At 44.9% G+C, this 72,089-nt stretch overlaps 1 protein-coding gene across 1 annotated transcript; it reads right to left on the bottom strand.

The window, feature by feature from the left end:
- Window positions 1-50,139: 50,139 nt before the first annotated feature.
- Window positions 50,140-52,947, bottom strand: LBX2 (ladybird homeobox 2). Its single transcript, XM_029584716.1, is given in 3 exon segments — window positions 50,140-50,489; window positions 50,492-50,614; window positions 52,605-52,947. Coding segments are annotated over 3 exon segments (804 nt in total). The 5' UTR covers window positions 52,936-52,947.
- Between the last annotated feature and the right edge of the window lie 19,142 nt (window positions 52,948-72,089).

Genomic DNA, 72,089 nt, shown 5'->3' on the forward strand with positions numbered 1-72,089 from the left:
GGTGTGGCTCAGACCTGTGCAAGGTAATCAGAGCAAGGAAGGGAGCCATTGTTAGCCATTGTTGTCCTGAGCACATGCTAAGGGATTTCTCTGGTGGAACTGTTTAACTGCATTGCAAAATCTTCATTCTGGCTAAGTATTTTCTGCTTATCTTTACTTCTTTTTGCTTATTGATCTGAAGTTGTGTAGGAGCTTGTGTAGAAAGCTTCTGTGATTATTTACTGCCTGTGTTTTAACTTCTTTCTAGTCTGTTTCATTTTGTGTAGAAGCTTGTGTAGAAAGCTTCTGTTGATTATTTCCTGTCTGCAAAGCTATCAGCTTTTAAACTGGGAAAATCTCTCTAGTTTGGGGTTAGCTGGCACAACTAAAAAACTGGGGCATAAAGACTGTTTTTTTTTAAAAAAAGAATTGACCAAAAGGCAAAGACAACTGTCCAGTAGTGCCCTGCTTTACCCAGCTTGTCCCAGGCTAAACTGTTTGACTCCCTCCCACCCCTGGGGCTTGTTTCTAATAAAGACTGCCTAGATTACCATTGGCAGCAAGATAAATTAGTACATTGGTTACAGTCAAGGAAATAAAGCCACAAATTACCAAGATGAGGACTATCCAATGTAACTGCTGTGGAGCCTTTATTCTGAGGGAAAGCATCTGGAAACTTAGAGCTTGCCCAATTTGTGCACAACTCTCATCCTTGAAAATGGAGCTGACTGTGATTAAAGATCAATTAGCTTCAATTAAAAGAATTACACCCACATTGCATTACTCAGAAAATAATTCCCCAATACCACAAACAAACCAGGAGTCAAGAAAAGGAGATCCATTAGGCTCAGGTAGGACCCACAGTCACCCATTCTTGACAGAAGAGCAGCCAACAGGTATACCGCCCCACTCAAACAGGTCATCAGGAAATTCTTTAAAAACCAGGAATACAGTTGGCTCTGGTAGAATTAGACCTGTGATGAGGAGACACACAATGTACCAAATGCAAAAAGAACAACAAGCCTTCTCTAAAATAAAAACTGAAGAAGTTCTTGAGAAAAGCATTGCAGTATTACCAGAAAAGAGAGAGAAAACACAATGCATGCAGTATTTAAAGATCCATAAGCAAAAAAAAAATCTAATTGAGATGGAAAACTCTGTCAACAGTGGCACTACCGCAAAAAGAAATAGTGAAGTGAATAACAAATCTCAACAATTATCTCACAAGGAGTCCAGGAAATGCAATAACCGTAAAGAGAGTACCTGGAAGGCTATGACCACAAATGCTCATAGTTTGGGAAATAAAATCCCAGATCTGCAGGCCCTAATGGCTGAGGCAGAATTGGACATTGTTGCTATCACAGAAACATGGTTCACAGAATCTCATGAATGGGATACAACAATACCAGGCTACAACTTGTTAAGGAAGGACAGAGAGGATAGAAAAGGGGGAGGTGTGGCTCTTTATGTCAGAAACAACATCCAAGCAACTGAGCTACAAGGAAGTTGGGGTATTGAAGAAGCTCTATGGGTCGACCTAAAAAACGATGACGGAGCATCCATTTATATTGGAGTGGTTTACAGGCCTCCAAACCAAAAGGAAGAGCTGGACAGAGATCTGGTTAAAGACATCCATAAGATAGGTAAGAAGGGAGAAGTGGTGATCGTGGGTGACTTTAATATGCCAGATGTAGACTGGAAAATCCCATCTGCAGAAACTAAAATAGTAGAGCGATAGTGGATGCCATGCAAGTATCTTTGTTCAAACAAATGGTGTTGGAACCCACGAGAGAAGGAGCTATACTCGACTTAGTGCTCACTAATGCAGATAATGTCTCAGATGTCCAGGTGGGCGCCCACCTCAAGCAGCAGTGATCATCAAACGGTATGGTTTAATATCACTAAAATAATAGGGAAAAGAACCACAAAGACCCGAGTTTTACAGTTCAAAAACACAGACTTTGAGGAAATGGGGAACTACCTGGAGGAAGAACTTAAAGGATGGGAGAACGAGAGAGATGTGGATCAGCAGTGGACCAATCTAAAAGGAGCAATCACCAAGGCAACTGCTCTATATGTTAGAAATGTAAAGAAAAGCAAAAGAAAACTGAAACCTATCTGGTTCTCAATGGAGGTGGCTGACAAAATTAAAGCTAAAAGAACAGCATTCAAGAAATATAAAGGATCCCAAAGGGAGGAGCACAAAGAAGAATATTTGTATCAACTGAGGGAGACAAAGAAATTAATCAAGTTGGCAAAGAGTCAAGCGGAAGAGAGGATTGCCAAGGAGATAAAAAATGGTGACAAAACATTTTTCAGATACATCAGCGAAAAGAGAAAGGTCCAAAGTGGTATAGTGAAATTGAAAGGTGGTAATGATCAATGTGTAGAGAGAGACGAAGAAATGCAGAAATATTAAACGAATACTTCAGCTCTGTGTTCACTAAAGAAGACCCTGGAGAAGGACCATCTCTAAACAACAAGAAACTGGAGGGAAGGGGAATAGATGAAAATCCTTTTATAGTAGAAAATGTGTGGGAAGAACTAAAGAACCTGAAAGTGGACAAAGCCATGGGGCCTGATGGGATTCATCCAAGGATATTGAGGGAGCTCAGAGATGTTCTGGCGGGTCCGCTGTGTGACCTGTTCAATAGATCCCTAGAAACGGGAGTGGTGCCGAGTGATTGGAGAAGAGCGGTGGTGGTCCCGCTTCACAAGAGTGGGAACAGGGAAGAGGCAGGCAACTACAGACCGGTTAGCCTCACTTCGGTGGTGGGAAAAGTAATGGAGTCACTGCTGAAAGAGAGAATAGTCAACTATCTACAGTCTGGAGAATTGATGGACCAGAGGCAGCATGGATTCACCAGGGGAAGATCCTGTCAGACAAATTTGATTGACTTTTTTGACTGGGTAACCAAGGAATTGGATCAAGGAAGAGCACTAGATGTCATCTACTTGGATTTCAGCAAAGCTTTTGATACGGTTCCGCACAGGAGACTGGTGAATAAAACGAGAAGCTTGGGAGTGAGTGCCGATGTGGTGACCTGGATTGCAAATTGGTTGACGGACAGAAAACAATGTGTGATGGTAAATGGAGCCTTCTCTGAAGAGAGAGCGGTTTTAAGTGGTGTGCCGCAAGGATCGGTGTTGGGACCTGTCCTGTTCAATATCTTTGTGAGCGACATTGCAGACGGGATAGAAGGTAAGGTTTGTCTTTTTGCGGATGACACTAAGATCTGCAACAGAGTGGACACGCCGGAAGGAGTGGAGAGAATGAGACGGGATCTAAGGAAACTGGAAGAGTGGTCGAAGATATGGCAGCTGAGATTCAATGCCAAGAAGTGCAAAGTCATGCATATGGGGAGTGGAAATCCGAATGAACTGTACTCGATGGGGGGGGAAAGGCTGATGAGCACGGAGCAGGAGAGGGACCTTGGGGTGATAGTGTCTAATGATGTGAAGACAGCGAAACAATGCGACAAGGCGATAGCAAAAGCCAGAAGAATGCTGGGCTGCATAGAGAGAGGAATATCAAGTAAGAAAAGGGAAGTGATTATTCCCTTGTACAGGTCCTTGGTGAGGCCTCACCTGGAGTACTGTGTTCAGTTCTGGAGACCGTATCTACAAAAAGACAAAGACAAGATGGAAGCGGGTACAGAGAAGGGCGACCAGGAAGGTGGAGGATCTTCATAGGATGACGTACGAGGAGAGATTGAAGAATCTAAATATGTACACCCTGGAGGAGAGGAGGAGCAGAGGTGATATGATACAGACTTTCAGATACTTGAAAGGTTTTAATGATCCAAAAACAACGACAAACCTCTTCCGTAGGAAAATAATCAGCAGAACCAGGGGTCACGATTTGAGGCTCCAGGGAGGAAGATTCAGAACCAATGTCAGGAAGTATTTCTTCACGGAGAGGGTGGTGGATGCCTGGAATGCCCTTCCGGAGGAAGTGGTGAAGACCAGAACTGTGAAAGACTTCAAAGGGGCGTGGGATAAACACTGCGGATCCATAAAGTCAAGAGGCCACCAATGAAGAGTGGGTGACTCGCCAGAATGATGGCTATTGACACAATACCCTTACTAAATAAACATACACATGCTTACTGTGACTCCTACATCGCTCTAAGCTTCAACAGCAAGAGGTAATGGAAAAAAGGATTTGCACTCATAAAGAGGGGAGTAGCTGGCTTGTTACGGCGGTTACTACCCCAAACCAAATATGCCTGATACTTCACTTTCAATGCATATACAGCATAGCTCTCTGCTTCAATGACAGGGGAGAAGAATAACTGATACTTCACACATCCAGCAGAGCTCTCTGCTACAACGGCAAAGGAGAAGAAAAAGGGTTCGCACTCAAAACGCGGGGAGTAGCTGGCTTGTTACGGCGGTTACTACCCCAAACCAAATGTGCCTGATACTTCACTTTCCATGCATATCCAGCATGGTTCTCTCCTGCATCGGCATGGGAGAAAGACTGATACATCACGCATTTCCAGCATAGCTCTCTGCTTCAAGGGCAGGGGGAAAAAAAAAAAAAAAAAAAAAAAACCTGATGCTTCACGCATATCCTGCATAGCTTCAACGACAGGGGTGAAGAAAAAAAAGGATTCGCAATCACAAAGCGAGGAGTAGCTGGCTTGTTACGGCGGTTACTACCCCAACCAAATGTGCCTGATACTTCACTTTCAATGCATATCCAGCATGGCTCTCTGCTTCTACAGCAGGGGAGAAGAAAAAAAAAAAAAAAAACCAACAAGAGCTGTACAACATAGTCTAGGTAAAACAAATAAGCATGGGTGTAGCTTGCTTATCGCGGCGGTTACTGCCCCTACTACCCCTAACTAATCAAGCTAGATATTTCACTTGCATGCAGCTCCATCACTGCTCTCTACATTAATGGTGGGGGTGGAAGGGGAATAGAACAAGGAGCTAAGAGTAACAGATAAGAATGAGAGAAAAAATGTGTGAGGCTTGCTGGGCAGACTGGATGGGCCATTCGGTCTTCTTCTGCCGTCATTTCTATGTTTCTATGTTTCTATATTAATTGTAGAAGTTATGGAGGCAATAATTAAACTGGCAGCTTTCGTGTACGCTACATGGGTACCTTTTACCGTGGTGGTTTACTCCATTAATCGAAGCAAAATTACAGGGGTAGTTTTGCTTTGATTATTGCCCTAGGAAAAAAGTACCCACATGGTACTTTATCCATGCAAAATGACATGCATAGCTTTGAAAATGCAAAGCTCAGGCCCGGTACTACCGGGTGTGCACACCATAAAATTGTACAGGGTTTCACACCCGGGGGGGGGGGGGGGCAGTGGCAGTGGCAGCAAAAGAAGAGGTGGCTCATGAGGCCCCCGGTGGACTCCATCCCACCATTGGCGGAAGATGAAAAGGCCCGCGAGGCTGCCTTGGACCCCATCCTACCAGCAGCCAAAGAAAGCCTGTTCTTCTGCTCCTTCTCTGTGCCATGCAATTCCAAAACACATGCAGCTAGCACTTACTCTATGCTGATCCTGCAATGCATGAGATCAACAGAGAGGAAGTGCCAGCCCCATGAGAATTGACCAGTGCAGGGGCTGGCACACAAGAAGGAACAGCAGAATGAGCTCCCCCATCTGCTCCCAATGGTATCTGTGAATGTGTGTGTGTGTTTGAAAGGGAGCCTGACTGGGGTGTATGTGTGTGTGTGTGTGTACATGGGAACCTGACTAGGTTGTGTGTGTTTTTGTGAATGGGAGCCTGACTGGAGTGTATGTGGGTGTGTGTACATGGGAACCTGACTAGGTTGTGTGTGTTTTTGTGAATGGGAGCCTGACTGGAGTGTATGTGTGTGTGTGTGTATGGGAACCTGACTGAGGGATGTGTGTGTATTGAATGGGAACCTGACTGAGGTATGTATGGGAATGGGAACCTGCTTGGGGGAGTGTATATGTATGTGTGTGTGTACAAATGGGAACCTGTCTGGGATGTGTGTGTGTGAGTGTGAATGGGAACCTATCCAAAGGATGTGTGCATATGTGTGAATGGGAGCCTGCTTCGGAGGTGGGGGATGAATATGAGCCTGCCTATGTGTGTATATGTGAAGAAAGTTTGTGCTGCCCCACTAATCCACTACATGCTCAGAATGACTGGAAATGAAAAGTTTTCAGGTATGGAGAGTGGTGAATTATCCATCCTTATTAATTTTAATTATTTGGTCCTGTGTGTCTGCTATTTCAAAATATTTTATTGCTGTTTGGAAAATTTTTAAAATTTTGTTTGAGGTCATAATTATTAGAAGTTATTCTATTCCTTAGTTTGTTGGAAATATTATTTTTATTAGTATGGTTTTACTAATATGATTGATGTATACTCCTTGATTTTATTGTTTGATGAATGATTTATGAGGACCGGTGATGTTTGTTTCTCCATTGCTGCACTGCATACAGAGTATGGCTTGTTGCAATTTCCAGTTTATTTTCTGTCTGTTTATACTTTATGGTCTCTTTATTCTGTATTTAGTGAGGGTGAGTGTGTGCTGCATGTTTAACTGAGGTTGGGTATTGTAGTTTGTAGCTTGTAGCTTGTAGTTGTTATGTAGGGATTTATAGCAGCCTGCTTTGTTCTGTTTTTCCCCCAGGATGTGTATTGGTGTTTTAAGGTCTGGTGTAATATTTGCCTTTTCATAGATAGGGTTGTTCCTGTTTAAGTGCTGGCAGTTAGTACAGTTTCAGTGTGTAAAGTTTACTATATCTAGTCCTGGGGAAATTCTGTGCTACTACAGAGCACAGAATTTGCGCAGAAGTCCCCTCCTTTGCACAGCTGTGCAGAAATTCCATTTTCTATGCAGATTTTGGCAAAGATCATGCAGTCCCCAGCGTGCCATGAGCAGAGCCTGTCCTGCTCGCAGCAAAGAGGAAGCAGGCCCTGGTGTGCTGCAAGTGGAGGCCATTCCGCTTGTGGCAAAGATGAAGCAGGCCCAGGTGTGCCATGAGCAGAGGCGGTCCCGCTCATGGTGAAGATAGAGCAGGCCCCGGTGAGAGTGAGTCTGTGTGTGTGTGTAAGACTGCGAATCTTGATGGTGAGAAAGAGAGCAAGTGTGAGGGTGCATGGGTGTGGGTTCCAGAGAGAGAGAGCCTATGTGAGGAAATTGTGAAGGAGCGTGTGTATGTGTGTGAGAGATTGGGAGCTGTTGTATGTGAAAAAGACATTGTGAGTATGTGAGGGAGCTAGCCTGTGTGAAGGGATTGTGTATGTGTGAGATAGAGCCTGTGTGAAGGAGAGAGTGAGAGAGGGACAGAGGGAGCCTGTGTGAGGGGCACTAATGAGAAAAGGATCAAACTTTGGGAGTGGAGATAGAGTGGAAGGGGTTGAACCTAGAGGGGAAGGGGAAGATAGTGACAGTGGAGGAGTGGGGGCCTGAGAGGGCAAAGTGAACGTAGGCTGGCCAGGGGAGCAGGGAGAGTAGGTGGAAGAGACACACTTACAGTGAGCTTTTAGGGAAATTCTGCTCAAAATATTTAAAACTGCATTTTTAAGTAATAACTTTTCTGTATTAAATTTTAAATTACTTAAAGACATGTATATTGTGCTATTCTGACCAATAAAAAGTATGTAGAATTTTGCAGAATTTTAAGTTTTTGTGCACAGAATTTAAAATTTGTGTGTGCAGAATTTTACATTTTTTTGCGTAGAGTTCCCACAGGAGTATTATATCATTATTGTCATTTAGTTTATGCAAGACTTTCTGAAGGCCAAATCCACACTCAACACATGTTACAACTGATCTAATACCATATGGGTTCAACTGGATGGTACCACAGCAGTGCATGCATGTCTGTGCAACAACACTCTGCCGGCTACAGGGCCAGGCGGCATCCTTTTTACATACCGGTTAGTAGATGAATCCTGCCCAGTTCCGACAATGAGGCTCAGGGGGAGGTGTCAATTTTAAAAGTTTAGATTGCCCAGCTTTGTTTTTGGTGGGGAAAGGGGCCTGCGACAGAGTGTGAAACTGACAGTTTCTACTGTGTTTTGGTTACTGGGAAAAACAACATTCTGTGTTAAAAAAAAAAAGAAGGAGGAGGAGGGGACACAGCACAGTATGTGACGCTTTCTCTGGTGCTTTTAAACATATTTATCGCCAGGTGGGATTTGAACCCTCACCACCTGGATGGAAGGCAGATACCTTCCCCACTGAACCAGCAACTCACTTTCCAACCACTGACTTCAGAAGTCCTTCTCAAGTCTATAGTTCAAAAGTCCAGCCCCACTGGGCCTAACTGCCACCTCCCTCCGTACCTCTGGAACCTCAACCCTTCCCCAGAGGTACAGCCACCCACTGGTAGTTCTCCAGGCAAAGTATCCTTGTCGTTCATCCAACAACAGAAGTCCCCGCGCTCACCTTCTCTGTGATAGTTGCGGCAGTCCTTCACACGGTCGGGGAATGTCCAGCCTCGAAGTCTCCCAGAGCAGACAGGAAATCCAATCCTTCCTCCTCGGTCCCCCGCAGGAGACTGACTCCTCTCTACTAGGGAGTCCTTTTTATCCTATGGAAACTCCTCCTCCTCTGCCTGCTGATTGGCTCCAGGGAAGTCCCACCCTTAACCTCCCACACCTGTGGTTCTTCTGTCCTTGTAACATCCGGGGGAAGGAACCAAGGGAAGTCTCTAGCCTGGTGTTGCTATATTTTCCTTCCCCCCCCCCCCTTCCAGAACTTTGGTTCCCAGCTCTATTCTTCCTATCCAGTCTAGCATAGTGACCCCGTCACACAATAATTGTTTGCACAGGCAGCAAAATGCTAGTACCGACCCTGGCAAAACTCTACCTGTTGTTGCCTCCCCTGGCCTAACCCCAGCTGCAGGAATGCCTACAAACTACGTGGGTAGATAACTGCACACTGAGCATTCTTCCACCCACATACAGGGTTTGCAATGTCAAAAAGCCCATTTCTGCAGGTAAAACACTGTTGTACTCATGGAAATGACTTTGAATATTGCTCTCCTTATATACTCCCTAATGGAGAAGAGAGAGAAGGGGATAGTGATCCTCTACCAGTGTGTCGTGACTCACCAGTGTGTCATCAAGCGCCGGCAGATGTGTCGCGCACTCCCGCTGGACCAGCAGCTCTTCTCTTCCCCTTCAACAGGAGTGAATGCAGACATCCTTGCACTGCTGCAGCTGCCATCTGGGCTGTCAGCATGCTGAAGCCTGGATGGAAATGGCACCAATATTACTGGGAGTTGGCAACTGCAGCATGGCCTTTATTTCTTCCTGCCCCGCCCCCCTGCAGCCTGGAAGTGGAAGTGATGCTCTGCAAAGCATGCATGAAGAAGAAAGAGCCATGCTGCATTCAAAGGTAGCAGCAGCATCGGCCCGAGAAGCAGCGCAGGTCCAGAGAAAACCAGCTGATGATCTGCAATGGGAGACAGCAGCATTAGTCCCCATGGCCGATGGTATTAATTCTTGGGCTGCGGGGGCTGGAGGAGGAAGCTGTTGCATCTCCCAGTTGTGCGGGGGGGGGGGGGGGGGGGGAAGGAGTGAGTGAAATTGAGAGCAAGCCAAGGTGTGTGTAAGAGAGAGAGAGAGAGAGAGAGAAGTGTGTGACTGAGAGCTAGTATTTAAGTGAGAGAGATCATGTGTATGTAAGTGAGAGAAAGAGAGAGCATGTGAAGTGTATGTAAGTGAAAGAGAGAGCATGTGTGTTGGGAAACTGGTCAGGGAGGTGACTGGTGTGTGTTTGTGTAAGCAAGAGAGAGACTGTGAGGGAGGTGACTGAGAGAAAGACTGGTCAGGGAGGTGACTGAGAGAAAGGCTGGTCAAGGCGGTCACTGGTATGCATATGAGAGAGAGAGAAACAGAGAGGTGACTGTGTGCATGTGAGAGAGACTGGTCAGGGAGGTGATTGTGGATGATGAGAGACTGGTGAGGGAGGTGACTGGTGTGTGTCAGAGAAAAACTGGTGAGAGAGGTGACTGTGTGAGAGAGACTGGTTAGGGAGGTGATTGTGTGCATATGAGTGAGAGACTGGTCAAGAAGATGACTATGTGAGATTGAGAGACTGGTCAGGGAGCTAACAATCTGTGTGTGTGTGTGTGTGTATGTGTGTGAGAGATTGAGGGCTTGTCAAGGAGCTGACTGGTATGTGTGTGTGCGAGATTGAGAGACTGGTTGAGGAGCTGACTGGTGTGTGTGTCTGTATGTAAAAGAGGCAGAGAGACTGGTCTTGGGCCCTAAGGAAGAGGACAATGAGAACAGAGCTTCAGTAGCCCTTGTTGCTTCTGGTGTGTGCTACTGGTCTGCAAAGGAAAGAAGCAGGAGATTTGCTGAAAAGGGTAAGTTAAGGTGGCTTTTTAAGTTTATTTTTCTTGATTGACTGTCATTTTAATTATTGGGTATTATGTGATGTGTCTGCTGTTTTGAAATATTTTATTGGTGTTTGGAAAATTTGTAATAATTTTGTGAGTTTATAATTATTGGATATTATTCTATTCATCAGTTGTTTTGAAACATGTATTCTCTTTATTAGTATAGTTTTACAATTATTATTTTATATTTCTTAAGGAATGTATAAACAGAAATGTGCAGTCAAAAACTGAACTGGAAACAGCAAGAAGCCAAACTCTGTATGCAGTGCAACAATGGAAAAACAAAAATAATAGCTTTATGGTCTCATTATTCTGTATTTGGTGAGGGTCGTCAGTGTTCTGCATGTCTGACCCAGGCAAGGGTAATCTGCAAGCTTGTAGTTTCTGTGTCGGGATCTATTGTAGCTTGGCTTGTTCTGTTTTCCTAATTGGAGGTGTATTGGTGTTTAGGGCCTGGTTAAATACTTATACTTTGCCTTTTGTTACTATTTGAGTGTAACTTTGTACAGATTAGTTTGTGTTCATTATTGCAGATTCTGGGAGTGTGTCAGGTGCTATATTTCTCAGGTTTGTACTGCATGCTTGTTTGGGTTTTCATTCCAGTTTCTGTCTCCTTATTTATAATTCGTGGTCTTTCTGGTCTTGGTAAAGGTCAGTTTTGTGTGTGTGACTGAAGTGAGGTATTTTTCTATCATGTAGGCATTTGTATCAGTCTTATTTGTTGTGTTTTCTCAATCTCAATAGGACATGCATTGGTGGTGAACTGCTGTCTTTTCATAAGCAGGGCTATTACGTCTTGTAGTAGGGAGGGTTTGTGTTGCTGTTACTGAGATAACACCAGAATATGTTTTGTATGGTAAGTTGTATGGGGAATGTCCTACTTATGCTCCGCACCCATTGCTGGGGGTCAGGGGGTTCCTGTGGATGCAGAGGAACAGTGCATGTTCATGACAGTCACATGTTCAGTGTGTCACAGATGTGAGAACCATCTGCCTGGTGTGTCCAGACAGAAAAAAGGTTGAGAACCAGTTGAACCACTGCCTTAGAGGTATAAAGAATGCACAAGAAGTTCTAGAACAGTAGATTATAACATGAGGCTCAAAGAGGGTGGACTCGGGAGTAAGATAAGGGAATACCTCTTCAGAGAAAGGGCAACAGTTGCATGAAAATCCTTTCCATGGAGGTAAAAATAGTAACAAAAGTCAAGAAAGTATGGGATAAGCACAGAACAAAAATCATTCATAGTTATGAAGACGTGAAGGTGGGGCTTCTTTTCCTTTTCTAGCATCCATGTTGATGGCCCTATTAGTTATTCCCATGCAATTCACTATGTAAAATGTGCAGCCAAGCCGCACATTTTACTTTCATAAATTAGCGCCCAAAGGCAGGCGTTAATTTCTGCTGGCACTGGGAAAGTGCACAGAAAAGCAGTAAAAACGGCTTTTCTGTGCACCCTTCGACTTAATATCATGGTGATATTAAGTCAGAGGTCCCAAAAGTTAAAAATAATCAAAAATTAAAAAAAAATGTTAAATCGACCCGCGGGTTGAAAACTGGACGCTCAATTTTGCCGGCGTCCGGTTTCCGAACCCGTGGCTGTCAGCGGGTTTGAGAACCGACGCCGGCAAAATTGAGCATCGGTTGTCAAACTCGCTGACAGCCACCGCTCCTGTCCAAAAAGAGGCGCGGGCCCTAATTTAAATATTTTGTTTTAGTGAATCGCACGCACAGGAGAGTGGCCTGTGTGCGCGCCGGGAGAGCGGGCGCTCGCCTGTTCTTCCGCGAACTTTACTGTATCGGCCTGTTTGAAAGTTAAAAAAAAAAGAAGAGGTTTAACTTTCCGTATAGGCTCCCAAGCTAGGACATCAGAGCTGAGGACAGATCACTGAAAAGAGCATGAAATTAAAGGAGTTCTTAATCAAGGATTACTGGAGGTCTGGATGTACACACTTGTCTTCAGAGTAAAGAATAGACTATGTGCTTGTTTGCATCCAAAAGATATTTCTGCTGTGCAAGTCTGTTGCTCAGCACTGGAGCTCTTTCATATCCCCCCTCCCATCTGTGATTACATCAGTGGCTTGAAGTGCAGTGCTAAATCTGTGAGCTGTAACCTGATATTGTCAGCACTTACCATTACCTTAAAGCATGGACAGATCTGGTCCAATAGAAAACCTGCTCATTGAAAATGCAAATGAGTCTACCCTGTCAATTATCACTGCTGCTGCTTGTAAATGGAAGCTTGCCTTAATGCAAAAACACTAGAGAAATTTGAAACTGACAAAACCAGTTACCTAAAGAAAATTAATAGAATGTGGGAAGAGTCCCAGTCTGATACACATAAGCTTGTTTACGCATCTGGTACAGAAGAAATTCATCAAGCTATAAACCAACTTGTGCATTATAACTGTTATCAAATGTAGGCAAACAGATACCTTGCATTTCTTACAAGAATAAATGCAGAAGAGAATATTGAAGAAAGTGATCTGCATGAGGACATTGATCTAGAATGTGATAATCTAGTGCAATAGTGCTTTGCACAAGCAAGACAAAATACTGAGAATTTAAAGGAAACTGTGTCCCAGCATACCAGCCTTTCCAAATGCTCTGCCAAGTCTTAAAGATCACAAAAATCAGTCTGCGCAAACCTGTCCTCAGTAAGTGTGGCCACCACCGGAGCACACGCAGACGCAAAAGCTGTATAGGCTCATGCTTCCTTCAGTAAACAAGCGGCTGCTATAAGGTTAGCTAGAGCCTGAATCAAAGAAGAGGAATGTAAAGCAGCTGCTGCCACCGCTGAGGCTGCCACACGTAAGAAAGCTGAGCTGGAGGCAGAAGAGCAAAAAAAAAAACACTATTGTTGCTACTGCAGCATCCGCACACAGGTAGGCCGAACTGGATGCAGCGCTAGACACATTGGGTCAAGAGAGGAAAGCTGCTGCTGCAGAAGCCCAAGCTAAGAGCCTTGAAGCTGCTGCAGGGCAAGAAAGCGGAGAGATCCAGATTAATCAGGTTCTCCCAGAGGATCCTGTTCATCGTACCAGAGACTGTTTCTTAACACTTGCCTCTGACAAGACAAATCATTCTCACAGCCACAGCCAAAGGAAATGACAGATGTTGAGATGACTCAGCCTGCCCATGAAGTAGACTCTGCACCTAAAAGAGATCAGCTCTATGCACACTCTACCATGAATGTTAATCACCACTACAATGATCCACATGCTCGTACGCTCACGGATATTCTACAACCGGCTTACAATCCAGGTTCGCTTGTGCAAAAAGGCATTCTGCTTCAGGCCTACACACCAGCACCCTATATGGATTGGGACCAAGGCATAGCTGAGAGCGTGTCATCTGCAAGAGCATAAATGACGTCTTCCACAGTAACCGGCTGCACATGATCAACTTCACACTCGATGCCTAGAACTGATGCAGTAAGAAAGAAATCCAATGACATGCCACGCAACGGCATCCCACATGCACTTCATCACATGAAAACTGAAGTAAGCAGATCAGATCTGGCCAAGTACACGGCGCATCATGAGCTTGTCAACTCAAGGTGCAGTAAGTTTGACAACCATCCTGAAAACTACAGAGCATGGAAATCTACATTCAAAAGTGTCAACAAAAACCTGAATGTTACCGCAAGCAAAGAAATGGACCTGTTAGTGAAATGGCTGGAAAGCGAGTCCTCAGAAAGCGAGTCAGTGCATATAGACAATATTAGACAATTCTTCAGCAAGCCTGGCAACAATGTAGAGAAGAACTGAACAGTATTATGGCAGTCCTGAAGTCATGGAAGATGCTCTTCTCTGAAGAGCAAACAAGGGAGGTCTTTATTGAGAGAACTTTCATCAGAGACAAAAGAGTGGGACGCCCCGCTACCTCCAGAGAAGAAATAAGAATGAGAAATGTGGAAAGATTCTCTTTAAGTCCTCAAGCAGCTCCAGATTCCACATATGTATATCTCTGTATGTCTCTCTGTTATTTCATTACAAATAACTTGTCTTTTCAGATGCATCCATAAAGGCTATAGCCAATGTAGCCTTTGTAAAGATGACAGATGCAGAAGGCAGATTCCATGTAAGATTCATCTTGGGTAAGGCTAAATTAGCTCCTCAGCCTAGCCACACACCACGACTCAAATTATGTGGAGCAGTGCTGACAGTGGAGATGGTGGAGCCAGACATGATCACTTTCTACACTGACAGCAAGGAAGTGCTGTGCTACATATACAACCAAACCAGAAGGTTCTACATATATGTAAGCAACAGAGATGAGCACATCAGGAAATCAATGAGACCAGAGCAGTGGCATTATGTGCCCAGTGATCAGAACCCAGCAGACCAAGTCTCAGGATCTGTCTCAGCAGTTCACCTTATGCAGACAACTTGGCTAATTGGTCTTGAGTTCCTTGCAAAGAGCAAAGATGGATTCCCAACTGGAAGATATTCTTTTCAGCTTATGAATCCTGGATCAGATGCAGAGATCCTTCCACAGACCCAGGACAGTACATCAGATGCATTTCATCACTGGCATTTCTGCACAAGATTTCACACAGTTAATGAGCTCTCACATTCAGAGAATGTCATCCTGTGTTGTGTACAGAAAGAGACCTATGCTAACGAAATCAAATGTATCACCAAGATAGAGAGAGAGTATTCCCAAAGATAGCCTTCTTTGGAAGTGGAGCCATTTCATTGATGAAAATGGTTAAGACATTCATCAGACCAGTCACTGAGACAATGCTCCTTATGTCTCATGAAAATACTTGAACATTATGGAACATTTGCATGTTTTTGTCAGTTCTTTTATTGCGTAATGTTTAAAATAATGGTATCTACGATACCAAATGGGGCGTGTTCTGCCTCCGCAGCATATTTAAATGTATATATGCTTCTTTATTCAGGTAAGCAACAGTGTCATAAACAGTACAAGGGAAGATACTATAGTCAAATGACAAAAACACACATACACATATAATAAAAAATAGGTAGCTTATAGACCTTCATAACAGGCACTAACAGCCTGAACCTTAATAGCCTTCATTTGTCTTATGCTGAATCATCGGTCTAGTCCATTAGTGTGACTCTGTTCAATATTTTTTGATAAGTTGTTTTTACTTGCAAAAATGAAAAATGTATCTTTCAATATGATCTAAGAAGCCATTTGTAGAGTACTGGCAACGTGCTTGAAAGAACCCCAGCACAGTCCATGTTTCAAGTAAGAATTCTGCATCGGGGGCATTCACTGCAATCGTTCACAGTTGAGATGATCGAGATATCCTAAGTTGCATGGCTGTTATAAAATGACTTCCCTATGAATAACCTTTAGTTCATTAGTAACAAGGAAAGGGGCAGGAAGAAGGGTAGAGAATGCTGCCAGCACAGTTTCATCCAGGAGGCTCTTGAAAATTTGGAAGAGTAACTCTTGGGTTCCTGGTCGGGGTGGAGTTATTAGTATTACTTACTTTTATCATGATTTGTCTAGTGCATACCAGATATACGCAGCACTGAACAGAGACATATAATAGACAGACCCTACTCCTGGAGGCTTACAAGCTAGTCTGTAAAGACCATGTCTACTATGTGGCCTCAATATTTTTTTTCTGCCGAATATTGAGAAAATCATCCCAATAAATATTTTTCTGAGCATGAAAAGCAATGCCAGGCTCTGAATCTCTTCCAAAGTTTGCCTCCTGAATGTGACTCTTCTCTCCTCAGCTCCTGATTGTCCTAACTTGGGAGCCTACACAAAGAGTTAAACTCCCTTGCTCTAAGCTTTCAAAGTCAGAGAGAACTCAGATCTTAATACCAAAATAATTATTGAATGATAAACAGTTTGACACTCACTGTGGATGGCATGGTATCGACGACAACTGCTCAGACAGCGGAACTGATACGGCTGGGATGAGAAACTTTGAGAGCTCAATAAAAAGCAATAAGTTCAGCCACAGAGGAAGCTGAGACCATCAGAAGACAGCAGTGGTAAAGGAATAGATACAAAGGAAGGCAAGGACGTAAGGTGAAAAGAGCGATGCTTCCAGAGTCTGTAGAGGAGTTATGGAAAGCTGCAAGCAAATCAAGAGCCCGTTCCAAACTGAACTTTCAGCAGGAAGTAAGGTCTCTCAAAGGTTCCAAGAGACAACAGACCCATATGAAGAAGCAAGAGAACAAAAACACAGGGGAAGCAAACAGGAACAGAACCAATCAGAAGCTTAGCAACATTTAAACAACATCCAATAAGAAAGAGAAATTCTACGAGATGCAAATAATTTGAGCTGAATAACATTGCAAATGGCACCAGGTGGCAGCATAGTAAGAAAGAGAAATTTCCATACACATTTATACATACTGGGGCAGATTTAAAAAAAAATACGCGAGCGCGTACTTTTGTTCGCGCACCAGGCACACCACGCACCGCGCGTATCTTATAAAATCCGGGGTCGGCGCGCGCAAGGGGGTGCACATTTGTGCAACCTGCGCGCGCCGAGCCCAGCGTGACCTGCATGTTTCCTCCGAGGCCGCCGGCGCGCGTAAAGCCCCGGGACGTGCGTAAGTGCCGGGGCTTTCGAAAAGGGGCGGAAGGGGGGGTGTCCGGGGCGTTCCCGAAACGACACAGCATTTCGGGGGCGGGCCCCGGCGTTTCGGGGGCGGGCCCAGGGGCGTGGCGCCGGCGGCGTGGTCGCAGCCTCCGGACCAGCCCCCGGGACCGGAGGTCGGAGCGGGGCTGCCAGCGACGCGCACAAAGTTACGCCTGCTGGAAGCAGGCGTAACTTTGCGTGCGCCGGGCCGGCTGCCGCGCTCCATGTTCCAGTCCGGGGGCTGGTCCGGAGGCCACGGCCAAGCCCCCGGAACGCCCCCGGCCTGAAACCACGCCTGTGGCACCACCCCTGAAATGCCGCGTCACTCGCGACACACCCCAGAAACGGTGCGTCACTCCCGGCATGCCCCCAACACGCTCCTTCATGTAAGCCCCGGGACTTGCGCGCGCCGCTGAGCCTATGCAAAATAGGCTCGGCGCGCGCAGGGGGGGTTTGGGGTAGGTTTTCGGGGGGTACGCGCGTACCCCTTTGAAAATCTACCCCATAGTGCGCTCAACATGCAAATGCATGTTGATGAGCCTATTAGTCAGTCCTAGGGATGTGAATCGTTTTAGGACGATTAAAATTATCGTCCGATAATTTTAATATCGTCTTAAACCGTTATGGAACACAATACAATACAGATTCTAACGATTTATCGTTATAAATCGTTAGAATCGTGAGCCGGCACACTAAAACCCCCTAAAACCCACCCCCGACCCTTTAAATTAAATCCCCCACCCTCCCGAACCCCCCCCCAAATAACTTAAATAACCTGCGGTTCCAGCGGCGGTCCGGAACGGCAGCGGTCCGGAACGGGCTCCTGCTCCTGAATCTTGTCGTCTTCAGCCGGCGCCATTTTCCAAAATGGCGCCGAAAAATGGCGGCGGCCATAGACGAAAAAGATTGGACGGCAGGAGGTCCTTCCGGACCCCCGCTGGACTTTTGGCAAGTCTCGTGGGGGTCAGGAGGCCCCCCACAAGCTGGCCAAAAGTTCCTGGAGGTCCAGCGGGGGTCAGGGAGCGATTTCCCGCCGCGAATCGTTTTCGTACGGAAAATGGCGCCGGCAGGAGATCGACTGCAGGAGGTCGTTCAGCGAGGGTTCCGGCGCCTCGCTGAACGACCTCCTGCAGTCGATCTCCTGCCGGCGCCATTTTCCGTACGGAAAATGACGCCGGCCATACGCGTATGGCCGGCGCCATTTTCCGTACGAAAACGCTTCGCGGCGGGAAATCGCTCCCTGACCCCCGCTGGACCTCCAGGAACTTTTGGCCAGCTTGTGGGGGGCCTCCTGACCCCCACGAGACTTGCCAAAAGTCCAGCGGGGGTCCGGAAGGACCTCCTGCCGTCCAATCTTTTTCGTCTATGGCCGCCGCCATTTTTCGGCGCCATTTTGGAAAATGGCGCCGGCTGAAGACGACAAGATTCAGGAGCAGGAGCCCGTTCCGGACCGCTGCCGTTCCGGACCGCCGCTGGACCCGCAGGTTATTTAAGTTATTTGGTGGGGGATTTAATTTAAAGGGTCGGGGGTGGGTTTTAGGGGGTTTTAATGTGCCGGTTTTTCGATTTTTCGATTTTTCGATTTTTAACGATTTTTCACGATTTTTCACGATATTTTACCCCCCCAAACGGCAACAATACGATTCCCTCCCCCTCCCAGCCGAAATCGATCGTTAAGACGATCGAGGACACGATTCACATCCCTAGTCAGTCCCACGCGATACAGAAAGTAAAATGTGCAGCCAAGCCACATATTTTACTCTCAGAGTTAATTTCGGCCAGCACCAGGAAAGTGTACAGAAAAGCAGAAAAAACTGCTTTTTGGGAGGCCCCAAAAATAAAAAATCTTAAAAAAAAAAAAAATCTGCCTGCGGGTTGGAAAACGGACGCTCAAGTTTGCCAGTGTCTGTGTTCCGAACCCGTGGCTGTCAGCGGATTCAACAACCGACGCCTGTAAAATTAAGCATCGGCTGTCAAACCCGCTGACAGCCGCCGCCTCCTTATTACTGCAGGCCCTCATTTTAATACTGAATCGCGCGCCCAGGAGAGTGGCCTGGGCGCGCGTTGGGAGAGCGGACGCTCGCCTCGGAGCGCCGGCTCTCCCGCACAGTTTACTGAATCGGCCTGTGTGTTAGTAGGTCACCTTAATATTTTCTCCCTGGGTATTTCATTCTCAAACCTGCTTGGCGACAGAGAGCTCACACTTTTTATAGTCGCATCTTGTGTTTTTAAACCTTCTTTGCCTGAGATCTGCTTTTAGTTGTTTATACAGTATTCATGGTTTAGTTATTTTCAAGTAGCTGTAACAATTAGCTCAGCTGTGCCCTGATAATCTCATCTAACAGACAGGCCGATGCAATAAAGTGCATTCAGCAGAACACGGAGATTTTCCTGCCTTTGAACACACATTTTGTGCACTTAAACCTTTGCAGAAAGGAGTTTTACCGGCACAAAATGTGCATTTAAATCTGTGCACCCGGGTTATCACCCTTACATGAAAATCCCATGCAAATGAGAGCATTAAGCAGTATGCCCTGTTTCAGAAAGGCACTGGCCTAACCTGTATTTTTTTTAGTGCTGGAAACTTTACCCCTGGTCAGAGATGGAGTAAAGTTTACCGTGCTGATTCTAGAAAGATCCATGTACAACAAAAGTTAGGAATGTCCTGTGCCGCATTCTGCAGACAGCAAGAGGAGGGGAAGGAGGGGGGAAACCTTTCACTGGCAGCAGAGCTGTGGGCAGACAGAGTGCTGGAGTTGCCCTTGTAAAACTCTGGTCCATTGCCAGTGCACTCCTCCCCTCCCCACTTCTTGTGGCCCAAGCTCATTAGAGGCAGTCTGGAAGTGCATGAGCTGCAGGTCCTATGCCCGGTTTAAAGCCAGCCCTCTCCCCTGGTCTCTCATAGATCATGGCGACGCTGGTGCTCTTGTGGCACTACCTCATTTCACCTCTTCCTGTTTCCTGCTGGTCCCCTTTTTACTATTGAATCGGTTTTCTTCCTTCCTCCCCCTCACTGCCTAACGGGCCGATACAGTAAACCATGCGGGAGAGCGGGCACGCGCACAGGCCACTCTCCTGTGTGCACGATTCAGTAACTTAATTTATTTAAATTAGGGCCCGCAGTAAAAAGAGGCGCTAGGGACCCTAGCGCGTCCCTAGCGCCTCTTTTTTGATGGAAGCGGCGGCTGTCAGCGAGTTTGACAGCTGACACTCAATTTTGCCGGCGTCGGTTCTCAAACCTGCTGACAGCCACGGGTTCAGAAACCGGATGCTGGCAAAATTGAGCGTCTGGTTTTCAACCCGCAAGCCCATTTTACATTTTTTTATTTTTAACTTTTGGGGCCTCTGACTTAATATCACCATTAAGTCAGAGGGTGCACAGAAAAGCAGTTTTTACTGCTTTTCTGTGCCCGTCCCTGGCGCCGGCAGAAATTAACGCCTACCTTTGGGTAGGCACTAATTTCTTAAAGTAAAATGTACGGCTTGGCTGCACATTTTACTTTCTGTATCGCGCGGGAATGGCTAATAAGACCATCAACAAGCATTTGCATGTTGCGGGCGCTCTTAGTCTCGGGGGGGGGGGGGGGGTTTGGACACGCGCTATTACCCCTTACTGAATAAGGGGTAAAGCTAGCGCGTCGAAAACTCGCGTCCAAATGCAGGTTAACAGTGCGCTCCACCATTCTGGCCCCCCAAACTAAAATGTGCATTCAGCCTGGCTGAATGCAGGTGTTCCATCTGCACCTTTTTTTTAAAGGGCATTGGAAATTAAAAAAAATAATAATAATTTGTGCATTAATAAACTGCACCGTATTTCAGCACACAATTTTAACGCACTAGTTATTGCATCAGCCTGTAAATAAGAGGCATGGTGAAATACTTTAAACCTATTCGCAATAGCGGTGAAATATAAAAGTGAAAGGAAAAGGGGATCACAAGGATTTTATTTGTTCTGACTGCTAACTGAATTTTATTTTTTTTAAGAATTGGCATTTTTATTGCTCGTAAATATTAAGTCTGTTTTAAAATCCTCAAATGATCTGTGAATAAACTCAGTCCATTAGCCTGTGCTTGTTCCTCTGCTGCTGAAGATCCTGAGTTTTTAATTACTATTCTCGGTTTGATTTGTAGATGTTTAGCCTAGATCAAACCATGCTGAGGTGTCAGACTCGATTTCCAAATTGGACTAAAGTAACTTGAATATTATGAATGAAGACGCGTCACTGCACGCATGCTGCTTTCTCAGTCCTGTGCAACTGGAGCTAGTTACATTTTGGGGCCAGGAACAAGTTAACAGGAAGATGCAACTTTGTATTTTAAAGCGTTAATAGAAACGAGTTACATGTTGTTTAGTGAGGGACGCCAGCTGCTCTAACTGATTCCCTTCAATGCCATTTCTACACCACTACCGCTGAAGAAGGTTGTGTTAGGTCGAATGGAAAACCAAGACAGGGGTGGGGGGGGGAAGTGAAGGCTGTGAAACATGGGAGGGAGGGGACTTCTAAGCGCCGTATCGGTCCTGGAGAAAGCTCGATTCTTTGGGGCTGACTTAGGGAAGCTTAACCCCGTAATATAGGGCTCTGCGTCCGCACCCAAACGTAGGAGATATGTCAAAAGCAGGGCCAACTGTTGGTTTCAGCGCTATATGGTACCAATATCCCACCCAAAAAAAAAAAGCGCCAGCATTGCTAGGCGCTTGCATGTACAAGCAAGTTGGGCTAGCACGTGACGGCTGCGCGGTGGGGAAAGGGCTGGGCCCGCTAGCCGCCTGATGGCGCATGCGCATGGAAGAGCGCGGGAGGAGCTCCAGGCAGCGTGGAAAAGAGGGCGTTGTTGTGAACGGGGGCAAACCTATATCCCCAGTATTTTAAAGTCTTCCTTTAAGAAAAAAAAAAAAAAAGAAACAAACAATCAAAATATGTTTATTTTCAAAGGTTGAGGCTGCCCTCCTCTAACTGAGCAAGTTTTGGTACGTTTCCTATCTGGTTGCTCTCTGTGGGGAAATCTTTTCGCCTGCTTTATCCTGCCACCTCAGTCTCTAAGCTGGTGCTATGCACAAGTCTGCCGCTGATAAGAGGAGCACGGGCTAAGGGCCTGCACTGCTGACAGCGGGATCAGATTAAGGTATGCTGAAGCCCTAAACTGTGTCAAGTTTAAGAGACCCCCATAGCATTACCAAAACAATGTAAAATTTGAAATTTAAATAATGAAATCAAAATAATTTCGAAATCATAGTCCTTCTGCACTCGTCAGATCATTAATATAAGGGAAGTTTAAGCATTCTAAGAAGAAAAAACTGTTTACCTAAGATAAGAGCATTTTTATTTTATATCTATTAAAAACCCCTAAAAGCAAAGAATCAAATACTAAGACCTATGATTATATATAAGGCAACTGAAGACTAAATAGCTGGTGGTGCCTATTATGAGTGCAAAATGATTTCTTAATTAAGTAATGCTTTGGAGAAAATTTGTTTTGCTTTGTTATATTTTTTCTGAAAGGTGCACAACAGTTATGATTTAGAATTGATTTTGATTCCACTATTTGACTAACATTTATTGATACTTTAAGACACCCCCTGCTTGAGAAAGTTGAAATGTGATCTTTTTTTTTATTATTTCATTTCCCGTGGTTCATGCCAATTTTTTTTTCTGCTGACCCAAACTGAAAAAAAACAAAACACCCCAACCCTTCAGATTTAATTAATTACCACCCCCACCTCCCGACCCCTCTCCCCCAAAACTTGTCAAAAGTCCCTGGTGGTCCAGCGGGGGTCCCGGGAGCGATCTCCCGCTCTTGGGCCGTCAGCTGCCAGTAAACAAAATGACGGCAGTGGCTCTTTGCCTTACCATGTGAAGGGGCTATTGGTGCCATTGGCCAGCCTCTGTCAGATGGTAGGAGCAATGGACGGCCGGCAACATCCACTTCCCTGTCACATGGTAAGGGCAAAGGGCCATCGGCACCATTTTGATTAGTGACAGCCGATGGCCCAAGAGGGTGAGATCTCTCCCGGGACCCCGCTAGACCACCAGGGACTTTCAGTAAGTCGGGGGGGGGGGGGGGGTCGGGCAAGTCTTGGGAGTCGGGAGGGTGGGGAGTTGCAATGAATTTAATTAATTAATTAATTAAATTTCGTGCGTTTTCCTATCGTTTTGTCGACCCCCACGCCCCCCGAACCACAACGAAAGAGGAAATATCATCTGTATTTCCTATTTCGTTGCTAACGAATGCACATCCCATTAATTAGGGCTTCTGATTTTAAGTTTAATCAATAAACCACCCCAATGCAAAATAATGAAATAAACAAATAAATAAATGAAGTAGATGTTTATTAGATAAACACTGGAAAATCCCACTTCCCTAGTACTGTCTTACCCTTCCTTTGCCTTCCCTGGATCCTCTGCTTTGTTTTTATACCTTTTCCACACTAATGACTTCTCAGCTGCACAAATGTATGTATTAGAATCAACTGGAAAAAGTACCTGCACCGTGAAAATATCGATAAATACTGATTTTTGGTACCCCCCAAAGAACCACCTCATTAGCTAGCAAAGAAACACCTAGATTTAGAAAGTATAAACACCTAAAATCTGAAGTCTTATCTATAGTTTAGGTAACTTGGGCCTAAATCCGGCCATGGCTGGCAGGTACATTCATACAGTTCTAAAACAGTGCTCTCAGTACAGTGCAGCACTAAAGAGCACTAGTACCAGCATGCACTGCACATCTGTGGTGCATAACTCCTTTTGTAGATTTTAATATGCTTTATTGGACCAACACAAGAATAATCTGAGAGTAATGGCTAGGGAGCTCCATGTCCTAAGGGACAGGCTGACCCAGGCCTGGTTTTACCCCTTTGCATTCAGGGAGATGTAGTCCGATTTCCCTATGAAAAGTATGACATTTCCCTGCATTCAGTGGAGTAACTTCAAGGCTGGATCAGCTCATTCTTTATGACATGGATCTCTATGGTCATTTTAAAATAAATCAAATATGTTTTAGTGCATATACTACAACATCTCTGAATTACTCTTAGCTTAGTCCAATAAAAGTAGTCAGGACCTAGGAAGAATACAAACAGGGCCAACCTAGTGTCTCAGCAACACTGTTGTGCACTGCCATGCATAGGAACCTGGGTTCCGTTCCCAGCTGAGATCTTCTGCTTCCCTGAGTTGGCCAGGACTGGGTGCTCCCTGGAGGACGAGGAGGCCTTGGTGCATGGTCCTCAGCTGAGGATTATCACTGCAATGCCTGCATCACAGCAAGTTGGCAGGTGGGGTGGTTGGATTTAAAATTGGGGAGACAGAGAGAAATCCCCAGGTAATTGCAGACAAAGTCTCCTGTTGCCAGATCCCAGACTTGGCTCCAGCTGAGCTGGAAATGCAAAGGAGCAGGAGGAACACCCCCCCCCCCCCCCCCAAACAATAAAAAATCCAAACCTAGCAGAAGACGGGGAAGACCGTGAGGTGCTAGGAAGTGCAGCACAAGCAATCTGTGTCATCAAGGATGAGTGAATCAGGCTGAAGAGGAAAAGGAGCACCACAGGACTGGTATTCTACTAAGACAGCAGAGAGCACTCTTGCTCCACAGCAAATCATGGCCCCGACAGTCAACTACTGTGTGCAGTGATATTATTTTATGGAATTACCTGCAGAGGGTGGGAAGGGCAGATGCACAGTGCTAGGGCTTAGAAGAATTTTCTTTCCACTAAACCCTTCACAGTCTGATCCTTGGAGGACTCCCAGGCTGGAGAATGGAAGAATCTCCATGGAGGCGAATTTGATGTAAGCTGAAAGCTGCCTTCCCCAGTTTACTACCGCACCATGTTCCTCCACACATTTCAGTCCAGTTTCCTACAAAGGAAACCATGCTTGCAAAATTTTCATGTCTCTGTATCTCCCTGTCTGTCTCCCTTCCACAAGAGCTTACAAAAGGTTCACTTAATGACGTTCTGATTACTGTCACAGATAGTAAAGCACCCCCCCACCCCGTGACATCTGCCTCTCCAGCTCACACTTTTAATGTGCCCTCGACCCCTCCCAGCAACACTTGGGATCCCTGCTTCTTTTTCTCCTAGCGCCCTAGCGCCTCTTTTTGGACAGGAGCAGTGGCTGTCAGCGAGTTTGACAGCCGATGTTCAATTTTGCCGGTGTCGGTTCTTGAGCCCGCTGACAGCCACGAGTTCGGAAACCGGACGCCGGCAAAATTGAGCGTCCGGTTTTCAACCCACGAGCCGCGGGCCCATTTCAAATTTTTTTTTTTTTAATTTTTAACTTTCTTTAACTTTGGGGGCCTCTGCACAGAAAAGCTTTTCTGTGCACTTCCCCAGCGCTGGCAGAAATTAACGCCTACCTTTGGGTAGGCGCTAATTTCTTTAAGTAAAATGTGAGGCTTGGCTGCACATTTTACTTTCTGTATCGCGCGGGAATACCTAATAGGGCCATCAACATGCATTTGCATGTTGCGGGCGCTATTAGGTTCGGGGGGGTTGGACACGCGTTTTCGACGCACTATTACCCCTTACTGAATAAGGGGTATAGCTAGCGCATCGAAAACACGCGTCCAATCGCTGTATTGGCCCGATTGTGATGTCATCAGGCATTTTGAAAGCTGCACTGCCATTGTTAGTGCCTGGGGTCAAACAAGAAAACTAGGAATCCTAATGTGTTTCCACAATTTTTGATAACAAAGTGCTGTCTAATAATTTATAGACATTATCTATCTCAGCGACATGGAGATGATAGCAAGTTTATTTATTTATTTAAACAGTTCTTGTAGCCCGCAAATCCAATTTGTTCCATAAAGGGTAACATTCTCATACATACATAAAATCACATAAAATTTCAATATATAAACATCACAGTTCTTTAAAATAAAACAAAACCCATATATACACAGGACCCCTTACACCTCTGTAAACTAACCTGCCACTGCAATCTACCACAGATATCAAGCCCCATAGGCCTGTACAAACAGATATGCTTTTAGTTTCGTACAAAACATTTTAAAATTCTAATCTCAATTTCATCGGGATATTATTCCATTGAGTTGACCCCCACAATGGAGTGGAAGAGTAGTGCAGTGGTTAGAACAGATGGCTTTGCAGTAGGAAGACCAGCATTCAAACCCCCCCATGCTCCTTGTGACCTTGGGCAAGTCACTTTACCTTCTATTGCCTGAAGTACAAACTAACAGGGTCATTTACCAAATCATGTTAGGGCCTTATGGTGTGCATTAGGACCCTAAGGCCTGCTGCAATCAAGCTAGGTAGAGAGAACATGGTACAAATCTACTCTTCTTTTATATTTTACCACTCCACATCACATAAAATCTTCACTGATGGCAACCGTGCTGTTCTTACCTATGACTGTGCATGTAACACTGCCCCCAAACTTACCCCACCCCCCACAAACCTCACCCTGAGTTACTAGTGTCCCTTCTTACAGTGGTATAAATAGTTAACTTATATGCATTTTGGCAAACCCACATTAAGGGGCAGATTTTAAAAAAGTACGTGCGCGCATACTTTTGTTCGTGCGACCGGCACGAACAAAAGTACGCCGGATTTTAAAAGATACACACGTAGCCGTGCGTATCTTTTAAAATCCGGGGTCGGCGCAAGCAAGGCTGTGCAAAATTGGCAGCCTGAGTGCGCCGAGCCGCGCAGCCTGCCTCCGTTCCCTCCGAGGCCACTCCGAAATCGGAGTGGTCTCGGAGGGAATGGTTTTTTTGTCCCCCCCCCCCCCCCTTTCCCTCCCTTCCCCTATCTAACCCACCCCCCAACCCTAACTAAATCCCCCTCCCCTACCTTATTCTGTTGAGTTACGCCTACCTCTGGCAGGCGTAACTTGCGCGTGTCGCCGGCTCCCTGCCCCGGCACAGGCCACTGTGTCGGAGCACTCGACCACACCCCCGGACCTCCGCCATGCCACGAATGCCGCACCGCCCCCGACACGCCCCCCCCCCCCCCCGACAAGCCCCCCCAAGCAAAGCCCCGGGACTTACGCGCATCCCGGGGCTTTGCGCGCGCTGGTGGCCTATGCAAAATAGGCATGCCGGCACGCAAGTGCCCTGCGCGCGTAAATCCAGCAGGATTTATGCGTGCAGGGCTTTTAAAATCTACCCCATAGTGCATTACAATAGTGCATTACAATACTACCCCATAGTGCATTACATGTACTACCCCATAGGGCTTTACATAGTGCATTACAATACTATTGCAGTGCACTGCAACCTACTGAAAAGCACCACCCAATGCATTTAATTGCCTCACTTGCTGTGAGCTGATTGGGACTTGGAGGGCTGCTGAGGTTCCTCCCTGACTGAACCTCTATGGGAAGAAGAGAGTTGCAGATCAGAGGACATGATGGGATCACGTTTCCCTGCTGTTACATCTTTACATTGATTTCCGTTGAAGCAGAGGGTTGAATTTAAAATTCTGGTTCTTGTTTCTACGATTTTAAAACTGAATAGTCCAATTTATTTAGCCAATCTGCTTGAACCTTACCATCCAATTTGGTCTTTACGCTCACAGGATAAATTATTACAGGTTCCTTCTCTGAGAACTGCTCAATTACATTCTCAGTGATAGGACCAGTGTTATGGACAAACTTCCTAAATATTTAAGATACCTGGGTGTCATACAAATATTTCAAAAACAGTTGAAGGCATACATGTTTCAAACTCCATTCTACGCTTCCTAATTATGAATAACTTGCCAGTGATTTTTTTTTTTTTTTTTTAGGCAGGATTGTTTATAAAGATATTTTAAGTTGTACTTATTATTAATATAGAAATGTAGTTGTATTTTAAGTTACTTTTATTGTGTTTTATGTATGTATTTGTATTTAATATTAATTGTAATCTGCTTAGCATGGTGGACTGTTATTTGAAGAATAGAAATATTTTTAATAAATAATAAATAATTCTGTTATGGCATCGCCTAGTTAAGGGCTAAAGTTTGAAAGCAATGAAGGATGCAGCTGATTCCAGCACTGTGTTTAGTGCAGCTGCTAAATAGTACTGGAATAGTGACAGCTTGTTGTGCATCTTCATTCCTGAAAAGCGGAATATAAATCAAATAAATAAATAGTATGTCTGAAAAGACAGGGCAAGCGTGCAATATATGCAGAAGTCACAGAAGGACAGGTGTCAGTGCTAAACATTGCTTTATGTACTAACGTTCCCATACTGCAGAGGCGTCCCTGTAGTGCTTAAGGTTTAGCACTGCTGAAAGACCGGGCAGTTTTAATGTTAGCACTGGGTTCATCTTATAAAACTGTCCATATTGGAATAGTTTGCTATATTTCCCATTTGTCCTCTCTGGTTAGAAAATCACTTTTCCCACCTAAAAGGATAGCTTTCAAAGATCTAAACATAGCCTCGGGTGGGTGCACGGAGATCTACTATAATATTTTATAATCTGCATGTATCTGCTCTACACAGATTATACATTACACATATATCCGCCCCTCAACATATGCACATCTGTTTCAGTATGTGCGAATATTTGCAATGTATTTTATAAATATACGTGCATATATTTTCCATGTGAAAAATATTGCATGTACGTGTCAAACCCTGAAATCACCAGTGTGCCGACACCTCCATCCAGTTCATTGAGACCCTCCAAGTACTTCAACCTAAACTCTCCTAAATTCACCCAGACCTCCCAATCAAAAATATCAAACAGAGAAGTCTGATATTAATTGTGCTAGTTAATTAGCAGATGAAAATGTGCATGATGAATTCACGTAAATCTCTTATAAAATAGCAACTTTCGCATGTGCCTTTTGGCCCCACCCTGGAACCCCCAGACCAGACCACCCCTATTTTAGGCAGGTAAATGTGTGCATATGCATACTTTGTGTATAAAATGGCATGTACATGAGTACAAGCTACTTATGTACATATATGCTAATTTTATGCATGCAGCTCCTTTGAAAATGAATTCATTAGCCTTTCCCTGAGAGATGAGCCTTGCCTTCTGAGTGGCTCATTTTAAAATTGCACTTGAAAGATCCCAGAGCCATTAATTTTGTGAAAAAAAAGATCCATTCCTCCACCACTAACTTATTCGTGCCAATTCAAGGCTGAGCAATTTTTGCCTAGAGCGGAAAGTTTTTCACTGGCACAATAGAGCAACCCCAAACTATTCAAACCCAACGATAGCTATACTACGTGATATTTCTGTGAATTTTTCTGCTGGCTTGGATCCATTTTACCAGGGGTAAACAACTGGGGTGACAAAGTGGCCTGCCTTTCATTGTAGCCAAAATGTGGGACATGAATCCTATTAAAGCCACTGTATAAAAACATTTCTCACTCAGGAATACCCTTGGTCAATGTCATTAACAGATAAGGCGCGTCATACTGGGGTAGACCAGTGGTCCATGGAGCCCAGCATCCTATACCTGACAGTGGCTAATCTAGGGAACTGGGAAGTCCTTCGTGGATCTGATGGGAGATCCATTCCCTGTTGTTAATCCCCAGAAGTAAGAGGTGCCTATCCCCATATCTACCTAGTTAATAATTGTTAATGGACCTGTTGTCCAGGAACATTTTCAAACCCCAGCTGTACTACAAACCTCGACCACATCTTCTGACAAGTACCACAGCTTAATTGTGAAAAATATTTTCTTAAATTTATTTCAGATTTGCTACCAATTACTTTCAGGAAGTGTCCCCTAGTTCTTGTGCTGTTTGAAAGGTTAAATACATGTTCCTTGTTAATTTATTCCGCACACCATTCACAGTTGTATAAATACATCTTTTTCATATTTCCTTTGTCGTCTCTTCTTCCAACTGAAGTGCCCTGATGTGTTTAGCCTTTCATCATGAGGGAGCCATTCTATCCCCTTTATTATATACATGGGGCAATGCAGCACGTGAGGTCCGCTGGCATAATTTTGGATCTTGGCAGGAGCAGGGCAGAAGTGACTCATGCTTTCTCCTTCCCTCATCTCATCCCCAGCTTTAGCAGGAGTTGGGGTGAACACCTGCTGGGAGGAGTGGAGAGGGTGGCAGGCTGAGGAGGGTAGGAGACTGGGTCAGGGCACTTAGTTCTGCACTTGTGGGGAGGAGAGGGCACCAAGGCCATTTAATCTCTGAGTTGAGGAGTGGAGATCGGGGCATCAATGCCCCTTGATCTTGGGTCAGGGGGGAAGGTTGGGCACATTCATCTTTATGTCTGGAAGGGGGTGTCAATCTGGCTTCAGTGGCCGGGGGAAGAGCTGGCCCAGGTACCACGCAAACTATGCAGATGTCTAGACCTGCACAATTTTGGACACTGCAGCACTATAAGGACCGCCCAAGGCAGAAGTGATACGCATGCTGCATGAAGCCCAAGGCCATCCTCCATGTTGATTCTCTTCCACTAAGTGCACCTGGGACATGAGACTGAAACAAGAAAGGTAATGGGGGGAGGGAGGCAAAGGGGCACCTCTCATTACCACCCCCACCCTGCCTCGTTGTAATCTCATATCGTGGCGCCAGGTGTCTGATCCAGAAGTTCTTGTCCAGCTGTCCTGGGCGGAGGGGGGAAGTATGCAGAGGCAGAGCCAGGAAATGAAGTTAATTTGTGGCCACGATGGCCAGCACCCCAGTGCCCAGAGCCCCTAGCTCTGTGCTGACTATAGGTAAGAGGTGGCTGGCAGAGAGAGAAAAAGAGGAGGGATGTGTGAATGGGGCTTGGACTGGGAGAAGAGAGAGAGGGCTACTGGCTCTGAGGGTGGGGACAGTGGGACAGAAGGGTTGCTGGGCACAGGGGGTTGCTGGGTGCAGGGGGGAGATAGAGTAAGCTGCTGGGGCAGGGTTGGGTTGTGTGCGAAAGCAGGACTACTGGGGCTGAGAGGGAAGAGAGAAGGAGGTGGGAGGAACAGAGGACTACTGGGGGAAAGAGAGGGGGTTTCTGGGGGGGGGGGGGAGAGAGAGGAGACTGCTGGGGCTGGAAGAGGGGAATAGGAAGAGGGGGCTGCTAGGACAAGGGTTTGAGATGGGAAAGAGGAGCTGCTGTAGCTGGGGAGTGGGAGGGGAAGAGAGAGCGGATTGCTGAGGCAGAGGGAGAAAGGGGTTCAGTCATGGAGAGAAGGATGCAGTGCCAGAGCTGCCCCGGTAGGTAGATGTGTGTGGGGGCGGGGGGGGGGGGGGGGGAAGGGGACACAAGACCGGTTTGGTAGAATAATTAATATCCTTCCACCGGTTCTTGGTGGTGAGGGGTGGCGTGATGAAATCCCTCCAATAAACTAGTCCTTTGGGTTTGGGATGCAGCTCATGCACGTGCCAAAGGGCACGCATGCCGTTCAGCACGTGCGCAGGCTGCGTCTCGTCCATTCAATGCATCACATGCTAAGCCAGTGTTTAGCTTGCACTCTATGTTTTAGCGAGCACCTGCTAAAGGATTATAGAAGGTTTTTTAGTGCATAGTCCGCTATGTCTTACCTTTTTCCTATCCTTTTAACCGGTAACCAGTCCATAATAAAGATATTGCCTCCTATTCCCTGACTTTTTAATTACCTCAGATGTCTCCCACGAGGTACTTTATCGAGTGCCTATTGGGGAAATCCAGAGAAACTCTTATCAGTTGGCTCGCTCTTATCCGCACCATCAAAAGTTCTAATAGATTAGTAAGGCATGGCTTCCCTTTGCTAAATCCATTCTGGCTCTTCCCCAGTAAGCCATATTTATCCATATGCCCAGTAATTAGGTTCTTTCACCCCTTTACCCAGCACTAGCACAGGCTTACTGGTCGTGTTTCCCGTATCATCCCTGGAGCCCATTTTAAAAACTGGCATTACAATAGCTACCTCCAGTCTTCAGATAAAGTGGCAAGTTGAAGATCTGTGTATTTTATTGGATAAGCATTTGGTATTCTGCCGTTTCCTAGGGGCAGGCCCAAGGCAGATTACATAAAGTAACAAGGCATTGGGTGCAGCAGTAATTGATGCACACAGATATGATAACAACTGTGAGGTAAATTTCTAGTAAATCTATAGGCACATTAGATTGGAGGAAGGAAGGGAGAGAGAGAGAGAGAAAACCGGAGAGGGGATGAAGAAGGAATAAAAGAGGGAAAGAATGAGAAGGGGGTGGAGACTGGGGTAGGGAGGGGGAGAAGGGCTGGAGCTGGAGGAGGGAAGCCTCATCTCCCCTCTCTAAATCCCACCCCCCAAGATGCCAGAACCTCTCTCCTCTTCTCTTTCCCCATCCCCTCTCCCTGATCGTCCCTCCTTCTCCTCATCCCTCTCCCCTATTTCCCCTCCATTTTCTCCCCAGATCCTCCCTCTATTTCTCCTCCCTATCTATGCTCGTTCTTTCTTCTCCTCACCCAATCCCTGAGCCTCCCTTCTCCTCCTCTCTCCATTGCTGGTCCTCCCTTCCTCTCCTCTCCCTATCCCCAATTATCTCCCTTTCCCTGAGATCTCCTCTTCCTCTCCTCCCCCACATTGATATCTAAGATCCCTCACTCATAAAACTTCCAAAAGAACAAAATAAACTATACAGACACAAAGCAAGATTGGAAAACAATTTTATTTCTATTATGCAAAATAATTTTACATTATTTAATATGCAAAATCATTCAAAAGTATGCAAATGTTTAGCTAGTTTACTTTATTTTAATTTATATACCACTTAACCACTAAAAAAGTGCTCAAAGTGGTTTACAACAAAATATATAAATTACAATTTTAAAATATTCAATGCAATAATATATACAAGACTCAAAATCCACAGACCTTACTAAACATTGACAACAAGAATAACATTCATATGGTGCCACAGAATTTTCTACCCCAGGCTGCTGAATTAACAGTTTATTGTTCAGGTAAATTGGAATCATTCATATTTATCTGCTCTTCATTTAAAACCTCCTGAGATACCTCAGTTTTTTCCACATCCTTTCTAGCAGTAATCTAATTTGCCAAGTTGTACCCTTCGAAGACACCTCACTCTGAAACAATGCATTCCTGAGTGACTGTCAGCTTTCCTCACTGATCACGGCTGAAGATTGCTCCGTTTCCTTTTAATTGTTAGTGCCAGCAGCCGGGTTCCATTCTGGTCAAGGTAGACCCCCCCATGCTATCACAATAGGCTCCCCCCTCCCCAGAATACTACTCAGTTCCCCTCTTCCCTGCATCATCGTCTCATCCATGCACTGAGACTCCGGTGCTCAGTCTGCCTCTGGGGTCCTACATGTGGAATGGGGAACATTTCTGAGAATGCTACCCTGCAGGTACTGCATTTCACTCTCCTACCTAGTTCAGTCTGGCTTTGAGAACCTCTCTCCCTTACAGCGTCCTGTGTCATTTGGTACCCAAATGTAGCATGAGAGGCAGCTTGCCCTCAACCCTCTCCAAAATCCTATCCAGGTGTCACGTGAGGTTCACTATCTTCATGCCAGTCGGGCAAGGTTCCAAATGAACGTCAGGGCCAGCCGCCACCCAGCTATCTATGGCAGTCCTACCCTACCTTCTGGGCACGCTCCCCTGGAAATGCACGCTTGGCGTGAGAGGATATTATAATGCATTGCTTGAAAAGCAGGCCCCAGCTACAGGATCATTTCCGAGGTGGTGCTTTCCTTCCTGTTTGCCATTCTTGAGGGTGGAGGAGGCCCTGCTTGTACAAAACAGATTCTCCGGTGCAGAGAAGGCTAATGAAAGCAACAAATTGCTGACTTCAGGTTCAGAGGATGCTTCCCTCAGGGAATGTTCTAGTACCCCATTTTAAGTCAGCTTTCATTTTACGTATGACCCAGGTCTTTGTGTTTCTGAGCTTTGATCTGCTTGGGAACAGGTACTAATGAACGCAGGTCGTCTACTTGACCCCAGAGAGAAAATGTTCTCCCCATTACTCCTCACTTCCTTCTGTCTTTTAGCCGGAATGCAGAAGATTGGTTTGAATAGTTCATACGACTTTCTATTCGACTAATGGGTCCTATTTTTTCCCTTACTATAAAATGTGCTCTCCACATCTCGTTGAGGTCATTTCCGGTGCTGCAGGTACAACTCGGAGACAGATGACTGGACTGCTGTGAGACTTTAAAGCTTGCATGGTACTCGAAATTCATAACATTTATATTTTTCTAATGCTTATCAGTCTCATCCGTCCAAACTAATAAAGCGTTTTCATTCTGGACACTTAAAATGCTTGAAGCTGCAGGGCTGGCACCATAGATAGATAGATAGATAGATAGACAGATATTAGGTAAGCTCTTTGGCACCATAAAAACAACCAAAATCCTGACTTATCATTCAGAGTCTGATCTTATTTTGAGAGGATATTTATGCTCCTTTCACTTGCCCACCTCCCACCGTTCTGAATCTGAATGTATCGGGGTTCTGCTGTGGGGATTGTTGTTGGCACCTTAAACTGGCGCTGATATAGTACAGACCGGTGAGGCATAAACTCGGGGAAAGAGACTGTTTTTTTATTTTTTAATCAAGATGCGTAGTCCTTATAAAGGTGCACACCTTGAACTGAAAAACAAGCCCCTCCATGCAGAACTAATGGAGCCTAACTTTCTGGGCCCCTAACAGGCCTGGAAACTTTGGTGTGGATAGAAGACCAAACCCCAGTGATATTAGGAAGGGGACACAAGGGCACCCACACCGACAGACATGGTGATCTCATAAGCCTACTTTGCTTCCTTGGGAAAATAGGCTAAAAAAAAGAATACGAACCTAACAAAATCTAAGAGGCAGAAAGGAAGGAGACCTAGCAGAACTATGGCTAAGAAATAAGCAAGCTGATCTTTTCAATAATCTAGTAACTAGTCCTGCGTTAAGATTCTCATTTTTTTTTTCAGGGGGGGCTGGCAATTTTTCCTTATTCCTTTGGTTTTCTAGCTCAGTCAGGACTGGCTTCTAATGCACTAGGGCGCCATAAGCTTTGGTTCACAATTACCCTATTTTATATCAGTCTTCGCCCGGCTAGTTTATCTCACTCACAGTAGCAATAGTCCCCTGTCAGTGTTTCTTTGGAGCCCTGCAATACTGAACTCTCAGTCCAGCCACTAGGTGTCACCCTTGTGTGGTAAGTGTAACTCCCTCCCCAGGAGAGGCTGTGAGCGCTGCCTCCACTGCATTCCTAGACCCAGCCGGCCAGGGGAAGAGAAGCCCGGCCTGGGAATACAATGCGTGTTCTCTACCTGGTACTTCCTTCCAGCCCATCCTGAAGATCCAGATTTCTATCTTCGTTTTGCTAAGCGGCTCCAGTTCTGCTGGGCACCAGGTTTTGGCTGCATGCGTGGATGTGAAGTTCTGCTTGTATTAAAGAAATATTGAAGGTGGGCGTTCCTGACCTGCTTACAGTGAGGTAAAACCAGAACTGGATCAGCCTGACCAGCCACTTAGCAGCGCCCAGATGAATCTCCTCCCACTTCCTAGCTGGGGGTGTTAAAACTTTTAGAAATTGGACTCAGTGAAGCCCTGAATGGAACTGGTCACAAGGAATCAAAACATAGAAAGATGCTATTTATATATATATTCTCATTTTTTTCAGGCACTTCAAAGTGGATTATATTCAGGTTCTGTAGGCATTTCCCTATCCCCAGACTTGCCCAAGGTCACATGCAGGCCGATGCAATACCGTGCACTGGCCGCAGGGCACGGCTCAATGCACGATTGGACGCACTTTTTGGACGCATGTCGATAACCCTCAACGCAAAATGGGGGTTAGCGCATCCAAAACACGTGTTCAATTGTGCGCATAGGTAATAGCATGCATCACATGTAAATGCATGTTAATGAGGCTATTATCGCCCATGCCAAAAAACTGTGTGCCCAATGCACACATTTTTACTCACCAAAATTAACGTCTGCCCCAAGCAGGCGTTAATTTTGGAGGAGCCCAAAAATTGTACAGATAAAAAATGCTGCTTTTCTGTACTTCCTCCAACTTAATATCCTGGCGATATTAAGTCAGAGGAATAAAAAATTAGAAATGTCCCAAAAAAATGTGTTTTAAAAAAAAAAAAAAAGGGGTGCCAGCAGTCAGGAGAGGAACACAGATGCTCTAAAATTGAGAAGCATCTCAAGTTTTTGCAAGGGTCTCTCTTACCAACCTCACCGCCCCTAGCCAAAATAAATCAGGGTGCTGGTTGTGTTGGTTTGGTCAGCATCATTAAAACTATGTTTCCCCCCGCAATCTGGATGATAAGTGCTGGGGATAATGATACTATAAAATGAAGGATTGGAGCGTGCTTTTTAGCCAAAGCAGAGACTGTGCCGGGCTGTTTGGCTCTCCCTTCCAGTCTGCACGGATGTTAGAGGCAAACAGTTTACCTAAGGCATTGGAACGGAAAACACAGCGTGGTTATGGGCTGAAAGAAAGCAGGAACGTGGCCAACAGAGGGAAGGGGGCCATCCAGTTCATATCACGCTGAGGAGGGGGGAAAGGCAGTAACAGTAAGCTCTGTACCAAAGGCATCTGCCCTCTAGCACCTTAAGGGGACCGAGTTCTCGCTGCGGAATCGCCGGGACGGAGCCCCCCTCGGGCGCCCTTCCAAGCAGGGCCCGCTCCACGCCCAGAGCGGGGGCGGGCTCGCTGGCTCCTCACGCAGGCCTGGAGAGACCCATTTACAGTAATTTTGCATCTTAACTGTCTCAGGTTTATATAAACACACCTAGCCGTCCCCTCTCTTTACAACAAATAAAACCCTCTCTTTTTTTTTCTTACTTGTTTAGAGATCCCGAGCAAAGTTAGCATTAAGTGCCATAAAACCTGGCTGATGAAAGCGGCAGTGTTTATAGGACGAAGTGAGCTCTGACAGAATATACCTGATACCAGGATCTCGGCAAAAACCAAAAACTCAACTGGCACTAACACAGGGGAGGAAGGAGGGGCGGGTGAATGAGGCAAGGCTTAGGAGGAAAGGAAGGGACGGAGAGAAATGAGAAGAAGAAAAAAAAAAAAAAAAAGGCCATGAGACAAAAGAAAAGCCGAGATGAGCAGAGGAAGAAGTCTAAGCTTCGGAATAACCGCATATTGAGTTCAGGAATAATTAATGCAATTGGAGGAAACGGATTTGATGAAGAGAGCAGCCTGTCTGTTTAAAACGTTGCCCGGCTTTATTACATTTGCGTTGTTTCCAAACGCAATTAAGTTTCCCCTCTGACGTTTCCAGGGCGTTGGGACGAGGAAAGCGTGGAGGCCCTTCTGGGGCCGAGGGGCGTCGATTTGAACCCCGCCGTTTCCTCTTTCCTGGAGGCGCTTTTATAATAATTATTATATTATTATTATTATTATTTTCAAAGGAAATGTTTCCTGTAATTTAATTTCCAGGTGGTGTGAATCGTCCTCCAATTTGTATATCAAATCCTCTTTTTTTTTTTAACCCTCCTGTCTACAATGTACGGTCAGGCCATCAAGTGGAATTTGATTAATATGCAAATGGAAGACAGAGAGAAAGAGAGCTGGAAAGAGAGTAATTAATCACTAGTTAAAAGAAATTAATACCAACAGGAGAGGTTGTCAGCAAACAGCAGCAGAGTTAATCATCCAGAAAATTGGAAGAAGGGGGGAGAGAGAGAGAGAGAGAGAGACTTTAGATGCTGTATGGACAGAGGGAGAAGGTGGAGAGAGGGGAAGGCATTATTGCACCTATCGGTAGCGGTAACGCTGTGCCTAGTTATAAGGAGAGGGAGAGAGAGAGCTCTGACGCGGAAGAGGAACAGAAGCGGTTTGGAGTCATCAAGTTAAGATGAAAATTAGGGGACACACTGGCAAACAAAATGAGCACAACTCACATTTAGATAAAAGAAGGGGGGGGGGGAAGGAAAGAAAGAATGAAAAGGGAATAATTCCGAAGAAAAATAAGGAAAGATGGAACGGTGAACAGAAAGTTACTTCTCTTTCTGAAATCTTCCTCTGGTTGTAAAATTATTTGCACAGATTACAGTTTGGGGCTTTTCAGGTAAAGCATTGGGCAATGGACAGACACGTGAACCAAAAATAGATTCCGTTAGTTATTACTTTCTGAAGGAATTTGTCAGTGAAAAAAAATAAATAAAAAACCCTACAGGAATACCATAGACAAAAAAACGTCTGGCATTTCTTCCGCAATAGAAGATAACCCTTCTGCCGTTGCAAAAGCAATCATGTTTTCTTTCAAAGGCATTGCTTTTTTTTTTTTTTCAGTGATCCAACTTCTTGCATATGATTAAATCTCAGGCAAACAGCAGAAAAAAATGAACAAAGTGGTAAATAATATGTCAGAGATCTAGTTTTTCCTCTCTGCTGTAGTTTTCTCAGCAGCAATCACGTTTTGATTGTTTACGATGATAAAAGAATTGTTTGTAAATATAAATAACTCTTTCGCGTACTTAAGATTAGGGTGCATTCGGAAGCATTAGTTGCAGAATAAAAGTCTACGGAAGGAATAATATTTAAGAGCGCGGCTGTTTTCTTTGACAGAGCAGGCTCAAAGTTGGTAGCGCTCGGTGTCTCTCCAGCCAAGGACTTCCGTCCGAAAGCTCGCCAAGCACATGGATTCCGTGTTTACAAACCAAAGACCTGAGCTTTCCTAGGGGGTCGTCGCCCTCGGAGAGGCAGCACCCAGCCGCTGCGGTGCTGCTTCCTTCCGCCTTTACCGGGCATTTTCAGAAAGGTTGGGTCACACGAATTGCGAGCAACAAAATCATGAAACACACACACCCCCTCCCTCCCTGAAAATCCGCACCACGTTATTATTAGGCAAATGAGCAAACGCTTATGAAACTCTGCAGTCTGCGTTTTGTTCTGAAACTTGGAGGAAAAAGCTCTTTACCCCCAGCCTTCCCAATTGACAGATCTCATAATGAGCTCCCTTGCGGTGAAAGATAACTCACAAATCTGAAGCAAAGACTGCCCCCCCCCCCCCCCCACGCCTTCTGTCTCCCCCGTGCGCCGGTGGGAAGAGCCGCGTACACCGAGAGAAAAGAGAAATTAGAAGGTAGCTTCGTAAGTTAATTAGTCAGGTCCTCTCCCCTGCTGCGTAGGTCCTAGGAAAAAAAAAGCCAGAAGAAAATTGTTCCACTATAAGGGTAGGAACAGGAGTGCTAAGCAAGCAGTAGGTTTTGCTGATAGAAAACAACAAGATACTTTTCAGATGAGTCCATGGTATATAATAGGAGGAAAAGACACGTGTTGGTGATTTACTGGACACAGAAAGTTGAAGTTTTATGAATATAAAGTCATTCTGATTTCAGTGGTGATACGTGCAAAATCGTCCTTTATGGGATCAGTTCCGTCAATATACTTATTAAAGGGATTTTTAAAATACTAACTTGTGGAAAGGAGAATATATCTTCCCTTTAAAAAAAAAAAAAAAAAAAGAAGCCATTCAAGGATGAAAACACATTTTAAATCAAATAGGTAAAGAGAGGTAAAGAGATTCTGTTGTTATATTTCTGATCATCTAAGATTATCTATCCAGGTGTTTTTGGTTTTTGTTTTTTTTTGGGGGGGGAAGTATGATTTGAAGTATGTATGCTTAATTTACAACTTAGAAAAGTTCATATTTTTGCAAGCTAAAATAGTAAAAATCATTTGTTCAGTCGCATGTTACTGGTAAAGGTACTGTTTTAGCAAATATTATTCGATTACTTTATATTGAAGTCGATATAACTGCATGCTTAATACAATTAAATTATTTCTCGGCCTTTTGGCTAAGATCAAGTGTGAGGCTGAAATAAATATAAAATAGAATATACAATCACATTTAAACCCAATTATACGTAACTTCCTTCAGAAAAAAATGTAAATGTTGAATGTAAAGTTGTTGCATGAAGACAGTATGGTTTTTATATTGTCCAAATTGCTTAAAGATCCATAGTTAAAAAAAGAAAGAAAGAAAGAAAATGAAACATCTATAATCTTTCCAAAGAATTTTACATAAGTTCTGTTCATTTCTGGTATGGTTTTCACTGTTTTCTTTCATTGTGATTTTTTTTTAATTCGGGCAGTGAAAGGGTTCAACTAGCACCATGTCTATCACTTCCCTAAATTCACACAGTCCATTGTCTAAGACTTTACTGTATTTTAACTAAACCCCACACATCCTGAAAAGCCTGTCTGTGTCACAGTCCAGTATCTCAGAACATTTTATTAAAATAATTGGCAAATACACATTTTTTTTTACAGGGGAAAAAGTCCGAAGTTTTTCTGCTGCTAATGACTTCAGTTTAGCCAATGACTGAATGATTTACAGATAATCCCGCAGTTGAAATGATTCATAGGACACTTTTGTTAATCTTCACCTAAACTGGGATCTCGGAAATGTTGTTCTATTGTGCACCTTTGTTATCTAAAGATGCATGTACATGAAATACACAAATATGGAAACGCTCCAAGACATAGCGCAGAAGCAGATAAAATAACATAAAAGACAAAATAAAAGTAAACCAATCTACTCCCTAATATTGATTTTCATTGCCTAATTATTGACACATTTCAACTGTGGGAATCTAAATAAATAAAGGCACAAACAGGAATAAATCCATGGCTTGTGTTATAAAAAATAAACAGTTTTAATAATGTTGTTTCACATCTAAGCTCCTAAAGGGAAGAAAATGTAAGAATGTTGCCGGGGGTATATTTGATTTTTGAGAAAGCTTGGGAGCCAAGAGACTGCTTGGCTCCGTGAAGTCAGTCGTAGACAAAGGTGCGCGCGCTTTTAGGTGCTCTGATGCTCGGTCTGGAATTCCGAGTCAGCATTCATTATATTTCAGTATCCTTCATGTAACAACAACATGGACATGGCCTGTCAGAAGGAGCAGATGGCAACTTTAGCTACATAGTGAAAACCGGTTCCTCAGCATGGCCAGGATCAGCAAATCAAATCAGATAGTACTGAAAAAAGCCAATTTCCCCTAAAAGAAAAATTTATTTTTTTTTCATATTATTTATTGGCTTTTAAATATTAAAAAAATGCATCTTTTTAAACATACTATCCACAGAAAAATATTATTAATCATTATTCTTTAACAAAAAAAAATGGAATCTTGTGGTTTAATTTCCAAACTGTCTAGTTATTCCTTGTTTTTCGTAAATTATAAGGTCTCCCCCTCCCTAGTCACTAAGAAACACTACTAATAAATAGTGTATTCGCACTTAGAAAAAAAGGTCAAAACTTATTTTCAGCAAATAAGAATAAATGCTTATAAAGTAGCCCAGAGTGCGTTTCTTATTCCCACACTTTGACCTCTACACTGGCCTGATCTTTCGGCTCTTGTTATGCTATTTTATTACAGAAAGTTCCTGGGATCTAAACGGCCAGGAAGTTGTGAAAATATAAAAATAAAGTTGAAATGTCTGAAGGAAACTTAAAAAAAAAAAAAGTATCACAAGGCGATCTGTAGCATTTGGAAAAACCGTCTCTTCCTTCCATTTCTTGATTGAATCAACAGTGGAAACTAGAAAACAAGAACTGAAAAAAAGGTGACGAATTACCAACCACCCACTAAATCAAACTAGATAACAGACTGCAAAGTAATGTTTTCTTTTCTTTAATTTATTAATTCTCAGTCTTTCGTGTTGCTCTCTCCTTCCCCCTCTTTTGCTTTTTCTTCATTTTTCTCGGTCTTTCATTTACAGATACCTTTTGTTCTAGAAAATAATGTGTGTGCAGTAAAAATATAACTTAACAAACATTATTATTATGTTTGGGTTGTTTGTTGTTTTTTGGGGTTTTTTTTGTTTGTTTTTTAACAAACTCGTCTCTTGGCTCCCAGCCCATTTATGAAAAGCAAGAACCCGTGCAATCTTCAACATTGCCCAAAGGTTTCAAAACTTTGTGCATTCCCTTTTACTTGGTGGAACATTTTTAAGGGTGGCAGACCGAGGATTCTGTAATCTTCATCTTAGTCACCAACGCGCCCCCCCCCCTGCAAAATTTGCATCAGAGAAAAAAAAAATAAAGACAGTATCTCTAGTGCTGCTCTTCTTGTCCTTAGATTTGCTTTGCAGTACTGTACTACTTCGTACCTCGCTAAGCTCCACTGAAAAATAAACCATGGACTGGGTTGCAGTGCTCTGTGTAGCGATCACTGTGCTAATGCAATGCTGTGTCTTACGCTGCAGCCCTCTGTACTGCACGTTGCTATGCTACACTGCAGCGTTTGCACTGCACAGTTCTGCCTCTGCACTGCACACGCCTCTGTCCGGCTTTTACCGAACTATTCGGCAGAGTCCAGCATCGCCCGTCATGGAGTGACTCGATCTCTCTTACTCGTGCCCCCTATGTGCCGGCACGCCCCTCTTCCTTCCGCTATATTACCCGGCAGCAAAGTGAAAATTTGGGGGTGCAAGTCAAAAATGTATCTATCAGAGGTTAAAGAAGCGTCATCTGCTGGCGTTGGTGGAAGCTGTTTGCTTTCAAGATTGGCGCCTAGCAAAACCAGAATGGTTTGGTTTGGTGAGAGAGAGAATGAGAGATCCACAGAGAAAGTGAGACAGGTAAAGGTAAGAACACAAAGAAGAAACAAGATTAGAAGACATGAGAGAGTAAAAGAATAAGAATAAAAGGTAGCGGGGAAAATATTAGAAAAATGGACAAGAAGAAAAAGAGGGGTGGAGGGAGAAGAGAGAGAGAGATCAGTCTTCTGTATATTTTCTCCTTTTTTAAGCACACGTGTGGCAGCACGTGTACAAATTGTTGTGCCAATAAAGTTCCTGGTTCAGAGTCTTTATTTCTGAATAACAAGGAGCCAATAAGAAAGGAAAAGAGAAAAAGATGGGCAGATGGGAGAAAGCGATAGAGAAAGAGGAGGGGGAGGACAGGGAAAGAAGTGGAGGAAAGGATGAGAGAGGAGAAACCGGCCTGAAGCGGGGAGCATTGCTCTGGGTGATTGCCGCCTTGAATCCCCTTTGCTTGTGAAGGCTGCGGGGCAGCGAACTCCCACTGTTGAGGGCAACTTTCGATGTAACTCGGGGCATCTCTCAGAGGGAAACTTGGGGGGGGGGGGGCAGGGCAGCTCCAGGAGGCTGCTCCAAGCTCAAGGGCCGGGCCCAGCAGCCCCCACCCCGCCTGTTCTGGGGCGATCCTGCCGGGACCGAAACAAACAAACAAACATAAAGGTCAAACGCAGATTGGTGAAGCAAAGCTTAACCTGGTTGTATGGAATTTCAGAATTCTAAAGGGGTGGATCTGAGAAGGAAAGGAAACGAAAATACCACAGAGAAGAAAAGGAATGCGTCAAAGCCAAGAAAATCAGGAAAAGAGAAAGGCAGGAAGCGAAAGAAAGAAGGGGGAAAACCAGAAACGAAAATCATTTACAGGACACGAAAAAGGCAATAAAGTAAGAGAAAGAAAGACCGAAGACGAAACGAAGAAAGAAAACGAAAAGCAGAAGAAGAAAGGAAGGAAAGGAAGACTTGAAGAAAGATATGTAGTGGGAAAAGGGGAAAACGTGAAAAAAGAAAAAAAATTAGCAAGCAAGCAGGAGAAACGACAACAGCTAAAGCGCGCACGAAAGAGCCCCGAGAGCCAGCGAGAGGCCCGAGCAGCGGGGCCTGGCGGGAGAGCGGGGGGGGCAAGGAGGGGGAATGAGACGGGCGCCCCGGCTGCCTCCCTCGGGCTCCTCCTCCTCCTGCCTTGGGCTGAAGCCTTCCTGGCTCCATGAGGGTTTCTGAAAGAGCCGGCAGATGCGGAGGGCCGGGAGGGGGGGATCAAGGCTAAATTCTGGCTTAAAGCGATTAGAGCTGGAGAAGAAAGCGAAGCATTTATCAGGAGGACACACACACACACACACAAAAAAGTTGTAACGGTGCAGGGTTTGTTTTTATTTCACGCTGAGAGGAAAACAAAGAATCCTTCTGGGGCTGTGGGCTCGGCGTGCCACTGACCTTCTGGGGCCGGCAATAAACTCTCGGTGACTTTTCACCCCCTCTCCCCCCCCCCCCTCCCCTTTGACAACTTCATCGGCCCAAACCGAGTGCGCGGACGTCGGGGAGAGGAGGGGCAGGGAAGGGAAGGGGGAGTTTTATTAACTTCTCTCCTGAAGAGTACAGTGTGGGAGGGAGAGGGAACCTGGCTTATAAACCACCAAAACGTGGGTGAAACGTTTCCAGTGAGCGAAGGCGCTCGATTAGGATTGGTAAACAGCGATTTGTTTTTAAATGTAGCTGATCTATATATTCCGACTTCTCACGCCACTAAATGTAGCAATAACAACATCAATAACAACAATAATAATAATAATAATAACAATAATGTTTTTGGTTCTTTGCAGAGTACTTTATTTAGAGTGCCTTTTTTTTTTTTTTTTTTTTTTTTTTACAAATCGCTGGAAGAGGGAGCGGGAGAGAAAATGAAGTCCCTGAACGTTGCCTTTATAGATAGGTCCCCCCACCTTTTTTTTTTTTAAATCTAGATCGGGCCCTTCTCCTGATCAACAGTTGAAGGAAGTGCGTGGCCGCAACAGTGCACTCCCCGCGGCCCGAGAAAGCTCAGAGGTGAAAGGATCTGGGAAAGCATTATCCGTCACTGAGCAGGGCACTTAACCCCCCTGTGCTGGCATCTTTCTGGAGGGAACTCACTAACCACTTTCATTATTTTGTGTAAAAAAAAAGAAAAGAAAACCTCCAGCTTTACTCCAACTTAAATTTATGGTTTGTGCTATTTTCAGTTTTACAGGGTTGACTTCTGGGGCTGTAAATGTTATGGTTACCAGTGTTTTCGTATTTATAGTATACAAAACAATGATTTAAACGTGAGGCAGGCTACTGGAAGAAAGGCTGACTGGGATTGTTACTGTCCCCCCCTCCCCCACACCGCCTCCCACATGTTTAACACTGTAAAAGTGCCTGACGTAAGAAATATTGCACGTCTTAGCTGTCACAGAATGTGATGGTACAATAAAAATTAATTAGCAGGCTTACTTTTAACAAGACAAGTTAGAGAAAACTTTTCGTGGCACCGATCCTTGCCGCGCACTCGGCCAAAGGCCTTTAACAGGGTGTTTTCTAATCTACTCGTGAATGTTGGTTGCATCCCGACTTTCAGGGTTACAGCCCCCCCCCCCCCCCCCCCCCCCCAGCCTCTCTTTTAGCCGCTTCTTGGATAGATTCGGTTCAGAAGCTTAACCTGCTCCTAGTTAGCTACCTTGAATGAGCTAATGCGATGCCCCGTTAATGACTAAGAAATCAGACGTGGGCTTGCAGGCGGTGCATTTAAACCGGGCTCTCCTGCACCCTCTGTCTTCCTATATCCGCCTTTCGTGACGCTTGCAGGCTTTCCTTTATGTCCTAGCTCGATCCAACCCTAATTCTTTTAAATTCATTTTGAGGGAGGATAAAATATGTCTCCTAAACTTCCAGGAAACTTTGTAAATTATTTGCAGGCCCGTCATCCTGTGAGCAGTGTTTCCTTGACTGTTATTAAAAAAAAAAACAAAAAAACCAAACAAACAAAAAACCCAACCCTTTATGTTCCACTCGGGGAATGATTTTGTCCAGTACTGTGTGCTCTTTTGCAGTGTTGCGCTCCCAATTCCTAGAGGTCATTCGTCGTATCCCTGTGCTACAGGAATGCAGCCGAAGAAATCGCAAACGGATTCCAGAAATGCAATCCGGCTTCGTTTCCAGGAGCACCAGACGATTCTTGAAGAATGAAATCCCGGAGCATTAAACATTTCGCACTCGTAGCTGGAAGGCCTTCATCCGCGGGGGAAGAAATTTCGAGAGAAAGGAGGCTTTCTAGAAGGAGCTAGCACAACAAGACAGTGAGAAGGGCAAGGCCAATTGCGGGGAAAGTCAGTACAAGAACCGAATTCTACTACAAATATTTGTATAACTTGACCTTAAAGCTAGGCAGAGTAAAAAGCTGTGGTTTTGGGTTTTTTTTTGAAAGCGAGAGTACACATAATAATAAAAAAAAAGAAAAAGGGCAACTACAGCTACCATCAAAGCATTACAGTAAGGCTAATCTTATGTAAGCTCTGCGTACTGTGGTCACTGTTTGCCGGCTTCCCGGGGCCTTCAGGTGGATAGACTGGTGCGGCCCTGAGGCGTTACCGGACGCGCACTTCAGCATCGCCATGCAGTAGACGCGGCTCTGTTATCGCCCTCTCTGTATGATGTCACTCCTGAAGCTGTGGGCACCTCGCTAGCATCACACACTCGCTCTCTTTCACTGCTTTCTCATGAAGTCGCTGCATCGGGAAGGTTTCCTTTCTACAAGGTTATTTTTATACCTGGGGAGGAGGAGGGGGGTCACTTTAAAACGAAAGAAGCTTAAGCCGTTAGAAAAGAAGTCTCCGATTTGTTGCTGCGGATTGCAAGTGAAGGAGCCTGTTGAGATTTCGCCTCCCAGTCTGGGCCCATGCGACGAGGCTCTCCCTTGCAACACGTGCCTAGAGAAAGCCCATCGCGACGTCTCCCCTCGTCCTGGGGGAGGAAGGAGGGAACAAGATAAGAGAGAAGGGAAAGCGCGGAGAGTCTCGGGCCGGCGAGCAGCCTCCGCTTGTCGCGCTGACTCTAAAGCCTCTTTCTTTCTGGCTTTTCAAGCCCGAACAACAGTAAAGATCTATCCGGCCATGTAATCTGTGGCCACGCCCACGGGACGGCAAGAAAACGCCCGGCAGCCCGGCAGCCCGGCCTGATCGCGGCTGGGGCCTGGCGCAGGAGGGAGAGGCGCCGTGCGGATCCTCGGCAGAGTTACCTGTTGTGCTGTTGCGTGTGTCCCCCCCCCCCCCTTCCCCAGCCCCGTTTACCGAGGAGGAAGCGCAACTGAGTGACAGCGTCCCGTTAAAGGGGACGTCGTGCCAGATCGTTACGGCCCTTCCTGTATTTTAGTACATAACGCGAGGGTGGGCACGTCTGACCTCTCTGCCCTCTTATAAAGAACACGAGGCGAATCAAGTTGTTCTGCTTCAAGTAACTCGTGCAGGTTCCTAATCTTTATAATTTCCTTAATTCCTGGAATTAAAAAAAAAAAAAAAAAAGAATGATTATTTCTTTATAAGAGCGCACGGGAAATGGAAAAGCGCGTTTCCGACCTTTTCTTCTCGCTCGTGCGAGTGGCAGAAGTCATAGAAGAGCGATTGCCGCAGGCCCTCCGGCTCCCGGACGGCCCCCTCGCCCCTTCCCTGCCCTACAGCCGGGGCCGCCACTTGTGAATAAGGGGGGGGGTGGGGGACATCTTTCTTTCCCTGGTGCCTGGCACGCATTGCCCGCGCTGACCCCGAGGAGAGGGGCACCGCCTTCCGAGCTCCCTGGGCCCCAGGCCATGCCCCCCCCCAAAAAAAGCCTCTCTTTTATGGCTTTTCCGCCGGATGATCTCCAAAGTTTGTCTTGCGCCCAAGGTGTCTGAGAGCGGATGCAACCTAAGCCACCTTCAAAGAAGCGAAAATGAATGAAGCAGACTCGGGGGGGGGGGGGACGGACGGACGGACGACACAGCCGCAAAAGGACCCGCTCAAGCCGCGTTGTCTTTTGTGTGGGTCCCCGGTTGAAAAGACGGAAAGAGGAGAACAAGCTGGGAAGCGAGAGAGAGAGAGAGAGAGGGGGGGGGGGGGGGGGGGGGGGACACGGACGACACCCGTTTGGATGACAGAAGGAAACAAACTAGAGAGAGAGACTTTCAACCCCATCGCGCCAAGTGGACGCTCCAGCCTCCTCCCTGCAAAAACAAAAAAAAAAAAACAGTTCGCCTTGATCTGGTTAAGTGTTACAAATGGACTGAAAGAATTGGAGAAGGAGTGGAGGGCAGCAGCCCGCAGCAGAGAGACAGAAAGGGGGCTGGAGGGAGCAGCGGAGAGCCGGGAGGAGGGGGGGGGGGCTTCTCGCTGCTCTCTCCAGCCCTCCTATTGAGATTTATTCATTAGGAGCCTCTTGCTAATCAATTGCTATTCATAGGCCTTCTTTAACACCGCTTTTTAGGGAGGCACAGATGCTGCACATTATAGGCTGTTCGGCTCGGGGAAAAAAAAAAACAAAAACCTGTTAAAGTGAAGAGAGGCGGGCTGACTAATCAATCATGCTGACTAGTTGGTGTTGGAGAAATGCATAAACCATATGGCGTGGGGCTGTTTGCAACCTTTCCTCCGCCAGGCCTGCAGCAGCAGCACCCGTTCGGATCCCGGCTTGCTTTCTATTTAATCCCTCCAGCGCCTTTTGCACGCACCCCTCACCCCCTTGCAGGCTTTTGTTTTCTTTATTATTATTATTATTATTATTATTGCTTGTAATTGAGCAACGCTTGCAGTCACTTCTCAGGGCTAGAAGAGGGAGAGACGTTTCACAACGCTTTTATCTCGAGTTGCTGGAGGTTTCCTTTTAAAGTCCATGTGCTTATGTTTTTAATTTGTGTAGTTTGTTTGTTTGTTTGTTTTTAACTATTTTCTCTGGCGTCTTTTCCTCTCTTGTTCTCTAATCTTTTCTCCTCCCCTTCCCCACACACACTCTCAAGGAGCAGTAAAGATACATAACCATAATTTTTTCAAATGAAAGAAATTGAATACAACTACATGGACATAAAAGACTACATGCAGTCGGTCTCTTCCCAAGAGCCTACGTTATTCAATTAAGAAAAATGCCGAATAAAGAGAAGGAACATATAAAATGAAAGGAGCAACTTTTTCCGATCCTGCACCGTTAACCCAGTACTTGAAACGATAATAAAAAATAATGCAACGTTTGCTTTGAAAAAGAAAAGTCTGTTGAACTTTAACAGCATTGGCCTTACTTGGAGTAGAGAAGTTCCCATTTTAAATGTCATGCCAGAACTGAAACACGAGGAAACATGTCAGAGTCGGACTTCGATGCAGGAGATCCTCGCAGATTTAAATCACCTCTCGCGCTTTTTTTTTTTTAAATGAACTTGGGAGTCACAAGTCTTATGTGGTTGCTGATAGGAAAGGGACAAGAGCTCTAAGCTGGGTTTCAAATGACATTTCTATTACACTAACCTGTCTGAAGGGTTTTAATTCCTAACAGGACAATGAAAGGCGACTGCAGAGGGAGAGAATCCACAGTGACAAAGTTCACCAAAAGACGATTCCTAGCTGTATATTGCGCTAGGCTTCAGTGTTACCTCTAGCATTAAATAATCAAATATATCACGAGCTTCGACAATTATGCTGATTTTTTTTTTCTGGAAAATAAGCCAAACAAAAGCAAAGGTGACATTTTGATTCGCGCCTGTCTTTGTTTTCTAGACTCGCCCCTGATGATTTCGGATCCCAGTAAATACAAGAAGAGGGACGCCAGCTCTTTAGCTTAATAAGGTGTCTCGTGTTTTATTTAAAACCTCTACTTATACAACCGAGATATAGTCCTTATGCTGCCGAACTTCCTGGTAACTTTTGTGCAGGGGAAAAAAAACATTGGTAGTAAATACCAGAGGGCTCTTTAAACATTCCTCCCCTGCCCCTTCTCCTCCCGCAGTAACATTTAAAAAAAAAAATTGGAAATGCACATTTTTTTTAAATTATATTACAAAGAGATACTGTTTAAAATTACCATCCCGATCTCCCTCCCCAAATATAAATTACTGAAGCATATTCCCTAATCTTTTCCCCTCTTTTTTTTTTGTGTGTGCAGTTTATTTATTTATTTATTTTTTTAACGTTCTTGTTCTTAGCAGCAGCAGCTTTCTGACACAAATGTCTGTGGCTCCTTGTGTATCCAAAGAAAAGAAAATACAAAATAAAAAAAAAAAAGAATTGCACCAAGTCCCCCACAGTGACCCATGATAAAGAAAAGAGGGATTATTTTACGTCCAGTTAACCGTTTTAAAGTTCGTCCTCTTTAAATATGAGGTGTATTTGGTAAAATTTAAAAAAAAAAATGTATCTGGGTTGAGCTAGTCTTTTGTTCAAAGGTGGAAAAACAACTGACGGACGGAAGGGGAGAAAAGTAAGCAAGAGGCCGAAGTACTTCCAGAGCTGTCTTTGGGAAGTGTCAAGCGTTGATCGAGTGGCAAAAGGACTTGTCTTCCAGCATATCCCATCCGGCCTTTGCCTTTTGCTTAAATTGGTTTCGAAAGCACCCCCCCTCCCCCCCTAATACTGTATCACTGCTATGCGCTACGGGATCCTGTTTCCCCCCCAAAAACAAATTCGTGTCTTTGTTTCCAGTAGATATAGGTTGAACGGTATAGGGGCAGAAAAAGGATGTCTTCCTTTTTTTTTTTTTCTTAAATAAATATTTTCTATTTTTTTTCCTTGTCCGTTAATATTTAACAGTTTGTTCCCAAAATTTGGCGAGGAGAGAGAGAGCGCGCGAGAGCCCTGCGCATACTTTTTTTTAATCGTCCACCTCTATCTCCTCGTCTTCTTCTGAAAATTCGTCCGTGGTTTGGTCTCTGGAGGAGGACTGCGGGGACTGTGGGTAACAACCTCCCAGCCCCTGAGAGGAAGGCGAGCCGCAGGGAGACAGGGCCCGGGAGAGGACCTTGGGCCCAGGCTGATCGTCCAGCTCCGACATGGCCGACAGTTTTTCTAGGGCGTTGGGGGGCAGCTTTTTGAGGGATTCTACGTCGGCTTTCATCTCCTCCAAGTCCCTCTTCAGCTTGGCCCTCCGGTTCTGGAACCAGGTGATGACCTGGGCGTTGCTGAGGCCCAGCTGCTGGGCTATCTGGTCCCTGTCCGCCGGGAGAGGTACTTCTGGTACAGAAACCTCTTCTCCAGTTCGTAGATCTGATGGTTGGTGAAGGCTGTGCGGGACTTCCTCCTCTTTTTGGAGGTCTGTCGGTGGCCAAAGGCGTTCAGGTGGTCGCGACCTGCAAGAGTCCAAATAAAGTGGTGGTCAGTACTGTGCTGACACAATAAATAGCACTAGTGCCGGAATCTTCAAGTGGTAGGAACAACAAGACTCCAATGACAGAAACCCATCTCATCTTTAAATCTCTTATTAACTTTAAGAGCCCCTTCCAGAGATCTTCCCTCCCTCCCCCCACACGTTTTTGTTTGTGTCCTAAGTCTGATCTTTTGAGGATCACCGTCGCTGGTCACTTTCGTTAAATGTATCTTTCATTCCTTACTTGTAAAGAGCAGAGAATGGCTTTAGGAATTGATTCAGTTTACTGGCTTTCAACACCTGGCAGATCGTCAGATCATTCTTCACACAGATGTTGAAAAATAAAGACTTGTGCAAATAATGAAGGCGATATAATATTCTTGTAAAACAGATTGTATACATGTGAGTATTTAAGATATAAACTGAAGCTATATATATATATAACAATGAATAGAATATTATGTCTTCCACTAAGAAATATTTCTCCACTTCATTTGACAAATCAGTGTAACCTATTCAAGACTATTTGCTTATTAATCGGTGCGCCAACTGTAATTCTGTAACAAAAGATCCTGACAAAAGTGCATCACTTTAATTTAAGAAAGACCTTCGCCACAGTAAAACAGCCATAATTATCATTTTTTTCTTTCCTTCTAGCAGTTAGCCATACAGGAGTTCTCTATATTCCTGCAGACACCTAGCCCTGATTCGTTACTGACACTTTTAGAAATGTAGTTGTTATCCAGACAGCAAGCCCCCTCCCCCTTCCATCATGGTTTTTATTTAAACCTTAACTTGAGATTTAATCCTTTTGTTTTGCTGTCACATTAGGTTATGAGAATTCAAACTAAAATTATGTATATGGAGTAACCTATTTGGTGTTCATTATTATATCTGTTTCATATATTCTTCACATATACAAACAGTGACATATATAGGCAGAGGATAACTATATTACTGCAACATCTGCTTGAAAGATATGAATAAATAATATACTGTATATTACACTGCAGTTGATGTTCATAAACTCTATTCCTGTGCAGTACATTATATGCTATATCGTTATCTATATATTTATATTTTAGTTGTGAACATTTTTAATACTGCTAAAATCTGAAATGATACCTGGTCGTTAGGATACATGCAGTGCAGTCAAATATCAATCTTATACAATAATTTTCTCCTTTCTATTCAGCATTTGGGGTATTATCGTGGGATATTTTATGCAAGTTCACATTTAAACGCTATTGTGATCTTTCCCCGAGCAATTTCCTTGCTACTTCCTAACCTGTGGCATTGACTTTTCATGTCAATGGTGGGTATAACTTTTTTTTTTTTAAACAACCTGCTCAACTTTTCGTGATTCACCAATCATTAGAATATGAATTTCATTAGATGCCTTATCTAAAAGCGTTGAATACTTTCCCTAGAAGTTTTCTTTGCTAGCAATGCATTCAGTTGATCTGTGCAGATGAAGGTGTGAACCTTCCTAGAAACATGAGGCTAAAAAGCTCTTACATGAAACTGTTTAGAAGATGAAGACCACAACAATTGACATTTTTAAAGCGTTTTGATTGCATATAGTTTTCCAAATGTTTGCGGGGGAGACTCATTACCCTTTTCACCTCCCAGGCTAATTTGAAGGCAGTAATAATAACACTAACAATGATGACTCAATGAAAAAAAAATAAATAAATCTCTTTATCCACTTTCATTTTCAATCAAGGCCACCAGTTTGCAACAAACAAGCTCCTAAGCCCTTTGCAAATCGGTTCTAGTAGTGGTAGGAATACGGAATCACAGGACGAGGACTCTAGGAAAGGCCTGGGCTAGAGGTGGGGAAAGTTTTGACAGGACCGACTCTCTCGGAGATTGCCTTTGTATTGGGATTTTTTATTTTTTTTTTGTGTGTGCGGCTGGTGGTGGGGAGCAGCGGGGGGGGGGGGGGAGGCTCGCTGGGAAGGATACGGTACCTTCGGCAGCCTGCAGCACGCTCACTTCCAGCCCCTTGAAAGTTTTGCTGGCCAGCTCCTCCAGGGCGCAGAGCGGGGAGGACTGGGCGGCCACGCCGTTGCGGGCGGCCCCCGAGCCGGCCACCTTCTCCAGGACCCGCGGTGGGCAGTGGGCGCCGGAGCCGGAGGCTTTCTTCCCCGAGGGCTTGCTCAGGATATCCTCGATGCTGAAGGGGGTCAGGGGCTTGTTGGAGTTGGCCGGGGGCGGGAGCTGATCCAAGGGGCTCCTTCGCCTGTCCTCGCGGCTCGGCTGCAATAGCGTTCCTGCCTTCGCTTCTTTCGTGGAGGTCATTGCAAAATCCCCCGTTCCTTGCAAACAAATCAAATCAAATTAAAAAAAAATAAAAAATAAAAAATAAAGGCAAACTGCAAAAAAAAAAGAAAAGGAATAAGGCAAAAAAAAAAAAAGAGGGCGCACCAGCCACCTCTGCTTCCCCTTCTTTCTGTTCCTGCCTCCTTGTTTGGCTTTCGCTGGCGCCGGCGACTCAGCGACTCTCCCAGCAGCCGCTCATGCTGCCCTGCAAGTTGGGCTCCAAACTTCCAACCTCCGAAAACCGCTGCAAGAATTGTATTTCCTTTTAAGAGATCCACGGCTCCTCTCTGCGTGCTCCCGCCATGAAGATTTGCATGGGGAGACTGGATCCTTCCCAAACTAAAAATGTCACAAAAAAAAAAAAAAAAAAAGAGGGAGAAAGAAGGAAGAAGAAGAAGGAAAAAAAAAAAAAAAAAGCCAAGAAGCCCAAGCTACACTGGCCCAGAGAGATCCGAATTAAATAAATAAATAACAATACAGATAATGATGAGGATGAGGATGATGATAATGACCCTCCAAAACACTCCCAGGAGCAGAGGGTTTTGCTAACGAGTTACTGTTGATTGGGTGCGGATCAATTATAGCAAAACGCTACCCACTTACTGACCTAGCTCTGGCGCCTTAAAGGGACAGGCCGGAGTCATTAATTGGGCACTGCGGTGGGAGGAGTTCAGGAAGAAGAGTTACCAAACTTTGAAGTTGTGGGAATGAGATTTTTTTTTCCCCCTTCTATTTCTTTCTTTCTTTCTGTTTCTTTTTGATTATTATTATTTATTTCTCCCTCTTATCGGTTTCTTTGCACGCCCCCTTTTTTTGTTTTTTCTCTCGCTCACCTCCCTCCCGCGGGTCCTTTGCTCCCCTTTTCCCTCCCCTCTCTATTAGAGAAGGAAAAGAAACAAGAACAAGCGTGGATCGTTTAAAACGGTGTAAATATTTCTCTCTCTATATTTGCAGCTTTCCCAGTCCTAACTAGACTGCTTGGTGCTAATAGCCATATTACCGGATTTATTAACAAACTTTTAAATCTTTCACTATAGGGACTGGAGAAAAGGGGGGGGGGGGGAGGGGGAAGCCGGGCTACAATAGGGGCAATAAATCATCTATTGAAATTAGCTAGAGCTAAAAAAAGGCTCCGGAGCGAGCACGAAGCAGGTTAGAGTTTCCACAACTCTGTTCAGATGTCTTCTCAAAATAGAACCGAGGCAATGTTTGGCTAATAGGGCATTAATTGAGGATGCAGTCCTAGAAAGTCATTCCCCCATGATTATTCTCTGCACCCTAAAACGGTCCATCTGCATGGGAAGCGTTGACTTTTTTTTTTTTTATTAAAGATCTACGTGATTCAGTGATTAACCACTACGATTTAGAATAAATATGCATCCCAAATCTTTCTTATTTATCTGTCATTTATATTTGATGGCCGTAAAATATGGTACTTTACTACTCCCAAATCTCACTTTACATGTTTTATTTATTTTAGGATGCATAGTTATTTTTAATATCTCTCTCTCCCTCCCTCTGTCTATCTGTCCCTCTCTCTCTATTTCGTTTCGAATTTAATTATTGCAGTTTACCTACATTAAATACATCATCGTGGGTGTATGTATATATACATTCTGTTTAATATATGAATATTCTATAATCGAACAGAATTTATTACAAACCCAGGCGTTATATCTATATAATAAAAGCAGAGATAAAGGAGACGGCCTGGAATATTTTAAAGAGATTATTAAAAAAAATTATTTGTGCCGATCAGGAGCTTTATGTATGCTCTGTGCAAGGAAGTCATTTCTCCTAATGATCCGGCAGCAGATATTCTCCGGTTTTAACCTTTAGTCGTGTTTTTGTTATTTTCCTTTAAAAAATGATGAAATTTACAAATGTAAGGAGATTAATTCTGGGCTGACTGAAGTTGCTTCCCTGAGGGTCCGCCTCAGCTTTAACCCGGATTAATCTTCATCAGCCGCACGTTTTGCGTTTTCAGAAATTTATTAGCGTCTTTTTTTCCTAAATGCACCATAAAACTGCAGTGCCAGACTGGAACTGATTAAAAGGAGAAGAGGGGGCATCTTTGGTAAGGTTTTGGGTTACATGGAGCGGCCCTGCTATAAAATCCCTCTTACAAATAGCTTTATGATACCCTGCACTTTTAAAAGAAAAGTCGCCTCTTAGGTTTTTGAACTGCACCGTAGGTCTGGGGGGTCTTCAGGTGAGAGAGAGAAAGAGAGACAGAGACAGAGAGTTTGCGTTTGTACAAGGGGTAACTCTAAATATTCCAGGGAGACAGCGAAACGTGAGAAGTAAAGAGAAAAGAAGAGAAGAAACGAAGGAATAAGAGCTACCTTCTATATACAATATGAACCGAGTCTCTCTCACATAGAGATCGGGAGCTTTCCGAAGACCACAAAAAATAGAAACTCGCAGAAATAGGCTGCATCTCCTAAACCCATCATATATGTGTGATTAATTTCACTGATGGCATACAAATATGGTCAATATAAAGATACCTAATAAATACTATTTAGACATCATGATTGATAGGTACAGAGAGATCAGTATAATCACAATAATTATCATATGCAATTACGACTCTTTGTGCATTATCTTTCTGTTTATTTGCCCCAAATTACTACATGAGTGGGGACGAATTCCCCCTCCCCCTCTTTAACGCGGAGTAGTGAAAGGAAGGTTCATTGGATGGGTGCAATTTCTTTAATTTCGCATTCTGGCTGGATTCTGTTTAGGTGACTGTTGCTCCGGGGCAACTGACTTCCGATAGGATTTGGATGCAAAGAAGTTTGTAGTATTGCCTGTACGCTTGCATTGTCTGAATGTAAAACCCATCCATTGAGCACTCGTGCCCTATACGAGAAAGAAGTCTAGGTTTAGTGTATACATGTAATATTATTATTATTATTATTTAGGGATTATTCCCTCCAAAAAGCAAGATGAAGTATCTCAGTAGGGAATTCATTTTCTTTAACCAAGAGGAGTTTTTAAAGGAGGACCTGTTATTTATATTTACCATGACCTGGAAGCAAAAAGTAGGTTAGGTGTCAATATCAGAGATGGAATATTCACCGATCAATGAATTTAGTGCAAAACTACATTCTACTTTCATTCTGTCTAGGGATAGTGTCGGGCTCCTGGACTGGATTTCCCCCCTCCCTCTTTCTCCAGACTTTCTTTGGTGCAATATCCAGCTAATTTGCTTTGAAGGACGCATCCTTCCACGCAGTCAGACGTTCTCCTTTCCATTTGTTGAAACCACTAGCTAGTTTTACTTTTTGTGCGGTGGTGGGGAAGTGAGAGATTGGGGGGTGGGTGGGCGCAGGGAGACGGGGTGGCTTATAAACCTACAGAGAAACTAATGCAAAAAAGGAGAAAATCGGGACGAGAGAGAGAGAGAGAGAGAGAGAGGGGGAGAGAATAACGTAAACAAGAGAGAATGGGGAAGGAGATCAAAGACAAGAAAACCAAAGGCAGAAATAAAAGAAGACAGTAACAAGATATGGATTGTCTTTTTTTTAAGCGATTATGCATTTTTTTCAATTAGAGAATTTTGGTTCCAAACCATAAAAAAAAAAAAGTCACAAAACTTCACGTGTTGCTCCTTTATTGTAGAGACAACGCTTTCTCGTTGCTTTCGGGAGAGCCTGGTGCCACTTCTGGTCCTCCTCCACTAGGCCTTCCTTACTAAAAGTTGCTTTGGTGTAAAAAGAAAAGAAAACCAAACCAAACTGGGCTCCGCCTATGACGAAGGAAATGTGCTCCTTTTGGCAGGCATATCACATTAAGTAATGAGCACTAGGGGAAACCCACGCACATGATTATATCATTGATTATGTCTCAGTGAATATGGGTGAGGAATTATTGTCATGCTTTATCAATAATAAGTAAAAAAAAATAGCGCATTTTTACTCTTCCTGATCATTTGCATTTCTAATAATATTAGCGGGAAACCCGTGTATTGATTGACCCGGCCATTGCCTTGGAGCCATTTGGTTCGCACTGCCCATGGTTGGCACATATTGTGCAGCGGTCCCAGAAGGGAGGTGATTCCGTGGTGTATGGCGCAGTCCTTTAATTCATGGAAACAGAATTACAGCTTTCGGCTCTGGGAAAGAAGCCCCGGAGCCAAACGCAGAGCAGCACAGCTTGGGGCGACCTATGGCCAAGAGGCGATCTCCCGTCCGAAGAGTTCACGCGTGATAAATGCGACCCCGGGCACATTTCGGACCCGCATGCTGTCCAATCTCCTACCACATCTAGAGCGTGAGGCCGCCCTTTTTTTTTTGTCTAAAAAACCATTTCTTTATAACTACAGAGGACTTCATTTGAGACGGAACGTACACAATTTCGTACCTATGGAGGGGACAAATGACAAATTAGTAAAACATCTTTTGACATTAGGACGTTTTACTGTCTTTCTAGTGTCTGTCCGTACATAAAGGATCTATAGACGACATTAGCCTACAAACCTTTCTAAACTTACTAAAATGCACGTGGAATAGCCGAGGCATATCTAGGCGATGCTACAAACATGCACGAATACAGTATTTGCATTTCTGCACTGGTGTACGCATATAAGAAATATCAGCCTCTTACACACCTATTTCCTCAAACTACTCTTGATTTAGTTCAATGCTTATTTGCACAGATATAACACTGACGGAAACTGTACTGCTAATGATACAAAAAGTAGCCTTAGTCTTGCATCCCTACAGAGCGAGAACGCTTTCTCTCCTTCTCATTAATGCTTTGCCTTCTGGTATAAAAAGTTCCTTTTTATGTGTGAGCCTTTATTATATTTCATTTTCATCCCTCACTCCAGAAAAAAACTGCAACAGTTTAATATTTCGGTTCTCAATCTTCATCTCGCTAATTTGTTTAGTTTTTTTTTTTATTATTAAAATAATGAATTATTTAGAAGCAGTAAGTGAATTTTCTTCTCTTTTCCCTTGCTCCCACGTGATGGAGGGAGTGGTAAAATGAAAGCTGTCATTTCTCAGACCTCAATACACGTGTCCTGGAGAGGGAATTAATGGCTTTTGAATTGTAAATGGGATGAGCCGAGGCTGGGGACGTTTCTGGTTTTGATCTCCTTTTCCTGTGTGTTTTAATAATCAATTGGAATGATAGATGTCTCTTTTTTCACGAACCATTACACACGAATAAGTCTTTCCTAGCAAAGCTCCCATCGCCTGAGCCAAGAACACCATATGGTGACATTCATGTTGGGACAAAACGGGCCAAACCGTGCTGAGCTCAGTTCATCGGCTTCAGTCTCTGGAGAAAGACACTTAGATATTGTAGGTACAGAGCGAGAGGAGAGAAACAAGGACAGTGCCTCTGCAGAGCAGCTTTCCAGAGGCGAGAGAGGGAGAGAGATGTAATAGGCAGATGGAGTGAGAACAACTTGTAAGGAAATAGTTATGAGGCAGAGAGAGAGAGAGAGTCTATGTTATTTTTTCTTCTTTGTAATTATTTCATTTTACCATTGTGAGTATTAATTTACCACCACATGAACAAATTGTTATGCCAATATCGTTTCTGGAATCTGAATGTGTGTGTGTGTTGGGGGTGGGGGGTTAGATAAGCATGGATGTGGACCTGATTTCTTCTTCTTATTATTATTATTCACTGGCATTGTAAGAAGAGCTTATCAAAATGTTTTCCCTTTGTACTGAACTGGAGAAAACCATCAAGTCGCTGATTGATCAGGCCCATATGTGTCTGTGGATCAGCTAAAGATATGCATCAAGGAGACCTAGAAAAGGATAGAGAGCTACAATGTGCTTCTCTTAAAAAAAGCTTGAAAAGAAAGCTCTGGATACGAGGGGACCCTGGCAAATTCCTCGGAATCTGTGAATTCTGCACACATTTTCACTGATTACTGACAAGGAAGAAAGGTGGAAGAGGCAATACAAATACTTACAGTGCGCAGAAAGTGATTGGTAGAAGGGAAATATAAATGTACAGCTACTCACTGCTCATAACAGATATATAAAGTAAAGATAGTTGCAGCAGAGAGTCACAGCTCATGCACATCAAATAGTATACAATATTTTTTTCATTTGGTAACCAACAGTGGTGCATATCAGGAAGCTGGGTCACTTTGACTATGTTTATCCACCAAATCTTTTAGGCAATTCTCTATAAATGCAGTATTTGAAATGGGAACTGTTGTTGTGGAGAAGATTGTGAGATCTTGCAGTATTTCCCTACAAATTCACTGAGTAAAATGGTCTTACTGTATAATATCAAAGATATAACTCAAGGTATCATTGCAGTCACAATTTCAATTAACTCAGGTGCTTCATGTCAATTAGTTGATCCTTGTTTGTAGGCAAATACATTCAGGAGTTGCTCTAATGTTGCTGTAGGAGCACAGCTGCCTGTTTCCAATAGAACACATGGAAGAGAGGCAGAAAGAGAAGAAATGCTAGTGAAAAAAAACCACCTTCTGAATGTTAATAATACAAGTAGGAACCAATTCAAACCTAATCTCCTATATCAGTGATTCCTAAATCTGTCCTGGGAGACCCCCAGTCAGTTAGGCTTTCAGGATATCCGCAATGAATGTGCATGAGATAAAATGCTAGCAAGCTATTTTTATCTCATGCATATTCATTGTGGATATCCTGAAAACCTGTCTGGCTGGGGGTCCTCCAGGACAGATTTGGGAACCACTGCTCTATGCATATTTTTGACATTTTCCTCTGTCAATCTAGCTGTGGCCTATACCATTTGTATGATGTTGTAGGTGGCACAGCCAATGAAGACATATATTTGTCATAGTTGCAGTTGGACAGCCATGTGATATCTGTAAAACAGCATTCTTATTTAAAAGATGATGTGTGACATAGTCAGTGGCTAGATCATGGATTTACAGGACTCACAGATCCATGGGTTTTTATCTAGGCACAGAAACCATGTGAGTCAAGAGAATTACTGGGATACAAGATCAAACCCTTTCTCATGCCGATGCACTATGTGAAAATAGTCATGCCAGTTCTTATGCTTTCGTATTCCCATATACAATTGGGTAATATAATTATTATGGCTACATTGCCCATTCTAATCTCACTCTCTGAGAGCTTTACTGCAGGCTGGGCACCATAACCCGTTTGTAAATCCAAGCACCCAACATGTTCCTGCATGAATGTTTCTGATATGCTAAAAAGTGGACATTGACTTGGGATCCAGTTTACATTAATGGTGCTATAGTCCTTGAAACTCTTATAGAGAATATCTGTGTCCCCCAAAATAAGTTTCTTATGAGATGGTGTTCACTATATTTGGGAAATAGTTTTTCTCCAAGTTAAACATGAGGTATGGAAAGAAACATTAGAGACACAGAACAGTGAATACAGCACAGACACCTTCCTTTACACTCATTTTTATCTTAATTCATTTTCATATAATAAAAAAATAAGTTCTTTGGTATCTGCAAATACATGTGCAGTCTTCAGTGGCGTTTGCATTATAACAACCTGCTCGGCCAAGAGAATATTTTCTATAATAGGAGAATTGTTCACATTTATGTGTTTTCCGCCGAAACACAAGGGAAGACGGAAACAGGATTTCAGGAAAACTTCGGGTGGCAGGGGACTGGCAGTTAACAAAGCTCACTACAAGAGGTGTTCCACTCTATAGCCAGATTATTGATGATTATTCTTTTCAAAAACCCCTTCACTGTCTTGCTTGGATCAGTTAGCTGTACAAATGATTTAAGTATCCCCTGGTGTCGAGGTTAGATGTGGCTCTTTCAGTTCGTGTGCATGGGACAGGGGGACGTGAAAGGGAGGAGATTGAGCCCTCAGCTGCTGCCAAAGCTCTTCTGCTGCGGTTCCTCACCAGCTCCCGCCGGTCTGGGACGCTCCTCCGAGGGAGCGCGGCAGAGCGAGGATTGGACACGTTCTCCGCACGGCTTCCGAGGTCACGCCGGCGGCCGCTTACGTCCTAGCCAATCCCAGCAGGATAACAGGCACGCGGGCGACATGGACTTGAGCACGAATCCCTGCGATTTTCATGCAACTATTCTTCAATTCCTCCCCCCCCTCCCCAGTCCGTGTCAGGCACAGGTAGCACCGCCCTCCCACTCCCATAAAGACCCATTTTTCTTTTTCTCACCGATTTGATCCCACTTTTAATCATCACAAAATGATATTTCAGGAAATGAGGTTCCAAATGTAAACCGACGCTCTTCCCCACCTTTTTGTTTTTTAAAGTCAGGAATAACAAAGCAGATGCAAATAGAGATGTGAATCGTGTCCTCGATCGTCTTAACGATCGATTTTGGCTGGGAGGGGGAGGGAATCGTATTGTTGCCATTTGGGGGGGTAAAATATCGTGATATATCGTTAAAATCGTTAAAACCCGCTAAAACCCACCCCCGACCCTTTAAATTAAATCCCCCACCCTCCCGAACCCCCCCCCCCAAATGACTTAAATTACCTGGTGGTCCAGCGGCGGTCCAGAACGGCAGCGGTCCGGAACGGGCTCCTGCTACTGAATCTTGTTGTCTTCGGCCGGCGCCATTTTCCAAAATGGCGCCGAAAAATGGCGGCGGCCATAGACCAACAGGATTCGACGGCAGGAGGTCCTTCCGGACCCCCGCTGGACTTTTGGCAAGTCTTGTGGGGGTCAGGAGGCCCCCCCCAAGCTGGCCAAAAGTTCCTGGAGGTCCAGCGGGGGTCAGGGAGCGATTTCCCGCCGCGAATCGTTTTCCATACGGAAAATGGCGCCGGCAGGAGATCGACTGCAGGAGGTCGTTCAGCGAGGCGCCGGAACCCTCGCTGAACGACCTCCTGCAGTCGATCTCCTGCCGGCGCCATTTTCCATATGGAAAACGATTCGCGGCGGGAAATCGCTCCCTGACCCCCGCTGGACCTCCAGGAACTTTTGGCCAGCTTGGGGGGGGCCTCCTGACCCCCACAAGACTTGCCAAAAGTCCAGCGGGGGTCCGGAAGGACCTCCTGCCGTCGAATCCTGTTGGTCTATGGCCGCCGCCATTTTTCGGCGCCATTTTGGAAAATGGCGCCGGCCGAAGACAACAAGATTCAGTAGCAGGAGCCCGTTCCGGACCGCTGCCGTTCCGGACCCCCAGGTAATTTAAGTCATTTGGGGGGGGGGGGGATTGAAGGAGGTAGGATTTGGCAAGGAAATGTTTAAGTTATTTGGGGGGGGGTTCGGGAGGGTGGGGGATTTAATTTAAAGGGTCGGGGGTGGGTTTTAGCGGGTTTTAGTGTGCCGGCTCACGATTCTAACGATTTATAACGATAAATCGTTAGAATCTCTATTGTATTGTGTTCCATAACGGTTTAAGACGATATTAAAATTATCGGATGATAATTTTAATCGTCCTAAAACGATTCACATCCCTAGATGCAAAGGTTCCTGCTTTCTGCATCTTTCCCTGGAAGGGAAGAAGAGCGCCGCTCCCAGGGCCTGGCTCTGCTTTCTAGCAAGCCTCTCCCCGGCTCAGCGCATTCCTGCTCCTGGTAATTGCACTTCTGTAACGTGAACTGCAGCCGCTCTCCCTTAACTGCTGCACTTCAAATATTTACACTGGCTCTGCTTTGCTTCATTTACCGCCCCTGTCGTGACAGAGTTCAGGTTGGTGAACCGTCAGAAGGATATTTAGAAAAGGTCCGCTTGGAAGATACCTGCAGTGCCCAGCCAACAAAACCTCTGAGGGAAAAGCATTGCCCGGAGGGTTAAAAATAACTGGGCTTCTGGGTAGCCCGGAGAGAGAAAAAGCAACAGAGGCAGGGCAATGAATAACTCGGCAGTGATCACTCCGCCACTCCCGAGAGTGAAGGCTGCGCCTCTCTCGCCGCCGACTCCCCTTCGGCTTTTCTATTGATGGCTCTGCGTCCTGAAAGCTCTTGAAATGTCAGAGGAGCTGTCGGACAAGTTGACTGCAGCTGAAAGTTCGGGGAGGGCCGCTGAGCCCCGACACCACCTCCCACAGAGCCACTGCACCCTGAGAGCCCCCTGTGCTGCAGGTCAGGAGAGGCAGCGGCTTTAGGTCGGAAACCCCACATACCAAATCTAATCTTTCTCTCTGTTCTGTACACCCGAGGTGGGAGAATTTCCCATGCCTCCTAATGCTTTTTGTTTTCATGCTCTGTGTGATAGTCTCTTTGCTTGACATTGTTTCACCTATTTGCAACCTTTCTTTCCCGATGACTATTAAACATTTCTATACTACTCCTATACTACTATTTATCATTTCTAAAGAGCTACTACACATATATAGCCCTGTAAGATAGGCATAGGAGATAGTCCCTTCTCCATGGAGCTTGCAAACTAGTCAAGACAGACATAATGACAAGTAAGAGTATGTGGGAAGTAGAGAACTGGTTAGGATTTGAAAGCAGCCCCCAAAAGGGAAGTTTTCAGGCCATATTTGATTACAGACAGAAAGGGAGGATGACACAGTGACTCAGGAACTCTATTCTACCTATGGGACACAGCAAGGTTAAAAGTTTGGAGTCTGTCGGTGGAGGAGAAGGGCACAGATAAGTTCAACTTGTTGGGTGACTGGAATTCAGGAGGAAGAGTGTAAGGAAAAAGAAGAGAAGAGAGGTAATGAGCTGCAGAGTGAATGCATTTGCAGGTGAGTAAGAGAAGCTTGACTTGAATGTGGAAGTGGACAGGGAACCAATGTAGCTTGAGAAGTGGTTACAAGGTCATAGCAATGGTGAAGGAAGAGAAGTCATGCAACTGAATTTTTAATAGATTTCAGTGGAGAAAAAACTTTAGTAGGAGGCCATGGGCAACGAATAATATAAACAGGAGATGATAAAGAGAGTGGATGAGTGGATGTGCGTCGAGAAGATGAGAAAGGTGGCTATAGGCCGAGGGAACTAGGAGGTTGAGAGCACCACCCATAGAGACAAAGAAGGATGAGGAAAAGTGGGTTTTGGGTTGTGGTGGGAAGGGAAGGGAAGGGAAAAGAAAGTTTAACCTCGGCTATGTTAAGTTTAAGGTGGTGGTGTGATATCCAGGTGGTGATCTCAGACAAGCTGGCTGAAATTTGGGACTGGATTTGAGGTGAAATATCTGGTGTGGAGAGGTAGAAGTGGGAGTCATCATAAGCATAACTGTGGCACTGAAAGCAGTAGGAGTAGATCAGTGCACCAAAAGAAGAAATGTAGAGGGAAAAAGAGTCCAGGATGGAGCCTTGAAGCACACCGGCCAAGAGCAGAATAGCAGTAGAGAAAGCACCAGCAGATGATACAGTAAAAGTACAATGGGAGCGGTAAGAAGCGCTGCACAGAAAAATACAGGAGACAGTTCCTGCTCGGTGGAGCTTGCAATCTAGTCAAGGCACACAGGACCTTGAGGGCAGCGGCTACTTTAGAGAGCATGGGTGCCTCCTCTCTAAAATCTCAGCCACGTCTCTTGTCTGGTGCGGTCTCTCACTTTAAATTCAGTGGTACTCCAATGCATTATAGGAAGAATGCACAACAACAACTTTCTATACATCAGAACTGTGATATGGAAAGTTTAGGTTTATGTTTATTGGCGGCATTCTCTTTAAACTTGGGGTTCAGTCTGTTTGCATTCAGAAGGATTCTTTCTTCACTTCTTTGCCTAAAAGTAAAGTCCCTTCCAAATCAAATCCTCTTCTAACCTTTAAAAAGTAAAAGTCATTGCATACTTTTCAATTGCACATTCTCTGGTGTCTTTTTTTTTTTTAACAGGATACTCAATCTTCCCAGTTTGGCCCAAACAGTTTTGTGTCCCCAATGGTGTTGAGCGGCAGGGTAATAGCCCCCCCGCCCCCCCACACATGTACCTTATCATACAGATTCTCAGTCTCAGCCAAAAGGCAAAGACAGGACCCTTTTCATCTCATGACTCAGGACATTTGACTCTCGGTGTTGGTTCCTGCTTTTTCCCTGTCTCCTGTTAGGATACACTTGAGGTTCAAGGAGAGGGTGAGGAGGGGACAGATGGGCCTAAAGCACTCCAGCGTAGGTTCCCCTTCGACTCACAGGGAATTTGCAACCTTCAGAAGTTTGGGCCCTAAGCTGCCATTGCCTAAATCAGGTCCTGATTGTTAGTGGGAGATGCCCTCTCCGGAGACTGTTATGATGTTTATAAATAAAACAGTATGTAGTGTAAAGGTGTCTTCAGTGACTCAGAACAATAGCTCACAATAAGGAGAATCACCTAGGGGTCATTAGTGTGCCCTAGTGGAGCCACTCAAAGCTCCTGGGGGCTCCAAGGTTTACAAATTACATTTGCACTGGAAAAAAACAATAATAGTTTAATCAGATCTTTCAACCTCTGACGTCAAAAGCCTCAGCTGGATCCCAGTACAACATATTGGGGGTTCAGTTACAACATGCAGCACTACCCACAATGCTGCTGGTAAGAGCTCCATAGGGAAAATAACTTTTTCTCACCCGGAGAAGGGACAGCTAGGAAGTCTATGAAATTGACCCAATGTGGACAGTTTTACAAGGCAACCCTCAAACTTTGGAAGGGGGGGGGGGTGTTGGTATTTCCATCTGCTTGTGTGTGTTACTGGCAATATTACAAACAAGGAAGGCTTGCCAAGCAGGCAAGTTGTTTAATACGATTCAGGAAAGTGCACGGCTCCTGCTTAACCTTCTTCCCACTCTGAGTGAGCAGGTTAGTGATTTTCTAAAAAAAAAAAAAAAAGTATTAGGTTGGGGCCAACAGAGGCCTCCTCCATCCACTCCAGCTCCAATGGGGAAAAGGAAGGAGGTTCACAAGGGTTCCAGGTTGGCAAGAAAAAGTTCCACAAAATCACCGTTTTGTGTATGGTTCAGGTTAAATCTGATGCCCAAAACAGTTCCAGTATTGGACCCTGCTCCTCTTATTTAGCATTTCAGCAGTACTGCATACAATGAACTTTTAAATAGACAGGGTATAAACTCTAACACTCAGCTGCAGTGTAATGCTATTTTGCACTGTGTCTGAGCCCCCATGCCACCAAATTTGTCCCTGCTTTACAGCCCCAAAGAAGTTAGGCCAATGGAAATTTTATTTTTGCAAATTCCATTTTTTTTGTGGTATGGGGAGATTTGTTCTCCCTTTGCAATTCAGTTTTAATATCATTAGAGTTTTATGTGCCTTGGCTTTTTCCACCAATGCAGGTGCAATTCAGGCGATAAAGCAGCCCTGAAGGATTTAGAACTGCTTTGCTGTCTTGAGATTATTTTCTAAAGGTGAGCTTCCCATTTTGCCTCTGTTGGAAAAAGGCCCAAAGGCCCAAAGCATTCGCAACTGAACTCCATAGGTAGGGGAAGTCTCAAGGCTTCTCCTGAACGCATTTCTGGACTGGATCACCTTCTCCCTGCAAAGTAATGTCACTGAATTTTGCACCGAAAAGATATAAAAAAGAATGTGCTTTTGAAATCCACTGGCTCTCTTGTCAGACGTTTGGCGCTTGGCATTCACTTTCAGTTTCTGTAAATAGCTGGCAAAAATGCTACAAGTGCCACTTCCCACGTGGCTTCCCTTCAGTTGTCTTAGCTCCAGCGTGTCTGAGGCACTAGCTGGAGGACACTCGGCCCAGATGCAGGACAAAACCCAAATGTGCTGAATTTATTCTACGACCAACCGGGGCTTTAATTGACCTCCTGAAAATCTGGCAGAAGAGCCAGTACATGTAAGGAAAGGAGCAGCCCGGGGAGGCGGGGGCAGAGGCCAAACTCTATACATGGGAATGCAACCCACCCCGCGAGCTGAGCCCCAAAGCGCCAAGCTGACGTCACAGACGGCTACTGCTGCGCTTAGGTCTAGAAGTGAAAACAAAAGCAAATTATGCAAAAGCAACCAGTGCAAACACTTTACACTGGACTGGGCGCACAAGCGACGTAGGCGCACAAATCGACTTTTGCTCTCCAGCTCCAGATCTGCTTACGTCAATCCCAGCTTTACTTGCTGCGAACGTGCTTTCTCCGGGCAAGGGGCGTCGGTGGCGACAGCACATTATTTCCCACCGTGAGAAGGAAACGGGTCTGCTACAGGGCTTAGGGCCGGGAGAAAAGACAGAGGCGCTTTCCACGGATTAGAAAGCCCCGGTGAGCTTTTCAAAAAGTCTTTCGTGCCCGAGCGGGTTATCTTTCAATCCCTTTTCTGGAAGATTTATGGTTGCAAAGTTTCTAGAGTGGTTTGCGGGGCGAGACAGCACTCGTTCGGGCTTCAGCCCACGCCTCCTCTGAATCCCGTCTTTATACTTGGACCACGTGTTGGCTTCCTGGTGCTCATAGACTCCAGGAAAAGAAGCAAACCCCATGTTCTAAGGAAATGTTAAGTTCACCGTGATCGAGTGTTACCTACTCCGAAATGTTGGGAAGCGCCCGGGAGTGAAAGAGCACGAGAGGAGGAGCCAACCCTCGCCCCAAAATGGTGCCGCCCAGCCCGACCAAAACTAACCCATAAAGTTTAGAAAAATAAACCCTAAAGAAGAGGGATTAGAGCAAAATAAACTCCACAATGGATACTTTGGAAGGCAGCCTTTTTAAACATAACCGATCTCACCATAAGGGATTCGTTTCTGTATACAATGCAAATATCCAGATTTTATTGTTTGCAGCTTTAACAATAATTGAGTGGTGTAAAGCAGTCGCGCTGGCGTCCCTGTAGACAGAGACAGACGCGCACTCGATCCATTTTTACCCTAAGTAAAATAAATAACCTCTTAGTCAAAGCGACATTGCACAAGCAGTAGCAATTGAAAATATTTTAGTTGCTAGGTAAACCGAAATGAGGGTAGGCAAATGAGGGTATAGCCTTGGCTCACCCTTAAGCATGAGATCGATGGGCACATGGGTTCTTTTCCAAAAGGGAAAAGAATAATCTCGAAGACAGCCTGGTAGGGGAATGCTATAGTCCAAGCTATCGTGTCCCAAAACAAAACACTATACATGTGCTTGATGTTCCCAAAGACCTTTCTTTTAATTTAGAGTTAGAAAGTTGGCAAGTATTCATAATAAAATAATCTATTTACATCCAGTCCAACAGAAGCTGGTTGACATTTATCAATCTAGTTCACAGCTCTAATCTTGAACCTCTGCAAAAGAGGTTCAATCCCTTGCTGCAAGGTACTGCATGTCAGACTCCAAGCTTTTTTTTTGCCTGCACAGAACAATCTCCACTTGCTTCTAGCCCGATTGGTTAGATCAAGTGGGCGATCACTGCCCGGCCACCAATAAAATGCCTGCAGATTTTCACTTTCCTCCCAACGAAGCATGACTACTGGCAGATTAAGAATGCTACTTTCAAGATAAAACGGACCCGTAGATCCTGTGACTTGATGATCTTAGCACTTCAACCAAGCTCTTGCTGCAACTCAGCAAACAGGACACCCAGACTTCTTTGGCCTAGGTTTACAGAAGACTCTGTAGGAAAAGAACTGGAAGCTTTCCCACCAAAGAGCTCGCCAGTTCCTCCTCTGAGAAACATCTGGAAGAAGTCCTTGTATACCCACTGCTGACAGAAAACATCCCAGAGGGTACTACCATCCCTGCTTTAAGGATTGGACATGCCCTCAGTAAGGCAAAGTGGCCTTAGGAATGCTTCTGAAAAACACTTGCTCACGTCACCTACTTAATCTGCATCTTTTTTTGGGGGGGTGTCTCCAGTAAGATATGGCTTAGTCAGTGACAAAAGGTGAATGAGGATATAAACAAAGGTTCTCCACGCTGACCATACTGGGGGCATGTTTAATATGGGTCTGTGTACCGAATGCACTTTGTCCTCTCCTTCCTCCGGCTCTCCAGTGACCCCATGAATCAATGAGATTCTCCGCCTGGAGTGCAGGGAGCTGGAGGGATGACAGGACAATGCTAGGAAGGACCCGAAACATTGGGGGGGGGGGGGTCGGATGTTGGCCACAGTCATAAAGGGGGAAGAGTCAGTGGCCTTACTTTGTTGGCCAGTCTTGCTACAACACATGCTATTCTGCTCGTTACAACTGCCATCTGGTTTTCAGAATCCCTCTTTGCATTTCAGACTGAATCGTTTCTGCTAATAAAGTTCCTTCAAACTGCACCCGGTTGGGGAAACTAGGTAACATCCAGACTCTCCTTGCAGGCTGTGATTCTTCTCTTCCTCACCCTCTTACCTTTGTCAGACTCCTGGAGAGTGTATTTTGTGTGCATTGCAGAGGGATGCAACTGGGGAGGGGACAAATGCCAGAGCATTTCAGCAGGCTTGTGGGTAGGATAAGAAGGGGTATTCTGCTTCTTATGAATGGATCTCATGCAAATCCAGGGTTTCCAAGGTTAATTTGCACTCAAAATGCTCCCGCTAGGCCTGTAGGCTCTGCTTGCACCAGACAGAGCCCACTAGCTTGGTGATGCAAGAGGCTTCTGTTGTCCTGCTGCTCTTACAATCTGACTCCTGTTATTTTTGCTGCACCAGACTACCACGGCTATCCCTCTGAAAATCTGACTCGGAGAATGCCAACTCAGAGTTCTAAAACATCAGGGAGGTGTCAGAAAATCACAGTGTAATGAACGGCAGGGTTCCTTTTCTGATCCAAGAAATTCACTTCCCACCTCAGATCAGCAGGAAGATCCTGAAAACTTATTTGTTCAGGGATGCATTAGGTGAGTGAGGATGTATGGATGTTTTAAAATATTTTATGTTTTTAGTTTGTTTGTTTGTTTCTGTGATACAGTAAATTGTATTTTATGTTTCTTTTGGAATCCACTTAGAGCAGGTACTGGCAACAGTCAGAATACAAATTATTGTAAATAATAAATTCATGAAAGAACTTTGGGGCATATATTTAACCAGCTGGCAAACATTAGGCTCTGAATTACATTTGTGGCCTTGATCAACAAAGAGGCAGATAAGTGGGATGCTTCATGGATGGAAGAATTACCAAGGGTTGCTGAGGAAAGGGGCCACATCAATCAGTGTCACATGGTAATGGGCCCCTTTCCTGTGAACGACGCAAGACATCCAGAGATCAGCAGGTGTACCAGCAAATGACCGAACAGATTCAAGCTTAAGTTTATCAGAAAAGGATGTAGAGCTATTAGCTGGCCAGGGGCAGATGGGAACCTCATCAGCATCTGAAGCTGATTTGCCAGACAGCATAGGGCAGGAGTGTACCTTTGACCAAGGACCCTTACAAAAACTTTGCACTCATAGAATGTAACAAAGGGTTTTGCTCTGGGTAGGGAGAAAAATTCTAAGGATGGATCCAGGTCTTAAACTCAGCCAGGGCAAAAACAAAAGTGTAAAGAAGTCATGTAACCATAATAGAAAGGCTGCAGAGATATATGATTCCAACATAAATTCCTCTTAGACTCAATTGCAACAGTTCCCCTGTCACCAGTGATTCTGACTTCTCCTTGGAGTCAAGACTGGTGGCAAGAAAGAGAGCTAGAGCACTGTGTGCCCTCAGCCCACTGAGTGCTGATGTTCTGAGGTCACTCCAAAAGAAAATATGGAAGTATCGGTATATTAATATCTTTTCCTTATTACAAGTGAATTCAAAAGAGTATAAAAGAAAGCCTAAGAATAAACTCTAATCACAAGGGCAAGTTCAGGGTATCAAGAAATATAAATAATTGGATCCTTGCATTTCACAAGCTAGCTAGGATGGATTGCCTGAGAGACCAGACATACAAATTAGGGCAGGGAAATCACATCTGGTCACTGGCTAGCCTGTGGTGTGTAGCTGTCATGATGGGAGAGAGCGCTAGTGGGCGCTTTCCACTGCAGGACTAGGGATGTGTGCCCTTGCGGTGAGACGTCCCTGCTGGGAAGACTGGAGGAATCTGGAGACCCTGACCCTCTACCGGACCTGCACGCTTCCATCAGGGCTTGGAACGGTCTCTGAATGGTCCTCCGACCGTTCCAAGCCCTTTCGGACTGCCGCTGGGAAGCGGCGAGAAGCAGCATGCTGGACAGAGGACAAGGTGGTCGAAGACATGGCACAAAACGAAGACTCGGGCATTGAGGAAGACAAAGACTCAGAAGTGGATTCAGACGAAGACTCAGACATTGAGGAAGGACTCGGAAGGAATGCTGCCATGCCATGCACCCTACACAGCCAAGCCTGGCTGGTCGCAGGCCACATTGGAGGAGAAGCAGCAAAGCTGACATCGACTCAAATACATTAGAGTTCAAGATGGCAATGAGTACTGAAGAGAAGGACTGGAAATCCGAGACGAAGGATGTCAGGACAGACAGATGAAGGTAACCGGCCATGACTCCCGGTAGCCACGTCCTGGACTGAGCCTCGGGAACCCGGCGTGATCGACGCACCTGACAGGTCATTCAAAGGAGGATGAAACGTCCGACCTGGCTTGGAAGACGCAACTGAAGGTATCCCAAAGTTGGACTGAAGACAGACCACAAGGAGGTAAGCTCTGGAACCAGGAACATGGTGAAGGTCAGATGGAAGAGGTCAAGAATAACAGGAACAAGGCAAGTCAGACGAGGAATGAGATGACTCCTCGGTGCTGACTGCTAGAAGGACCCACCAGCGCCCTACACACCCCAGCGGGGGTGGCCGCGGACCACTGGGCCACTACTACTCAACTCAGCCGGGCTGGTCGCTGTCCACGAGGGACGGGTCAGAGCGGAGCTGAGGACATCTGGACGAAGACATCAGACTGGAACAGAACATCAATGGAGAACATCTGGAACAAGGATGATAGAGAACATCTGGAACAAGGATGAAGACGAGAGACCAAGGAATGAAGACAACGAGGGATCCCACATGGAACATAGTGCCTTGGAGAAGCTGGAAGATGTGGAGTCCTAAGGAGGACTTGATCCTTGCAAAGGCGAGGAAGAACTAACCTGAGGAGCCTTTTGTAGGCTGAAGAGGCGGATCCAGGAAGTGAGGTCATCCAGGGCCCACTCTCTCACTAGCCCTTCAAGAAGGGCAGAGAGACGCGGCCCCACACCTAGGGAAAGGCAGAAAGAAGAAGCAGCAGGACCCTGGACAGCGGCCCTGCTGAGAGAGGAGGAACTGGAGCTGGACCGTGCAGGCCCCGACGTAGGAGGCGGCGTCCTGCCGCTGTAGGAGGAGGCTGCAGGAGCTGGTGAGGGCCGCAGGCAGCCCCAACGTGGAAGGCGGCTCCTTGCTGCTGAAGATGTCTTCAGGAGCGGCA

The sequence above is a fragment of the Rhinatrema bivittatum genome, chromosome 1 (genome assembly GCF_901001135.1).
Source record: "Rhinatrema bivittatum chromosome 1, aRhiBiv1.1, whole genome shotgun sequence".
NCBI classification, from domain to species: domain Eukaryota; kingdom Metazoa; phylum Chordata; class Amphibia; order Gymnophiona; family Rhinatrematidae; genus Rhinatrema; species Rhinatrema bivittatum.